Raw genomic sequence first — 62,392 nt, forward strand, 5'->3', positions numbered from 1 at the left:
AGGTCAAGAATCACATGATTATCTCCACAGATGCAGAAAAGGCCTTTGATAAAATTCAACATTCATTCATGCTAAAAGCTCTGGAGAAAACAGAAATAGAAGGAACATTTCTTAAAACAATAAAAGCCACTTATGACAGACCAATAGCCAATATTATACTTAATGCGGAAAAGCTACAATCAATTCTCTTAAAATCAGGAACAAGGCAAGGATGCCCACTGTCTCTACTCCTCTTCAATATAGTCCCGAAACCCTTAGCCAGGGCAATAAGGCAAGAAAAATACATTAAAGGGATCCTCATAGGGAAAGAAGTTAAACTATCCCTTTTTGCAGATGACATGATACTATACCTTCGCAATCCCAAAAACTCCATCCCCAAACTCTTAGAAATCATAAATCACATCGGCAAAGTAGCAGGATACAAAATCAACCCACAAAAATCAGTTGCCTTCCTGTACACTGACAATGTACAAGCAAAGCAGAGAGGGAAATAAAGGAAGCAACCCCATTCACAATAAACTCAAAAAAAAAAAAAAATCTAGGAATTAACCTAACCAAAGATGTAAAAGAACTATTTAATGAAAACTATAAAAAGTTAAAGAAAGAAATTACAGAAGACAATAGGAAATGGAAAGTGACAATACTGCCAAAATTAATATACAAATTCAATGCAATTCCTATTAAAATCCCAATGACGTACATCTCTGAAATACAGAAAACAGTCCAAAAATTCATACAGAATAACAAAAGATCTAGAATAGCCAAAACAATTCTAGGGAATAAAGACAACATGGGAGGAATATCCATGCCAAACTTCAAACTCTACTATAGAGCCATAATAACAAAGACAGCATGGTACTGGCACAAAAACAGACCCAAAGACTAATGGAATAGAAGATCCAGAAATAAATCCACATGCCTACAGTCAGCTGATATTTGACAAAGGAGCCAAAAACATACAATGGAAGAAACACAGCCTCTTCAACCACTAGTTGAAAACTGGGCCGGGCGCTGGTGGCTCACGCCTGTAATCCTAGCTACTCAGGAGGCTGAGATCTGAGGATCGCGGTTCAAAGCCAGCCCGGGCAGGAGAGACCGTGAGACTCCTATCTCCAATAAACCACCAGAAAACCGGAAGTGGTGCTGTAGCTCAAGTGGTAGAGCACTCGCCTTGAGCTGAAGAGCTGAGGGACAGTTCCCAGGCCCAGAGTTCAAGCCCCACGACCGACAAAAAAAAAGAAAACTGGGAAAACTGGGCAGCCACATGCACAAGACTAAAAGTGGACCCCAGCCTATCACCATGCACCAACATCAACTCATAATGGATTAAAGACCTTAACATTAAACCTGAATCTCTGAAACTATTGCAGGACAGAGTAGGAGAGACACTTGAACTTATAGGCACAGGAAGGAACTTCCTGAACAGAGTCCCAGGGTCACAACAAATTGGAGAGAGACTGGACAAATGGACTACCTTAAAATAAAAAGCTTCTGCACAGCTAAAGCTATAGCAACCAAGCTAGAAAGACAACCAACTAATTGGGAAAAAATATTTACCACCAATATATCAGACAAGGGGTAATATCCAGTAAATACAGGGAACTCAAGAAACGAATCTCTTCCAAACCTAACAAACCAATTACTAAATGGGCAAGGGAACTAAAGAGAGACTTCTCAGACGAAGAGATAAAAGTGGCAAAGAAACACCTGAGAAATGTTCATCATCCTGGTTGTGAAGGAAATGCAAATAAAGACAACCCTGAGATACCACCTTACCCCAGTCAGAATGTCCCACATCAAGTCAGCCAACGACAAATGCTGGAGGGGATGAAGAAAAAGAGGAACCCTATTACATGCTGGTGGGAATGTACACTTATTCAACCACTTTGGAAAGTAGTCTGGAGGGTCCTCAGAAAGTTAAATATTGACCTCCCTTATGGCCCAGTCATACCACTTCTAGGCATCTATCCTGAACAACAGGAACCAGTATACAAGGACACATGCACCTCCATGTTTATTGCAGCACTGTTCACAATAGCCAGGATATGGAAACAACCCAGATGCCCCACCACAGATGAATGGATCCAAAAATTGTGGTAGCTATACACAATGGAATATTATGCAGCCATTAGAAATAACAAAATAATGGCATTTGCAGGGAAATTGATGGAGCTAGAAGAAATCATGTCGAGTGAGGTGAGCCAAGAGCAAAGAGACAAATGGTACATGGTCTCCCTGATAAATGGATGTTAAATACAAAATGTTAGGTGATACTACAAAATTAACAGGACTTAAGAAACAAAGGACTTCCACTCATCTGGTCGAATTACTACTAAATAACCCCATGCTGCTGATCACATATATGGTATATATGTGTACACCGGAGGGGAACCAGGAAGACGACACAGAACTAGAGGGAATCAGAGAAAAACATATAACAGCTGCACTGGACATTGACCAAAATGAACTAAGCAACTTAATGGCAACAATGGGAGGGAGGGAACAAGTGGGAAAGAGGGAACAGCTGATGCTATGCAAAACAAAAGAAATGTACATACCACCCAATGTGGAAGAAATAACTGTATCGCAAAGCTCATCGAACTCATAAATGTTATAGACCATGATAGACAATTTGTTCCAGGAAAGTTAGAATGTGTTTGTGACTTTAACTGAGCATCACTATCCCAAAATACTGTGAAATTTGGGAAATTATGTAACCACTTAATCACAATAAAAAATTTGGCAAAAAAAAAGAGGATTGGAGAGAGTGGGCATCCTTGCCTTATTCCTGTTTTTAGGGGAATTGGTTGTAGTTTTTCCCCATTAAGTATAATATTTGCTATTAGTCTGGCATATAAGGCTTTTATTGTTTTAAGGAATGTTCCGTCTAGTCCTATTTTTTACAGAGCTTTTGACATCAATGTTGTATTTTATCAAAAGCCTTTTCTGTGTCAGTGGAGAAAGTCATGTGGTTCTTGACCTTGGATCTGTTGATGTGATGGATTACACTTATTGATTTACATATGTTAAACCATCCCTGCATCTCTGGAATAAAGCCTACTTGATCATGTGTGATCTTTTTTATATGTTTCTGGATTCCTGTTGGCTAAAATTTTATTGAGTTTTGCATCTGTGTTCATCAGAGATTGGTCTGTAGTTCTCTTTTTTGGTTGCATCTTTGCCTGGTTTGGGTATGAGTGTAATATTGGCTTCACAGAGTTTGGGATTGCTCCCTCTGTTTCTATTTCTCAGAAGAGTGTAAGGAGTATAGGTATTTAAATGTCTGATAGAATTCTGCAGTGAATCCATCTGGGCTTTTCCTTGTTGGAAGGCTTCTGATTGCTTCCTCTATCTCATTATTAAGTTATTGACTTATTTAATTGATTTATTTCTTCTTGGTTCAGTTTGGGCAACTTGTATTTCTCTAGAAATCTATCCATTTCTGCTAGGTTTTTTTTTTCCTTCCTTAGTGAGTATAGAGTCTGGAAATAATTCTTTATAATTGTTTGGATGTCTTGGATGTTTGTTGTAATTTTTCCTGTGGCATCCCTGATCTTATTAATTTGGGTCTTCTCTCTTCTTTTTTTAGTTAATCTTGCCAAAAGTTCATCAATTTTATTTAAAAAACCCCATAGCTTTTTTTTTTTAATTTTACTTATAGTTTTCTTAGTCTCTCTCTCATTAATTTCAGTCCTTCTTTTGGTTATCTCATTCCATCTATCAACGTTAGGTTCAACTTTTTCGTGTTTCTCTAGCAGTTTTAGTTGCATCATGAGATTGTTTACTTGGTCCGTCTCTGTTTTCTTGATGTGTGAACTGAGAGCAAATTTGCCCCACAGAACTGCTTTTGCCGTCTCCCACAGGTTTGTGATTTGTATTCATTTTCACTGAATTGTAGAAACTTTATTTCTTCTGTGACCCAGGTGTTACTCAGCAGTGTGCTGTTTAAGTTCCATGTGTTTGAGTAATTTCTACTGAATGCTTTGTTATTGGACTTTGAACAGCAATCCTATATCTCAGCCTCCTGAATAGCTAGGATTACAGTAGTGAGCCACCAGCACCCTACTAGTATACTTTCTTTATGGTGTTGTCACAGAAAACATTATGGGAAAACTATGAGCCAGGTAAGGAACAAGGTTAATAAAACTCATTTTTCTCCTAATTCACATTTATTTGAGCAAATTTTTAACTAAATACAATAAATGAATACTAAGCCATGCCTTATATTTAGTGGTCCCCATACCTGTGGTTTTACTTTATTTGGTTTCAGTACTCAAAGCCAACCACACAGTACAGCAGTGTTGAGAGACACCACATTCATACAACTTTTATTGCAATATAAGTTGTCTATTATAATTTTTTACTTCACCTAATTTATAAACTTCATCATAGGTATGTGTAGGAAAACTCTGTGTATGTGTGTATATATAATTCAGTCTTACTTGTGGTTTCATGACTCCACTGGGGACTACTGTATATCCATTTCTATTCAGTATATCACATCTTCAGATAGGTATTTGTAGACTATGAAAATTTTCTGCAGGCAGTGGGTGGAAGACTTATTCCAGAATAGCAGTAATCTTGCTGATGTGAATGATTAAAGCTTTCAAGTAGGGGGAGGATTGCTGCAAGGAACTCTTTGAAAGAATTTTAAATGTTTAGTAGGAATTTTTGTAACTTCCTATACCCTCAAAATAACAATCATATACAAATTGACATTTTTGTCTTCTAGGTAGACACAGGATCCATTAGTTTTTCACTCTAGTCATGACAGCATTTTATTTTGGAAGTCAGAAAATTCAGCTCATAACTTCTACCATTAACATACACTTCAACTGCCAAAAGTAGTAATTCAAATTTCTTGCAGAAAGCACTGTAAGAAAAAGCTGTGATGTCAACAAAAAATTACACTTTATATTTTTACTATAGTAGTTTCTATATTGATAATTGTTTGTAACATTTTATGCCTTCTCATCTTGCCTGACAAATTCTCTATACTAACAATCTGATGCTATATTCTATATTCTAGAAGTTACTAATTTTCATCCTTTTGCCACCAAGAAAAATGTGCTCTATGTGTGGGGGTGGGGAGAGATGTATTGCCAGTCCTGGGGCTTAAAATCAGGCTGCCCCTGAGATTTTTTCTCAAGGCTAAAACTCTACTACTTGAACTATAGTTCCACTTGCAGCTTTTTGGTGGGCAATTGGAGATAAGAGTCCCAGACTTTTGTGCCTGGGCTGATTTCAAACTGCAATCCTCAGATCTCAGCCTCTGAGTAGCTAAGAATATAGGCTCACCCACCAGCATCCAGCTGGAAAAGCATACAAAAATTTATGGAAAATGATTTAAGTACTTTTTAATACTTCGTTTATAACCCCAAGCCTTGATTTTTCTCCCAATAATAATTCTACCTGTTTTCTAAATGTTTTTTTTCTTCAAGTAATATGAGCCCTAATAAACACTATTTCCAAAAAAAAAAAGGAATGCTCTGAGACTATAATATTTTGGTGACAGCATCTCTTTTTGGTATGTTTAGTATGTTTACATCTGCAATACCATTATGATTCTCACTGACTTTTACCAGAGAAGAGCCAATCATCTTGATTCAAGAATCAATTTAAATACTTTTGTTCTATTTGCCAAAACAAAAAATAAAAATGAAGGCATTTAAAATTGACTCATAAACTAGGGTGGCCTCTTGAATTTGACCTTGAAGGCCACAGTAAAAGGTGAAATCAGTTTGACTTGACCACTGCCAACCCAATGATAGGTTATATAATACTTCTTTTATTGTGCCAAAACTGTTCTCAGAGCTAGGTGTCATTACTGACATGTTGTTACTAGTAATACGAACAAGCTTCCCCATTTATCATTAGAGTGACTGAGCTACAAAGTTGTTCTAGAATTTAGGTCTAAATTGTTAGGAAAAACAACTACTCCAACCTCAATTTAATCTCACTTCTGACCTCATTTATTTGATATTACTCATTATTCTAATTTTCTGAAGAACTTAGTAGATCACACCAGCAAACATACTATCTTCAGCCTTAAGCATGTAGTCTTATTGTACAAGAATTACAAATGTCATAACCTTCTCTTAAGTCTCTTCTCCACAATAACTTTGTGTTATAGTTAGTTTCTTGCAACTATATATCTACCTATGCAGATACATTAAAACACTTAAGAATTATGTGAAATTGAACCATTACAATAAGTAGAACCATAAAGATTTTTCTAAATATTAAGTACAGAGAAAATGCATGCAGAATGAACCCAGTAAAATAGAAAGCCTGTGGGATACGTAATTTTATTTTTAGTTTGTATTTCCTGCAGGGTAGTAACATTTGTCTTTTCCTGCTTTCCTATACAGAGGCAAAATATATTTTCAAAATTTTAGATATTGCCCACTGCATTAAATTAAAATTAAGATGCTTCCTATGTATATAGACAGTAAAATTAAACAAAACACACAACACATTCCATTTTTTTACATATCAAAAATGTTTCCAATGCAACATTATTAAAATGATTATGCCACAGTTCCTAATATAACATCAAGCTATAAGGAAGGTAAAGAGGGCAGGAAAATTCAACCTAGTCAGAGTTTAGGTGCTTTTCTTTTCTTCACCCAGCAAATTCACAGTAGCTTTCTTGGCTGTTAGGAAGAAAATAAAATTATATCAAAACGTTGTGTAATAAAAACTAAGTGTCTAATGTAGCTAGTAGATAACAACACTTGGATGACTCATGTGCAGATGACAGCATACTGAAGTTTGTGGTCAAGGCTAAGAAGGGTTCCAGGAAACAGACAAGGCACATTTTTCTTTTTTTTTGGTCAGTCATGGGTCTTGAATTCTGGGCCTAGGCACTATCCCTCAGCTCTTCAGCTCAAGGCTAACACTTTTACCACTTGAGCCACAGTGTCACTTCTGGTTTTCTGGTGGTTTATTGAGATAGGAGTCTCATGCACTTTCCTGCCAGGGCTGGCTTTGAACCACGAGCCTCAGATGTCAGCCTCCTGAGTAGCTAGGATTACAGGTGTGATTCACTGGCACCTAGCAAGGCACCTCTTCAGAGCACAGATCCTGAAGACTTGAAAAAGTAATTTTTTGTGCCAGTATCAGAGCTTGAATTCAGGGTCTAGAAACATCCCTTAGCTTTTTTGCTAAGGGTATAGCACTGAGCAAAATCCTTGAAAGTAATCTAGCCCTACCTCTTGTGTGATTATCACAGAAGTTCTACTTTTTGTTGGGGAGGGGGGTGTCTGTCTGTCCTGGGGCTTAAATTTAGGGCCTGGGCATTATCTCTAAGCTTTTTGTTCAAGGCTAGTGCTCTATTTCTGGTTTTTGAAGGTAGTTTTTGGGAAATAAGATTCTGAAGGACTTTCCTATCTAGGCAGTCTTCAAACCAAGATCCTCAGGTCTCAGCCTCATGAGACTGCATGAGTCACTGGGGCCCAGACCTATGTCCTACTTTAAACATCAAAAGAAGCAAAGATTCCTTAGGAATAGTATTCCTTGATACAATTTTTTTTTTTTTTTTGCCGGTCATGAGGCCTGAACTCTGGGCCTGGGCGCTGTCCCTCAGCTCTTCAGCTCAAGGCTAGCGCTCTACCACTTGAGCCACAGTGCCATTTCCAGCTTTTTCTGCTTATGTGGTGCTGAGGAATTGAACCCAGGGCCTCAGGCATGCAAGGCAAGCACTCTACCACTGAGCCACGTTCCCAGCCCGTCCTTGATACAATTAAAATTTCATTTTATTCAGTTCCTAAGCCTTGCCACTAATTTTGTTTGTCAAGTATCTTACTCCTCAAACTTCACCTATTGTCGTTGCAGCCCTCTCCCTCTATTATCCATTCAGAGGGCTACCCCCACCATTTCCTTCCTTACCCAGCTTAAGTATCCTCAAACATTAATTTGCCTAAAATCATAAACTTGACACAACTTTCCACTTTCTCAGTAGCTAATCTGTAGATGAATGTAGCTGAAGAAAAATAAACACAAACTGGTTTTACTTTAAATTTATAACCACAAATGTCAAGTGGGCCTTCCTCTCTGCCAGACAATCACATCATTCTCCCCTACTGTCCTAGAAGGGCTAAAAAACTACAGTCACAATCTTTATGTATATGTAGGCTGTTTTCACACTGAAATGAGAAAACTGAGTAGCTGCAAGAGAAACTTGATGGCCCATAACACCTGAAATATTTATCTGACCCTTTACAGAAAGTTTTTCAAAATCTTTGTTAATAACTATACATAACTCTCCATTTTCACCATCATCTTCCTTCCTTCCTTCTTTCTTCCTACTTCACTGAGATCTGAAGTAATCGGAGTATCATTTCTTGAAAGCTCCTAACAAGCATCTCTACCCATAAAACTTGATTTCCCTCTTCTTATTCCAGTCAGTTCCTCTATTTGTATACTAGATTCTAACACTCGGCTATGAAAGTACAGAACTTTTTTTTTTTTTTTTTTGGTCCGGTCGTGGGGTCTGAACTCTGGGCCTGGGCGCTGTCCCTCAGCTCTTCAGCTCAAGGCTAGCGCTCTACCACTTGAGCCACAGCGCCACTTCCGGCTTTTTTCTTTTTGCTTATGTGGTGCTGAGGAATCGAACCCAGGGCCTCGAGCATGCAAGGCAAGCGCTCTACCACTGAGCCACCTTCCCAGCCCGAAAGTACAGAACTTTTAAAGAACTGTGCTCTGAAGAACCACAGTCCACCCTTTCATTCTGATCATCTTTTGCTCTCTATTGGATCTCTCCCATTGATTTTCAAACATGCTTTGTTCCCCCTACCTGAAGAAAAAAGTTCAAAGATTCTCCATACCTCAATTCTTTCTTCTAGTTACTGCCCTGTTCTACCCTTCTTCACAAGAAATTTCTCTTAGTTGTTTATTCTCTTACACATTTTCTCCCATTTCTCTCAAATTTTTTCACTCCACCAAATTATTTTTTCTCAAGATAACTAGTGCCTCCCTCTTTGCTAAATTCACTAGTCACTTCTCAGTCTCCATTTCACTTAACCTGTCATCAGGATTACTTCTTCCTCTTTCACTTTTTTCACTTGGCCCCAAGGATACCACACTCTCGTGGCTTTCTTGATTGCTTCTAATATCTCTCCATTCCAGACCTTATTTCTGAACTCTCAATGTCTCTATCTAACTGGCTATCAATATCTATATCTGTCCTACTCAAGTCTTCTACAGCTCAATCAGTTCTATCTATCCAACTGTATAGGCTAACTGCCTGTTCTTGATTTTTCAGCCAATAGGTTCTGTCTTGAATTTTTTTTTAATCTGATATTTATTACTCCCCTATCTACTATTACTACTACTAGTACTACTACTACTACTGCTACAAACCAATGTACTATACTACCACCTCCAGCCAATCACTGTAGTGGCATTTTAACTACTCTCCTAATTTCCTTCCTTGTTTCCTCCGGTCCATTCTCAATTGAGTGGGTGTAGATAATGTTGTTCCCTCTGCTCAAAATTCTCGAACGCCACTTTTTCTCAAAGAGTAAAAGCCAAAGCCTTTCCAGTGACTAGTAAAACATTGTGTGATATCATCTAGCCTCTGTCCCCAAACTCTCTGACTTTGTCTTCTACCTCTCATCACTTTTACTGTTACCTCAAGGTTTTGTGCATGTAGCTCCTTCTGGAGTAGTCTTTTCCAAAGTTCCTTCCTTTACTGTTTTCGAATCTGACTTAGTATAGTCTTTTTAAGTGAGGATTTCCTAATTTTCCTATTTAAATTGTAATCATCCCTCCAGCCCTCCAGCCCTTGTCATTTTGTACCTGCTTTATTTTTTTTTCCACATCATGTACTAAGTATATCAAGTAATTTTTTAATTTTATTGGCTTTTTCAATTGAATTTTTAGCTTTAAGAAATATAGGGCTGGACGTTGGTGGCTCATGCCTGTAAGCCTAGCAACTAGGGAGGCAGAGATCTGAGGATCACAGGTCAAAGCCGGTTCAGGCAGGAAAGTCTGTGAGACTTATCTCCAATAAACCACCAGAAAGCCAGAAATGGCGTTGTGGCTCAAGTGGTAGAGCACTAGCCTTGAGCTGAAGAGCTGAGGGGTAGTGTCTAGGCCCAGAGTTCAAGCCCCATGATTGACCAATAAACAAAAAGCAAAAAGAAAGAAAGAAAGAAATACGGGCTCTTTGGTTTGCTGATTCATTGGCAGTGATATATGAACATGCTTGGCACATTTGAAACACCTCAATAAACATTTGGGATTAACCAATCAGGGGAGCTGGGAAAGGGCATTCTTTCTGGATCTATAACAAAATCAATTTGAACAGCACACTAAACAGCTCAGCCTGATCTGAATCAAAGATTGTATTTATACATAATTATAAATTAATCTCTGCCTAAAATATCTGCCTACAGTAAGGAAGTAATTTTCCTAATATGCTAAGTGAATGCTGCATTAAATGTGTGCCTCATGGGGGGAACAAGCTTGGGAAAAGGACAAAAGGTAAACTCTTCATAAAGAAATCCCAACTGGGCACCGGTGGCTCACACCTATAAACTTAGCTACTCAGGAAGCTGAGATCTGAGGATCATGATTCCAAGCCAGCCTAGGCAGAAAAGTCCCCATGAGACATCTCCAATTAACCACTCAAAAACTGGAAGTGGAGCTGTGGCTTAAAGTGGTAAAGTGTTAGCCTTGAGCAAAAGAGCCCAGGGACAGCACCAGGCCCTGAGTTCAAGCCCCATGATCAAAAAAAAAAAAAAAAAAAATCCCAATAAGGGTCTTGGCATTTCACTGAATGAAAGCTGAGAGGACAAGGAGTATAAGAAGCCTGGTATTTAAGCCTAGTGTATCACATAATGAACCAAGTTGTCCCTGAGTCTTACCTTCTTTAGTAATGGCATCTGCAGTCTCTTTGGCTTTGTCTTTCAGGTCCTGCACCACACTGTCTACCTGGGACTGGTGCTTCAGGAAGAAAGGACGAATGATGCGCCTGTAGAGCAGTTCTGCCCCATTAGAAGGGCTCGGGGCCATGCACCACAACAGGAAGCCACACTGTACAAAACAGAGCCAGCACCGGTAAGTGGAGAGCAGGGGGCATTCTGAGAATCTACCCTACCTACACTATTGGGAAGATGGGTGTTGACTCTAGTAATTTTTCTAGTACATTTCCAGTGTTTTCTGCAGACTCGTTAGTATGTGACTTCTCTTATATAAAAAACATGACCATTAATGAACTGGTAAGAAAAAAGCCGAAATTAAACAGGAAAGAACTAAAAGCCAAGCACCATTGGCTCACACCTGTAATCCTAGCTACTAAGGAGGCTGAGATCTGAGGATCAAGGTTCAAAGCCAGCCTGGGTAGGAAAGGCCATGACACTCTTATCTCCAATAAACCATTCAGAAAACCAGAAGTAGTGCTGTGGCTCAAGTGGTAGAGCACTAGCCTTGATCTGAAGAGCTGAGGGACAGCACCCAGGCCAAGAGTTCAAGCCCCACAACTGACAAAAAAAAGGAAAAAAGCATGCCAGGTCCAAAAGCTTTTATTATTTTATTTATAGCTTTTATTATATAACTCTTAAAACTCATTAAGGAAGTATACTTACCTGTGTGTTTAAAAGCCCTGTACACAGTTGGGTATAGATTTACACGCCTGTAATCTCACCCTTGGAAGGATCATCAGTTTGAGGCTAACCTAAGCTACAAACTCTTGCAGTGCTGGGCATCAAACCAAGGGCCTTAGGCATACTAGGCAGCTATCCCACCACTAAGTTATATCCCCAGCACATTTATTAATTAATTATATTAATTTGGAATTTCATTCAGCATATTCCTTCATAAGATGAAAAGCAAAGAGGGACTATTCAGAATAATTTATTCATTTCCCTAGGATGTTTAATAAACAACATAGGAACTAACTTAGTTTACAGGATTTAGCTGGGTCCTAGTAATTCACATCTATAGTCCTAGTACTCAAGACGCTGAAACCTGGAGGATCTTGTTTGAAGCCAATCTGGACAGAAAAGTCCTTAAGATTGTATCTCCAATTAACCAGCAAAAAGGTGAGAGGCAGAGCACCAGCCACAAGCAAGCTGAGTTGGATGAGAGGCCATAGGTTCAAGCCCTGGTACTGGCAAAGTAAGTATGTACACATACACCCACACACACGCATGTGCATGTGTGTACTTTTCCTGAGGCTTGAATTCAAGACCTTGGTGCTGTCCCTGAGCTTTTTCTGGTCAAGGCTAGTCACTAACACTTGAGCAATAGCTCCACTTCTGGCTTTTGGATAATTGTTTCAAGGACTTTCCTGCCCAGACTGACTCTGAACAGTAATTCTCAGGTCTCAATCTCCTGAGCAGCTAGGCTCACAGGCAAAAGCCACCAGAGCCTGACCTGGAGCTATTTTTAATGATGTTACTCTAGAACATTTTCTTTCCAGATGATTGAGATGCTTAAAAAAAAAAAACGGGTCTAGAACTTTGCTGTTTTCTGAAGGTAGTAAGATTTGAACTCAAGTCTCATGCTTGTTAAGCAGGTGTTCCAACAGCCCCTTTTGTGTTATTTTTGAGATAGGGTCTTCCTTTATGCACTGGACTCTGATCCTCCAATTTGTCTTTCCCTTAGTCTCTGGAATGACAGACATACACCAATGTACCTGCCTATCAGTTAAGATGGTATTTCACAGACTTTTATGCCTATGACACCCAGGTCTGTGATCCCCTGATCTCTACCTCCTAAGTAGTGAGGATTATAGGCTTAAGCTACCACACTCAACTACTTAAAAAAAAAACAGTATGCTAATGTTTGTATAATCTTTTTCAGCTGACTACAGAACCTAGAAGAGCTGTTGCTTCTAACGATGCATAACATACTACTATTACTGGCTTAGTAAGTATGTATGTCTGTGGGTAGACTCACACATATGTAAGTACACTTAAATTAGTATACATAAGTATGCTATGTATATTTATGTATATGTATATAGAAAGTTGGTACTGTACAAAAATTACCACATTGGTCTAAAAATATTAAATATTTTTTTTCTATTTGTATAGGAATAACACTATTAAATATGTAAAGTCTTGCTCACATGGATTTGATGACAGAAATGAATATAGTAGCTAAATTTTAAATATTATCAGATAAACAGCAACTCCCAAAATAGCTCACATAATAATAAACATTACTCACAGAAAAACAAGAAACATAATAAGAAAAACCAACCATCAAGCAAATTTAAATTCCTAAATTTATAAATTTCTCTGAAATTTGAAACAACTTCATGAATATTAGTAAATTATAATTATATATACCTTTGTGTATATTGGTAATTTTAATATATATTTTTTACATTATAATTACATACACCTTCCAAATATAGTTTTAAAATATGTAAAATTAAGTCAGGATTTTATGTATAGGATTGTATGTATATGGACTACACTACATGTATAGACTTTAACACTTCTACCTGAAACTGGAAATTAGCAAGAATATAGAACAAAGAATATAAAATTAAAACTCAGAATCTAGAGATTGAGACTTGTTATATTGTCTAAGTTGACCTCAAACTCCTGAGTTCAGGTGGATCTTTCCACCTCAACCTCAGGATCCTGAGTAGATAGGATTACAGGCATGAGCCACTGTGCCTAGCAAAAAACAGGGTTTCTAAGATGTAGCATAATATAGAGAGGATAAGAGAATAGACTCACAAACATTGGGTTCAATCCTGGTTCCACCACTTACTAGCTGGGTAAACCTTGTGTAAATTACTTTATTAGCTTAATTCAATGCTATTCTAAAGTAGCATTTGGTCTTAAATAATATAATATTTTATCTTAAAGAAAAAGTTTACAACTGAACCAAAAAAATGTAGCATTTGAATTTTTTAAAAATCTACTTTGTTACAACCTTTTTCTAAAAAACAGTATTTGGAGTATTCATTAACATACTAGGGGCTCTCATAAAAATACTGTCTTTTACCAACATTCATTAGTTCTTTTTTGTGTGCCAATCCTGGGGTTTGAACTCAGGGTCTGGGCACTATCCCTTAGCTTTTTGTTTGTTTTGTTTTATTTTTGTTTTGTTGGTCATGGGGCCTAAACTCTGGGCCTGGGCACTGTCCCTCAGCTCTTCAGCTCAAGGCTAGTGCTCTACCACTTGAGCCACAGCACTACTTCTGGTTTTCTGAGTGGTTTACTGTAGATAAGAGTCTCACAGACTTTCATGCCTGGGCTGGCTTTGAACCTTGATTCTCAGATCTCAGCCTCCTGAGATGCTAGAATTACAGGCGCGAGCCACTGGTGCCTGGCTAGCTTTTAGGTTTTCAATGTCCAAGTTTCATATGTTTTCATGAGGTCACTTATAAAGAAAATGTTAATATATACCCCAAATTTGGTATGTTGTATTAATCAAAACAATGTGCAAGCAAGTCCTGAGTTACATTTTTGACACAACTGCAGAATTCCTTAAGACAAAGTCTCTATATAGTTCAGGCCTAGAACTCTTGATCCTCCTACCTCTGTCTCCTGAGTGCTAAGATTACCTTGTAGATAGCTTGAGGAACAGACACCATGCCAAAGGGGGAAAAAAGGGAGTGTACTGTGTAAAGTCATTTCTTACCAACCATATTAATTACTTGGAGGGCAGGAGGTGTTTTTAGCATCCCAATGTGGTGTTTCCTACTTACATAGAGATACTTTGCTTTGTTTTATTAATATGCAGTAAATTGGCTGGATGTTTTAGATGATTTGTAATACATCTAAATTTTTCTCATTTAAAATAATGGAGCTAAGTGCAATTGTGGCTATCAGGAAGATCTCTAGAGCTCAGGAGTTCAAAGCCAGTCTAGAAAACATCATGAGGAAAAAAAAGAGCAGGTTTCTGGCTGGGTTACTCAGAGAGAGACGCATGTCCACATCAGAACTAGAGCCATCAAGCCATTAAATTAAAAGTCAGGAAGGGGGCGGGGGGGTGTCTGTTCATGACTTTAGGCAAGTCAGCCTCTTTAAGAGTCCATTTTTTCTTTAGTATTAAGAAAGTCATAAATCAACTTATTTGAAGGAAGTATATTAGAAAGCACACTTAAAGCTCTATCATTGAAAACTTCTGAAACATTACCTGCCTATATAGATGCCAATACTTCAGCAATCCAGCCAAGCTGATATCTTTTCTGAATAAATTAAAGCAACATTTCCAGACAAGACCAGTCAAGTAACAACGTTTTTGTATCTCTTCAATATGATTACTTTGTACTCTACAATCCATATTGTTAATTTAGTGCTTTCTGGTACCTTTTGTCTTGAGCCAGTAAAATAATTACTGCTCTTTACCTAAATCTCTAGCATTTTCTAATTTTCAAATGAAATTATTTTCTTATATTAAAACCAAAGTTAATTACTGTTCAATCCTCAAGGCAATATTCAGCTGTTAGCTTTTATAACTCCCTCCTTAATCTAGGTAATTATTCTGCAGCCCAGGAATAGCAAGTTTATTAAAGTCACTCACACAAGTGTAGCCATCTTTTTCATTAAGCTGTCTCCAAGTGCCAGTTGACAGTTCTCCCAAGGGTACTCATAAGGACACTCTTACTTAGTTCAGAAAGAGAGCACATACTATTTTAACTGGACTTTTGTAACTACTGGTACTAATGCAATGAATTCATAAATTAAAACAGGCCAGATAGTTCTGTCTATGGTTCCAATACTATCATCATTTAATTTTCCTCCCAAAGAGGTATTTCAAGGGGTAGGTACATGATTAACACACAGTGGACTGTCCTAGTCAGAACTGAGAGTTAATATCAGAAAAAGTATACTTTAACACCTATTTCCCAACATGATGCAATGGCGTGATCAGAAAGCAGTCTTAGGAAACCACTGTATGGAGCCACAAAAACAGTAAGGCCAAATTTAAAACCAAATGTTCAAGCTGGTCACAGTGGCACATGTCTGTAGTAGTCCCAGTTACTTGGGAGGCCCAAGCACAAGGATCACTTTAGCCAAGGAGTTTGAAGCCAGCTTGGGTAACACAGTGAGATGCTATCTCAAGGAAAAACAAAACAAAACAAAAACGACTGCTTGGCATGTATACATAAAAGCTAAAATGAACACAATAAGAGGAATGTTTATCTGTTTTTGGACTTCTACAGTTATTAAAAGAAAAATTCATGTTCTTTGTCAATGGGTGGAATGGTATAGGTGACAGTCTGGATCAGGATTTCAATCTGCTAGAGTCTATTTAATCTTATTCTAGAAATAAATGTAGAAAATGATTTAAAATGAAGGCTACTCATTGTAATAGGGAATATAGCTATTCATTTTTCAATAGGGAAATTGATAAATTACCATCTATAACAGGTTAGACAACTATGTTAAAGAATACTGAATGAAAGCTGGATGCTGGTGGCTCACACCTGTAATCCTAGCTACTCAGGAGGCTGAGATTTGAGGATCACGTTCAAAGCCACTCTGGGTAGGAAAGTCCATGAGACTCTTATCTCCAATTGACCACCAGAAAACTGGAAGTGGCGCTGTGGCTCAAGTGGTAGAGCTGAAGAGCTGAGGGACAGAGCCCAGGCCCGGAGTTTAAGCCCCATGATCAACCGAAAAAAAAAAAAAGAATACTGAATGAGCCAGACACCAGTGGTCTGTAATCCTAGCTACCAGGAGGCTGAGATCTAAGGATTGCAGTTTGAAGCCAGTTTAGGCAGGAAGGCCATGAGACTCTTATCTTCATTAAACTACTCAGAAAAACAGTAAAGAGCTGTTGCCTGGTGTTTGGTGATTCACACCTGCAATTCCAGCTAGGGAGACTCTAACTCAAAAAACAAGCCAGAGCTGGGTGCTGGTGGCTCATGCCTAGAAATCCTAGCTACTCAGGAGGCTAGGATCTGAGGATTGTAGTTCAAAGTCAGCCCAGGCAGGAAAGTCAGTGAGATTCTTATCTACAATTAACCACCAGAAAACTGGAAGTGGCTCTGTGGCTCAAGTGGCCCAGAAGCCAGCCTTGAGCTGAAGAGCTCAGGGTCAGTGCTCAGGCCCAAAGTTCAAGCCCCATGACCGACAAAAAAAAGGGGGGTGGGGAAGAGAGGGAAGGGATGGTAAGGGAAAAACAAAGGAGGAGGTAACAAGGCTCAATAGGAAATGTACTCATTACCTTACTCATGTAACTGTAACTCCTCTGTACAGTATCTTTACAATAAAAAATATATACAAAAAAAAAGCCAGGTGAGTTGGAGGTAAGGCCCAGTGGAAAAGTGCCAGCCAATGAGCAAAAGTGTAGGATACTAAGTTCAAGTCCTGGTGTTAGACCAAAAAAGAAAAAAAAATCAGACATAGTGATGAATGTCTTTAATCCTAGCTACTCAAGAGGTGAAGAGGAGAATATGGTAGTCTAATATGTTCATAAAGGAACAGCAATGGCAGGGGAGAGGCAGGCACAGGAATAGAGGGAGGAAGGATGAGCAACTGCAGTCAATACATTCAATGTACATTATGTAAAACTTGAACTACACAACTTGAGGGTAGGGATGGAATGGGGAAGAATGGGGGAGAATACGGAAGGGGTGACATTAATCAAGATGCATTGTACTCATAACCTGATTTTTGGAATTGAAACCCTTTGTACAACTATTTAATAAAAATAAACAAATAAATATATTTTTTAAATATATTTGTCATAGCCGGGCGCTGGTGGCTCACGCCTGTAATCCTAGCTACTCAGGAGGCTGAGATCTGAGGATCGCGGTTCAAAGCCAGCCCGGGCAGGAGAGACCGTGAGACTCCTATCTCCAATAAACCACTAGAAAACCGGAAGTGGCGCTGTAGCTCAAGTGGTATAGCGCTCGCCTTGAGCTGAAGAGCTGAGGAACAGCGCCTAGGCCCAGAGTTCAAGCCCCACGACCGACAAAAAAAATATATATATATTTGTCATAGCTCCAACTAATCTCAAATTATTAGATAAATAAAACATGCATTTTTATTTTTTTTAAAGCCAAGTTCAAGCCACAGTACTGGCACCAAAAAAAAAAGTTCACAAATACACAGACTATGTAGCAAAAATTGAAATAAGAATATTTTAAATAGGTCATGTAAATAAAAATGATTTGTTGCAAGAAAATATACTATAGGAACACTACTGTATACTGTGCTCAAACTAAAAGAGCATTTTCAAAGTCTGTAGGGATTTTGTTTAGTTTTTGCTGGTACTTAGATTTGAACTCAGGGCCTGAAGACTACTCAGTTTGCTTGCTCAACTTGCTTGCTTGGCTGGCCTCTATCAATTAAGCCACACCTCAAGCTAGCATTTTGCTGATTTATTGGAGATCGAGTCACATAGACTTTTCTGCCCAGGCTGGCTTCAAACTGAGACTCACCAGGTCTGTTTTCTCAGTAGCGATGATTACATGCCTGAGCCACTGGTACCTGGCTCAAAGTCATAATGTTCTAAGCAATGAATGTTTGATGGTAGGTACTATCATATTGATTATGTATACTCCTTAGAAGGACAGGAACACAGGAATGTGATGTTACATGGCAGAGATGAAGAATGAAAGAGCCAAATCTCTACTGTCAATGGGTATAAAAAGTTAGTGTATAAAACAGAAAAATAGTTGACTAAATCAAGCATTTTCTTATACACAGAGAAGTAAAAAATAAAATAAATTGCCATAAATGAACTGAAAATGGTTGCTTTTAAGAAAGATGTACAATTGGTTTTGGGGGTTTGTTTTTTGTTTTTGTCAGTCATGGGGGCTGAACTCTGGGCGTGGGCACTGTCCCTCAGCTCTTCAGCTCAAGGCTAGTGCCCTACCACTTGAGCCACAGCACCACTTCCAGCTTTTTTCTGCTTATGTAGTGTTTAGTGTAGAACTCAGGGCCTCATGCATGCAAGGCAAGCAGTCTACCACTGAGCCAACTTCCCAGACCCCAAATTATTTTTTTAAATCTTATAGAATTATCTGAACCTTCATGTCATGTGTAGCCTTATGAAAATGAATACTAGTAGAAAAAATAAGAAGGGAAAGAAGACAACCCGGGAACTTTAAGGGTGGAACATGTACCTTCTCTAGGTGTTAGTACAGTCTGCATTGTTCACATTATACCAACCAATGAGAAGTAAGACTTCTTTGGAAGATACTTGAATCATCTGAAGACAGCATGTTCCATTCAGTGAGAAAAGGCCACCATTAAAAGTCATGAACTTTCTCATATTCACTCACCCCTACAAGTCAGAAGTCCCATTAGGAATAAATTTAAACTTCTTTTCCTATTCCTCAAATGCTGACAACTAAGGCTAGTCCTAGGCCAACGTAAGATTTGGAAGAGCTGATCCCCAGCTACTACACCTGCCAAAGTCACTGTAGCGACTTTCTAAAAAAGGTAACTATACCTCTTCTTCCTCCAAACTTATAAGAAAGTAGTTTTTCTTCTAGAAATAATGATTCCTGTCTCTCACCATGAATAACTGATAACCTGCTGAAATTTACAGGGCTTCCACATCACATGTGGACATTACATAAAGATGTAAGGTCAGTAAATTAACAGCAGTACCTGTCCTAGGTTGTAGTATTTACATTACATCCCTTACTATATTAAACACATCTTGAGCACAGAATTGCTTTGGCTATTTCCTAGACAATACCTAAAGGAAAGTAGACTTTGAATCCTATCTTATTTGTAATCTAAGACAGACCCACAGATCTCTAACATTTAAGTATTTGTTCCTATTTCTTGTGTATAGGTGCTGAGATAGTGTTTTAGTGGTGGAGAACAAAGCAAATACATATGTGGAAGGAAGCCAATGTACCTTTAGCATGTAGTAGAAGGGGAACCAGGAGAGGAAGAGATCAGAGAAGAATTCAGCAATGCTGAACACGCCATATACTACCCAGTAGGTCAGCCACTGGGTATCATCATCCTTATTGGGACTCTCTATGGCTTTCATTCTGAAAGGCAATGCAAAAAAAAGTATATCATTTAGTAAGATCTCCATGACACATTTCCAAACATTATTCTTTCACAGCATGTTAATACTACTGAGAAACATATGTACAGCATCACTAGCTGTAAGAAATACAACATATAGACACTAGGTGAAAACATCAGAACAAGCTATTGTAAACACTTGTTTCCAGCTTCTGGCTAGCACTAGCAAACACTGCCCATGGTAGCCTGCCAGAGCCTCCCCTCTTCTCATCTAGTTCTCCTGAGAACTAGAGCAATCACCACTCCCAGGCCAAGGTCTAGATATATCAGGAAGAATTCTCTAATGGTGAATAGCTATGTGTGTGTCCATGCATGCGTGCATGTGTCCATGTGTGTGCACTGCTACCAGTGTTTGAACTCAGGGCCTTGTCCTCTTTCTCAACTTTTTTTACTCATAATTAGTACTCTACCAGTTGAGTCATATCACAAGTCCCACATTTTGGACGGTTAATTGGAAAGAAGTCTCATTTGGGCTGGCTTTCAACTGTGAGCCTCGGATTTCAGCCTGAGTAGCTACGATTACAGGCGTGAGACACCAGTACCAGGCATCTTAAATACTTTTGACAGCTGAAATGCATCACTGAGAAGACAGAGGTTCTCATAAGGGAACTGTCAGAAGGCAGGTCAGGCACTACCTCAAGTCCATAGTATGCTGCATAATAAACAGGTGGAAAACCTTAGGGTCTTCATTTAGTTCAGACTGTCTTTTTGTGATTCTCAGGCAATAGACCATCCTCCCTCATCATGACATGACATTTTCAACCTTAACAACTACTTAAGACAAAATTCATTATGCAAGTGGATGAAATTAAATGTTAAGTAATCTTTTACTTCTGAACCACAGAATTGTCCTTCAAGTTCTAGGAATTTCTTTATTCTAAACCCTTTTTTGGGGGGGAGGTGGGAGTCTGGTCGTGGGGCCTGAACTCCGGGCCCAGGCGCTGTCCCTCAGCTCTACAGTTCAAGGCTTGCACTCTACCACTTGAGCCACAGCACCACTTCCGGCTTTTTTTTTTCCTGCTTATGTGGTGCTGAGGAATCAAACACAGGGCCTCATGCATGCAAGGCAAGCACTCTACCACTGAGGCACCTTCCCAGCCCTCTAAACCCTTTCTTATGCTAACCTAAAATATATCTGTATATCTAGCATAGCTGAGTTGCGCTAAAACCTTAAAGTAGAAGAAATCTGAATTTTCTTTAGCCTGTAACAAACTACTGAAAACACATTGGCTACTGTCTTAAATCAGCTCCCCAAAGACACAGGATACTGAGTCATCAGCTAAGAAAGTCCTTGTAAGATAATTAGAAGGGACTGGGAAGGTGGCTCAGTGGTAGAGTGCTTGCTTTGCATTCATGAGGCCCTGAGTTCGATTCCTCAGCACCACATAAGCAGAAAAAGCCGGAGTGGCACTGTTGCTCAAGTGGAAGAGCACTAGCCTTGAGCTGAAGAGCTGAGGGACAGTGCCCAGGCCCAGAGTTTAAGCCCCACAACCGACAAAAATAACAACAATAAAGATAATTAGAAGCAGTGTCCATGCATATGTTTGTACATGTGTATGCTTTAAAAAATAACCATGGCGAGCCCAGGCACAGTGGTACATGCCTATAATCCCAGCTGGACTCTCAGGTGGACTCTGGAAGGGTAATGGTTTGAGGCCAGTTGGGACAAAAAGTTAAGACATCTCAGCCAAAAAAATAAAAAATAAAGATCATAGGTGGTACTATACAGAAGGTATAAATGGGACCATCCTCCAACTAGCTGGCATTAAAACAAAATTTATTTTTAAAAAGCTAAAAACAAAAAGGGCTGAGGGTGTGGCTTAAGTGGTAGAGAACCTGCCTACCAATCACAAGGCTCTAAGCTCAACCTTTACACAGACAAAAGCTAACTGATGTAAAAGAAGGCCAAAGGAAAAGTGTAGACAAGCATGTTATCTGAAGAATGAGCACAATGTATCTTTTTTGGGGGGCCTAGTCTTGGGGCTTGAACTTAGGGCCTAGGCACTGTCCTTGAGCTTCTTTTGCTCAAGGCCTAAGACTCTACCACTTGAGCCACAGAACCACTTATGGCCAGGGTTTCATGCACACTAGGCAAGCACTCTACCACTAAGCCACATTCCCAGCCCCACAATGTTTATGTGTAAGATTTTGCTTCCCCTGTATTTTATTTGGGTTAATATGGCTTATCTATAGTAAGTGGATGCTTTAAATTAGTAATGTAAAAAATGTGTTTATTATACAATTATCCTAGGCAGAAAGGATACATAATAAAATTTCACTTAAGATTTAGTTTGTGGTCCAAAACATTCCATGACTAAACTATCAACAATATAAATTCAAAAGTTTCCATGTTAATACATTGTAACACTATATAATAATACCACAAAAGTTAAAATAACTCAGTCCAGCACTCCTGGATTACAATCTGTAATCCTAGCTATTCAGGAGGCTGAAATCAGGAGGATCAAGGCTCCAAGCCACACCAGGCAAAGAGTTCACAAGATCCTATCTCAACTGAAAAGCTGGGCACAATGGCATAGGCTTGATATACTAGATATGTTGGTAAGGTAAACAGGAGGGTCACAGTATAGTCTGGCCCCAGCAAAAATATCACATATCTCAAATATAACAGAGCAATCTGGGCACAAGTGGTTCACTCCTATAATCTAGCTATTCAAGGAGGTGGAGATCTGAGGACCCCAAAAAGCCAGAAGTGGAGGTGTGACTCAAATGGTAAAGTACAGCCTTGAGCAAAAAATAAAAAATAAATAAAAAACTCAAGCCCCAGAACTAACAATAAATAAAAGTCAGAGCAAAAGACAGGAGACACATTTAAGTAGCAGAGCTTGACTATCAGCATAAAGCCTCTGATTTCCTAGTACCATTTAAAAAAAAGTCTACCAGACTTTCTATAACTACTACTTCCTATGAGACTAAAGGTCTCTTTAGGGCTTATTAAAAACCAACAGTAAAGTGAACATCAGACATGTTCATTTAATTTCTCTCTTGAGGAAACACCTAATGATTTTCTTACAGACTTTTTAACAATAGACGTAAAAAAGACCTTTAGGATGAATACATGCATTAGAGAGGTATACAACCTATCACTTGGCCAGGTGCTGGAGGCTTATACCTGTAATACTAGTCAGGAAGCTGAGTATCTCAGTTCAAAGCCAGCATGGGCAGAAAAATCCTTGAGACTCATATCTCCAATTAGTTACTAAAAAGGCTGGAAGTAGAGCTATGGCTCAAGTAGGAGAGTGATAGCCTTGAGCAAAAAAGCTCAGGAATGGGGCTGGGAAAGTGGCTCAGTGATAGAGTGCTTGCCTTGCATTCATGAGGCCCTGGATCCCATTCCTTAGCACTACATAAGCAGAAAAAAACCAGAAGTGGTGCTGTGGCTCAAGTGGTAGAGTGCTATCCTTGAGCTGAAGAGCTGAGGGACAGCACCCAGGACCAGAGTTCAGGCACTATGATGGACAAAAAAAAAAGCTCAGTAACAGTGCGTAGGCTCTGAGTTTAGACCCTAGGACCAGCACCAAAAAATTGACTCATTTGAACTTTCTATTTAAGAAAAACAAAAACTACTATTTACATTCAGCTGTGGAATGGCCTTTCCCTTCATTTCTTCTTGTGTGTCTGCCTTTGCATTATTTCAGTAGCAGCAGCTGGCAGCTTTCTATCCTCATTCAGTCTCTTACTCCGTACTTACCCTTGGGCAAGTTACTCAGTCTCTCCGGGCCTAAGCTTGCTCATCTGTCAAAGACAGTGATAAATCTCATTGTGTGGCTGTGAAGATTAACTAATACATATAAAGCAGTTACAAACACTGAATGGCATAAATATCTCCTTAATAGCTAATGATTATAGTACTGTAATAATTTATTCTTATTCACAGGGATTGAAGAGTTTAAAACTAAAGAAAGCAAAAAATCTTTCTGGCTAAGTAGAACTGGTGAAAGGCCATTATCAGTCAATAAGGCTAAAAGGAGATTAAAGAATTATCCATGGATTTTAATCGTCCTTTAAATCCCAAATGCTCCAAATCCCAAATGCTACCTTAGTAAAGAGTTGACTGAAATCCCAAAATCCTGTTTAAAAGTTAGTGGTGAGGGCTAGCAAAGTGGCTCAGTGGTAGAGCGCTTGCCTTGCATGCATGAGGCCCTGGGTTCGATTCCTCAGTACCACATAAGCAAAAAAAAAGCTGGAGGTGGCACTGTGGCTCAAGTGGTAGAGCACTAGGCCTTGAGATGAAGAGCTGAGGGACAACACCTAGGCCCAGAGTTCAGGCCCCACTACCGACCAAAAAAAAGAAAATAAAAAGTTAGTGGTGAAAATTTGGATAGTGATAAAAGCATTCTTCAGACCCACCCCAAAAGATAATACTGGCAAAACTTCATATCTTTGGTATTGGACTGATACCACTAAGGCCTATTACTTGCTGAGCAGCCCATCGGGCCCCAGTAACTAGGACTGGCTGCTTGGACCCTTGTTGGCCCATTTATTTGTTCACACACTTTGGCTGCAGTTGTCTGAAAGCTAGGGCCAAAACAAAGGACAGCTTTAAACATATGTGAAATAAAAACAATGGTTGGGCTGATATTCTCTCTCTCCCAAATTAAGTGCCCTTCTTCAGATAGCTTTAAGCTACTGCCTGACCCACTTACAGAAACATTTTTTTCCTTTTTTTTTGAATACTGAGTTTGAACTCAGGTGTTAGCATTTGTGAAACAGATGCTCTACAGCTTGAGCACACTCCCGGCCCTTTTCTTTTTTGGTATCAGGGAATGAATCTAGGGCCTTTCACTAGCCAGGCAGCCACTCTGCTTGAGCAACACCCCAGCCCTAAGCTACAAATTTTCTAAGGATGCTAGATGATAACAATGAGTCAACATAGGTTCATCAACTGTAACAAGCATAACCTCCTGGTAGGGTGGTTTCTAGTAGAGGTACCTATGCAGCTGGGCAAGAAGTCTAAGGGAAATATCTGTACTTTCTACTCAATTTTGCTATGAATCTAAAATTACTCTGAAAAATAGCATTGCTTTAATGAAATTCATTTTTAAAAAAGTTATTTCAAAAATAATGGGCATGAGGCCCTGGGTATGACTCCCAGACCATGCAAAAAAGGTTAAGTAGTTTGCACATATGAAACAATATGCCAAATAATATACTACCCACTTTTATCTAGTATTTCTTATTGTAAATTCATGAGCATATCTGTCATCCCTGGTGGATAAGAAATGTAAATAGGAGGATTTCAGTCTGGTCCAGCCTAGGGAGAGACTGTGAGGCTCTATTAAAAAAAATAGGCATGGCTCAAGTGATCAAGCACATGGCTAGCATGTATACTGAGTTTAATACAACAAGAACACACACACACACACAAAAAAATAATCCAAGACTAGAGGTATGACCCAGTGGTAAAGTGCTTACCTAGGAAGCACAAGACCCTGAATTCAAATTCTAGTAGTGTTTTTTAAAAAGTCATAATAATGCATCTGGAATCAAGGACCAAAAAAACAAAAACAAATACCCTAGAGTCAAGGACCAAAATGACCCCAAGGACCTGAAAATCTTGTAAAAGTTTCAGAGCCAAGCCACAACATACTTAAGGGAGGAAAAAAGAGAAAAAGAAAATATGACTGGGAGATTTTTCCTCAAATTGCTTAAAAGCTCAGTAAAACAAAGTTAAAGCCGGGCACTGGTGGCTCACGCCTGTAATCCTAGCTACTCAGGAGGCTGAGATCTGAGGATTACAGTTCAAAGCCAGCTCCAGTAGGAAAGTCCATGAGACTCTTATCTCCAATAAAGCACTAGCAAGCCAGAAGTGGTGCTGTGGCTCAAGCAGTAGAGTGCCTGCCTTGAGCTGAAGAGGGCAGGGACAGCGGCCAAGCTAGAATTCAAGCCCCACAACTGACACACACTGACACCCACTGACACACACACACACACACACACACACACACACACACACACACACACAAGTTAAAGAACCTCAATATGATTAAGTCAGTTTCTCTATTTTTATTGTTAATAAAATAATCACCCTTAAGTAAGCACTAATTCTGTGCTGTATGACATGTTATCTTCCCCTTTTACATATGAGAAAATTGAGTTTATGAAAGTTAAGCTGTTTGCCCAATAATGATGATCAGTTCCATTTAAATATGCTTTGGAATACTTATACCCAAGATGCTTAGATATACACTACATGCACATAGAAACCATGGCTCATAGAAACTCATCATAATTTAGATAGAATTAACCAACAATATGTCTTCAAAGCATTGATTTTACTATTAACCAATTCTACCCCATCAGTGAGTATTTTAACAAGTCAATTATATTATGAGTGAGTATCCAAACAAGTGGCTCATTAAAATAATAAGTAAATAAATAAAAGCTCGGTGCCAGTGGCTTATGCTTGTAATCCTAGCTACTCAGGAGGACAAGATCTGAGAATCACAATATGAAGTCAGATGGGGCAGGAAAGTCGGTGAGACTCTTCTTTCCAATTAAACACCAAAAAGCCAGAAGTAGGGCTGTGGCTCAAGTGCTAGAGTGCTAGTGTTGAACAAAACAACTCAGGTCAAAACAACTCCCAGGTCCTGAGTTCAAGCCCCAGGACCAGCATACACACACAAAAAACGTTAAGGGTATGTTGGTAGTAAAGGACAGAAATAAATTTGCTTCTGACCCATCTGCTTTATGTTTTATTTTTTGAAATGCTAAGTAATGTTTAATAGCAAATATTCTAGTGTTCAAGGTGGATTGCCTGAAGCTTGAATATGAAGAATATGGGACCATAATGTTTATTATCCTTTTTGTTACAGCAGAAATCTAATATTGTGACCAACTACCATAGCCCTATGCACAGAAATTTCTGACAACTCAAAATGATTTTCCTGTATCAGTGCTCCATAGAAAGAAAAGAAATCATCTATTTTATGACAAAACCACTAGTTTGTTTCTATGCCAATAAGGACAAAGGTTTTCTTTGTGCTCTTCATTGAGAGCAGGAGATGACTAACAGACAAGAAACTAACTGAAACTTCTTTATTATTATACTATGCATCTCCATACCAAAACAAAAAAAAAATGAGACAACTAGTAGATAATTATGTTTCTTAAGCATGTGGAAATTATGTTCTAAAATGTCTACACAAAAGCAATGAAAGAGTATACTATGCTCCTTTACTGTAATATAGTATCTCCTACAAGATCAAATGACTGATTATTTATGTTGGTAGCACTGGGGTTTGAACTTGGCCTCACACCTGCTAAGCAGGCACTCTAACATAAATGAACAATTAATGACATGCATACTATATCATACATTAAGTTAAATTCACAGGCAAATACTATTAGGACAACCATTTGTCAATAAAACTGATGGTTCTATAAATGTATATATCAAGTATGGTACCATAAAATTTAACCTAAATTGGACATGTCAGTTCACACCTGTAATCCCATACTCAGAAGGCAAGAGGAAGGCCAGTCTACATAGCTACATAGCAATCCCTGTCAAACAAACAAAACAACAACAAGGAGTCGGGAGCCGGTGGCTCATGACTATAATCCTAGCTGCTCAGGAAGCTGAGATCTAAGCATTGCGGTTTAAAGCCAGCTCCAGCAGGAAAGTCTGGGAGACACATCTGTAATTAATCAACAGAAAACTGGAAGTGGCACTGTGGGTCAAAGTGGTAAAGAGCTAGCTTTGAGTGAATAAAAGGCTTAGGGACAGCACCCAGTTCAAGCCCCATGACAATGTATAGATATAAATTCACTAAGGTCTGGGAATGTAGCACATTGGTAGAGCACCTGCCTAGTATGCACAAGGTCCTAGGTTCCATGTCCAGTACCTCCCCAAAGAAAATGTTTAAACTCAAGAACCTCACAACTTAAATGAGAAATAACCTAAAGTGTCCTTTCTTAGATAAAAGAGGACATCAAGAAGTAGAAAGCAAGTCTAGAGTTACCTCTGACATGCAAGTGATCCCTTAACCAGATCACTTGGCCCAACTGTCAGAAATGCCAGAATATATTTATGTGTATGCTATATGACTGAGAGGGGCTATGAGAAGCTTTATGCCCAGGAATCAGAAAAAAGAGCAAGTAACAGAGTTTACAATCAGGATGGGTTCTGCAGCCCTCACAGTTATATTTTGCTATTTCATTAGCAATTAGATTATTTTTAACTTCTGATGGAGTAACTATTCCTCAGAATTGTTATTAATTATCAATAGTCACTAAATTACTTAAGATGTTATAATTGTATATACACTTGCTTTAAATTCTACACAAAGAAATTAGATTCTCACTCAAAATCAATCCTAAAAAAGAGAACTTCTCCTGAAAAGGAGAAGAGGGCAACTTTGACAGAAAGGACAAACGGATCAAATCTCCAAGGCCTTCATAAAGAAGTCAAGGCAAAATTCAAAGAAGTTTATAGGGAACATTCTAGAACACAGTGTTAGGAATGGGGTCCCCTTCACAACTAATTCAGTGCTCAGAAACTCTGATCATCAATAAATAATTTTAAATCATTTTATTTGTTCCTTAAAACTTTCTTTTTCTTTATGGAAGAGGCAAGGAGGGAAAATCTCAAATCAATGGCTTTAATTAGGCTACAAAAATGGTCACAAATTTTTATAACAATATTTTTTTTTGCCAGTCCTGGGGCTTGAACTCAGGGCCTGGGCACTGATCCTGGGCTTCTTTTGCTCAAGGGTAGCACTCTACCACTTGAGCCACAGCACCATTTGCAGCTTTTTCTGTGTATGTGGTACTGAGGAATCGAACCCAGGATTTCATGCAAGGTAAGCAAGCACTCCACCACTGAGCCACCCTCCCAGCTAATAATATTTTTATTACATTTCTTTTTTCTACAACACCCTCATCTTAAACAGCTCAGCAATACTGGTAGTAAAACTAAGTGAAAACAGACAAGAGGGGGGAAAAACACCTGTTAAGAGTAAAATGTTTAAGATTTTAGTGTTAAGTTATAATTTGAGAAATGTCATTTAAATTTTTGGTCCATGTACACAGTTGGCCAGAAGGCCACATTTGCTTTGTGCTTCATAATACCCAGGAAAGTAGCCTATGGATGTGCTCTGTTTCACTCTTAAGCATTTTAACAAAGAATAGATAGCAAATGTGAGAGAAAAAGCTATTGTAAAAAGAAAATAAGCAGCTTAGTAGAAAACCTATCTGTTCCCAAGTTCTCCTGAGTAAAAAAGAAAACATAGTAATTATAGGTTCTCAGAAAACCACAAGAAAACAAACACACCCCTTACTAGTGAGTTGAGGAAGAAAACTACAAATACTAGAACCACAATGCAGCTTACGCCTGCTTTAGAAGACTTGCTGCAAAACAGAAGAGTTTGGTTGACAACTGTTAGATACAATTTGGGGACTTTCATAATCCTGTCTCTGGATAATGAACCCCTTTCGAAGTCTGTCACTGTAAACCTTAAACAAATGGAAATTCTTTTTAATCTATGTTCCTAAAACACATTCTTATTTTATCTTCTGTGAGTGATTAGCTAAAATGCTGTTGGAGCTTTTACTTGTGGCTAATTGTTTACAAGTCATGTAGACATTCTAACAATAGCTTTTTCTTAATTATACTCACAACCTCTTTCTGAGCTAATCAAACATTTCCTCCTTAGACTCAGTTCTTGACTTACGACTAAATCCGATTCAAGTGTGCCATCTTCATTTTATATGGGCCTGCACTACTAAAACAGGGAAAGTCTCTACATATAACTATTAATATACTATAGTTACTGTCATAAATCAAGCTACATATAAGAGACAGAGAAACTATTAGTAATCTAATGAACATTCACAATACACAGCAATGACCTTGTGTGCAGATTATTATTCAGAATGACAGTACCTTATTTGAGAAAGGAAAAACAGAAGGTAATATGTTGTCAGGGTCAATTTGATAAAACAAAAAGTTAACACTAAAAGTATATTTTTCTTCTCTTTGTAAGGTAGAGAATGTGGGACAATCAAAGAGCCACATTTGAAATACAATACCACAGAAAGTAAAACATAGTCTTTGGGGCTCGAGTGGTAGAGTGCTTGCTTAGCAAATGTGAAGCCTTGGTTTAATCCCCGGTAACTAACATACACACACACACACACACACACACACACACACACACACACACACACACACACACACACACACACACACTCTCTCTCTCTCTCTCTCTCTCTCTCTCTCTCTCTCTCTCTCTCTCTCTCTCTCTCTCTCTCTCTCTCTTTGGAGCCAAGGTCCTTGGGTTCAAATACCAATCTCACTTAACTTAACTACTCCTTCCTGATCTGTAAAAATAAGAATAATAGCATTTAAATAATAGGGTTGTTATGAACATTAGATACATTAGATGAGCTATATTTGTGAAGTCCTTAAGACTATATATATGCATATATCTGTATAATTTTTCAATTAAATAAAATGTTGCACATGTGTCCAGCAATGATGCAGAGACTAAAATTTTTGTAGTGGTAACAGAAGTTTAAAATGGATTAGAGAGGACATTCAAAAATTAACACATCACTGGAGTGCATATAAGATTTCAAAAACATTGACAAACATTAAACTAAATATAAATTCCACAGTGTTGGACTCTAAATATATTTCCAGTTGGCACCAACATATTCCTACATGTGCTTTTACATTCCTCTGTAGTAACTGAGGATTTTAACCAAGCCTGATCTCTGTGTGACCTTGGGAAGCACTTTGGCTTTTTCTTTCCCTTTTCAAACTAAAGGGGGCTGTGTGAAACTCAGTGATGGAGCACTTGTCTAGCAAGTGAATTCAGTCTTCAGTACTGAAGGAAACAAGCAAAAAGTAGAGGAACTGTGCTATATATCTGACATCTAAGAAATACATGAAAAGACGGAAAATAATAAATTTTTTTACAAAAATTTTTAAAACAAAAAGCTCAGTAGATTAGAAAGCCAATCCTCCCACTTTCCTCACTTCAGAACAAAAATAAAAATAGAAAATCAATTCATTAGATTTTGCCTCAAGGCTTTACACTCAAGGCCTGGTCACTTTCCCTGAGCTTCTTTTGCTTAAGGCTAGCATTCCACCACTTGAGCCGCAGGGCTGCTTCTGGCTTTTTCTGTTTATGTGGTACTGAGGAATTGAACCCAGGGCTTCATGCATGCTAAGCAAGTACTCTATCACTAAGCCACATTCCTAGCCCCATCAATATTTTTTAAAGCTTCTTAAATTACTCCAATGGGCAATGACCTCTACAGTCTTTTAGGAATAAGTCCAAGTACACAGAAACCATTTAATTCCCCATAATCTTTATGTTGATTTATAAAAGAGCTAAAACTTACAAAAGGAAGCATCCTGTAAATACTAATCTACAGATATTCATTAAATTTCCTAAATTTTTGCTTAAATAATTAAATCCTCTTTATTCTTAATACCTTTTCAAATCCTTTAAAATATACTTCATCTCTGTCTTAGAAAATTCAAGTTGAAAAGAAAACAGTGATGTACTTGGCAAATAAAATGATCCCTAAATCTGCAAAATCCTCTTCCTTGTACTACTACTCTGCTCTAGCAGAATTTCTAGCAACTGATAGAAACATTTAGTGTTGTAAGTAAAAAGAACTAATAGTTTCCATCTGATTATGTAGAAAATGAATGCAGAATGACCACAAACAAATAACAAAGCTGAGTTAGCTGGCTTAAACACACTTTAAAATATGACTGAAAATGGCCTTACTAGCATCAATCCACTTCTGGTCAAGGAGAAACATTCTTGAGTTCTGCACACATTTCAGTCACATTTGCACACTTATGACCCATCTAGAAACAGACTTGTTTTTTGTTTTTGTCGGTCATGGGGCTTGAACTCTGGGCCTGAGCGCTATCCCTCAGCTCTTCTGCACAAGGCTAGTGCTCTACCACTTGAGCTACAGCACCACTTCCTAGAAACAGATTTTTAACTTGCTGCAGCTTACAAAGATATCTAATCACACTAACACAGAAGTTTATATTACACTTTATTATATATCAAATGGCACTGATACATAAAAAAGGAACTTTATTATGTTAATCAATATTTTTTAATTTATTATTTTTTTTCTGCTTTAATATTAAGTGGCAAGACAGTTACCAAACTACCACTCAAAATCTCAGTTCTAGTTGCTCGCTTTGGTAGCACATATAATAAAAATTGGAATGGTACAGAGAAGAATAGCATGGCCCCTTAGCAAGGATGACATGCAAATTCATGAAGTGTTCTGTATTTTTTTTTTTTTTTGGTCAGTTGTGAGGTTTGAACTCCAAGTGTGGGCGCTGTCCCTGAGCTCTTCAACACAAGGCTAGTACTCTACCACTTGAGCCACAGCGCCACTTCCGGTTTTCTGAGTGGTTTATTGGAGGTAAGAGTCTCACAGACTTTCTTGCCCGGGCTGGCTTTGAACCACGATCCTCAGATCTCAGACTCGTGAGTAGCTAGGATTAGAGGTGTGAGCCATCAGCACCCAGCTGTATTTTTTTTAATCAGTTCTAAAGACTATCAATAAAATCTTCTTTAAAAATGTTTCATGGGATGGGGCTGGGAAGGTGGCTCAGTGGTAGAGCGCTTGCCTTGCATGCCTGAGGCTCTGGGTTTGATTCCTCAGCACCACATAAGCAAAAAGAAAAAAGCCGGAAGTGGCGCTGTGGCTCAAGTGGTAGAGCGCTAGTCTTGAGCTGAAGAGCTGAGGGACTGCGCCCAGGGCCAGAGTTCAGGTCCCACGACTGCCCCCCAAAAAAAAAGTTTCATGGGGCTGGGAAGGTGGCTCAGTGGTAGATTGCTTGCCTTGAATACATGAGGCCCTGGGTTCGATTCCTCAGCACCACATAAGCAGTTTAAAAAGCAGGAAGTGGCACTGTGGCTCAAGTGGTAGAGCGTTAGCCTTGAGCTGAAGAGCTGAGGGACAGCACCCAGGCCCAGAGTTCAGGCCCCAGGACCAGCAAAAAAAAAAGTTTCATGATGACTATCATTGTGAAGATTAAAAGGTGTTTGTGACTTAAAGAAATTTTTTTTAATGTTTCAAAGCCTTTCTAAAAGAACTTTAAGTACATACACAAAAAGAGGCAAATTAATGAATGTACTGCTGGGTTATTTTGTCTGTCAGCACAGACACAATAATGTAACAAGCTGGGTTGTTGGGGTTTTTTTTTTTGCATCTTTACTTTTTTATTATCTTTAAATAGTTGTTCAAAGGAAGTATCATTCAACAAATCAGTTTGTGAACATTATGTATCTTGATGTCATCCCTTACATTTTGAAGGGTTTTTAAAAAATTGTATTGTTATAAAGGCAATGTACAAAGGGGCTGTACAAGCTACTTTGAACAAAATGCCAGAAGCGGAGAAGGGGTAGCTGGTCTAGCCTGGGTGGGAAAAAGGTAAAAATGTTGGCAAGGGCTGGGAATGTGGCTTAGTGGTGAAGTGCTTGCCTAGAATGCATGAAGCCCTGGGTTTGATTCCTCAGTACCACATAAACAGCGCTGTGGCTCAAATGGTAACGTGCAACCTTGAGTACAGAGCAGCTCAGGGACAGAGCCCAGGCCTTGAGTTCAGGCCCAAGGACCAGAAAAAAAAAATGTTTGCAAGACCCCAGCTCTACCATTGGCCATACATGGTATCACCCCAATGATAAGGGAAACATATCAGTCCAGGGTAGCCTAAGCATAACACTAGACTCCATCTCAAAAATAACAAATGCAAAAAAGTTGGAGGGGCTCAGTGTGGAATATCGATTAGCTAGTGCAAGACTCTTGAGTTCAAAACCAAAATACCTAAAATACATACCATCTAACAGTAGATTAAATTTTATGGAAAACTGATACTTTTACATTTACCAGATCTGGAAGCCAAACCAGTTTCCTGTTCTGCCCTGGGAAACTCTCAGAATACACATAAAACCCATATGGTACAATAGTATGTAGTGCTGGGGAAGGTAAAAGCTCTTTTCAACCTGAAGTAGTATAAAACAAAATTGAGCTGTTTAAAAGAATAATTTCATTTGAACAAATTAGACGTGAGAAATTGTAGAGTATTACAAAATAAACACATCGTAAAACAAAAACCACTTCACTATAACCTAATCATATAAAATTCATTTTAAATCTAATTATATAAATGAATCATTTATATGACCAAGGAGCTACATTATGGATGCATTTTGTAAGGCTTATTAAGAGTAAGCATTTTTTTCAAATTAGTCTGTAAGATCTTATGATCTTAAAAATCAAAAAGTCAATATTCTTCTCCTTTGACTGAATTAACATCATTTTGGATTAGGGAAGGTCTAATGTATAGGCATTTATTGTCTGTGGACACAAACACATGTGGGAATATCCATTAAAATAACCAGGAAGACACGGTCAGCTCCCTGTGTATAGATACCTGTTGCGATCTCCCCACCTAAAAAGGCAGGAGAACGGAGCTCTAACACTAGTTGTTCTTCCGTGAGAACGTAATGAAAAATTCCTTGGGCTAGTCGGCAGAACAGGTCAAGTTAAAGCTCCAAAATGTGTAACCAGAAGCGATCGGGACTGCTGTCTGGACTACTGCTTCTCTTGGGGGGAAAGTACAGGTCCGCTGTCCAGCCCTGGATGGGGAGAAGGGTGCGAAGGGGACGGGACGACTGCAGGGTGACCACTTACGAGACGTAGGCTGGGTAGCCAAATCCTATCAGGTTGCAGAGGAGCGATGCTCCATAACCGAACACCAGGTACAAGGCCACCAGCCCGATGACTCCTGGGGAGGAGGAGAGACGTGGTTAGGAGACGCCCGAGCACGGCTGCCCGCGCCCACACGGAGAGGCCGGGCCTGGTTGGGCGTTTTCCTCCCGACTCGCTTTAAAGGAGAAAAACAAACCACCCAAAGGTCGGGCCCGCCCGTCCGTGGGGCGCCGCCTGGGTTCGCTGGACACCCGGCCGCCCTCTCGCCGTTCCTTCCTCCCGCCTGCGGGCGCCCCGCCGGGCCGAGAGTCTAGAGGGGCCGGGATTCCCGCACCTGCCTGCGGTCCCCGCCCTCCCGGGGAGAGATCCCCTCCAGGGCGAGCTCCCCGGGTCCGGAGAGGCCCCGACCCTCCGCCACCACTCCGCGCGAAACCTGCGCGATCCCGGGAGACGGGCCGGGCGGGGACCGACACGTCAGCGCCCGCACCACGCGGCCCGGCGCGGCCGCCGCCCTCCCCGCCATACGACCCCCTCTCCTGCCCCCCCGGCCCGGGTAGGGGCCCGCGGAGCCCCTGGCATGCTACTCGCCCCGCGGTCACCCCACACCGCCTCCGCCCCCAGCAGCTGCTGCAGCGGCGGTTTCCCCGGGCCGAGCCGGGGACCGCGACCCTTGGCCGGCCGCGGCCACCCACCGAGCGCGATGTAGCTTCGGTTCACGCCGGTTTTGGCCTCGAGCTTGGCCAGGAGGTCAGTCATGCAGTTCTTCTCGTGCAAGAACCGGTCGAACCTCTCTCTCATGGCTGCAGACATGGCGGGGACCGTCGCCGCCGTCCGAGCTGCTCCGTGTGCGGAGTGGACACAGAACCCGGCTGGCGGGGCGGGGGCGGCGGCGGCGGCGGAGGAGGAGGCGGGCGAGGACCGCGGCGCGTCTGCGCGTCCTCCCCTCGCGCCCTCCGTTCGCCCCGCCCCGCCCCGCCCCGCCCCGCCCCGCGCCCCGCCCGCCCGCCCTGCTTCGCTCGCGCTCCGCCGCGGGCGCCACGCCCGAGAGGCCGGGCCACGGCCGCTCTCGGGGTGGTGCGCGGTGGCCCGGAGCGGCCAGGAGCCGCTGCTTTTTGAGATGGGGCCGGGGCTGAAAGGACTAGCGCCCGCGACGCTGTTCCTGCTGACAATCGAGTGCGGATGGCTTGGTGTGTCCACCCTACTGTGCTAAACCAGCTGTTTCACAGGTGCACACTTCCATCTCAGCAGCAGGCCTGCGGGCTCCCCGTGTCCCTGCACGGGTACTAGGTTGCTAGAAAGAAAACACAAAACCAAAACAAAGCCCTAGCCCTCTCTTCTGTGGCACACCTTTTCCAAGTACTGAGCTCCTTAAACCTCGTGGCGGGCTGGCTGGGATTAAGGTGCGGATGTAGTGGAAATGTCTCCAAATTCTCTCAGTGGCCTCAAGAGTCTGCACTTGTTTACTAAGAAAATTACTCTGAAGGGAGAGGGAGACTGACCACTTTACGTCAGACTTCCCATAGCTTCTTTCAGCTCGAGGTGCCCATGTTCTTCCTCTAATTAAACATAGCTCAACTGACCTTGCTCATGGACCTGGAACCCCTCTGCACAGTATTTTCACAATAAAAAAAACTTACTAAAAAGAAATCGCTCAACTTTCTCAGCTTCTCCCTCCCCCCCCCCCCCCACGGCCCCAACTAACATCCAGCCAAATCAATGAACAAACTAGACCATATAGAAAATTAATACTGGGCGTGGTGGTAAATGTCTGTAATCCCAGCTGCTCAGGAGGTCAAGATCCAAAGGATTGAAAGCAAAGACCACCCCAGACAAAAACATGAGAACCTATCTGAAAAATAACTAAACATAAAAAATGGGCTTAGACATGACCCTAGTGGTAGAGCACTTGCCCTGAATTCAGGGAAGGAAGGAAGGAAGGAATGAAGGAAGGAAGGAATTCAAACAGATGACATTATTTTGATAGCTCCTAACTCCACAGTCTTTTTCAATCTTCACCTACAGTTCTCAATGTGGCAGTCAGAACAAAATCTTTTCAAATGTGGATCGAGTTGGGTTTTTTTTTTTTTCCTCTCTTAATCCCTCAGTGGGTTCTTCATTTTTTTTTTTTTTTTTTTGCTGGTACTGGGATTTGAACTCATTTGCTAGACAGATGCTCTGCCACTTGATCCATGCCTTCTGCCTTATGTGTTCTGCATTTTTAATTGTCTTTCTCAGTTAATGAACGCTATAAAAACAAGTACTTTTGTCTATTTTTTTTTTTTTTTGCTTCTGTATTTCAAGCACCTCAAACAATGTCTGGTGCTTAGTTAGGTGTTCACTAATTTTTGTTTGTTTATTTGTGCTGCTACTGGGGCTTGAATTCAGGGCCTCATGTTCTCACGTAGCTTTTTTCCTCACAGCTGCTACTGTACTACTTGAGCCACACCTCCACTTCCAGCTTTTTGGTGGTTAATTGACAATAAGAGTCTCAGATGTGTTTAGGCTGGCTTTGAACCTCCATTCTCAGATCTCAGCCTCCTGGGTAGCTAGAATTACAGTCTTGAGCCATCAGTATCCAGCCAGCCATTTGATTTTGGACAAAAGAGCCCAAATCCTAGATTGGAGAAAAGAGCCTCTATGACAAATGGTACTGGGAAAACTGGATATCCATATGCTCAATGTTGAAACTAGATCCTTAGAGCTCACCCTGTACTAATATCAACTCAAAGTGGATCAAGGATCTTGATGTAAGACCTGAAAATCTGAAACTTCAGGAAAGAATAAGGTAAAACACTGGAATATGTTGGCATGTATGTAAGTAGTAACTTCCTGAACAGAACTCCAATACTGAACAAAGAAGAGCAAGAATTGACAAATGGTATCACATCAAACTACAAAGCTTCTGCACAGCAAAGGAAATAGCCACTAGGAGGAAGAGACAGCCTGAAAATGGGAGATGATCATTGCCAGCTACACATCTAACCAAGAATTAGTAGCTAGACTATGCAGGGAGCTCAAAAATCTAAATTCCCAGGGGCTGGGAAGGTGGCTCAGTAGTAAAGCGCTTGCCTTTCATGCATGAGGCCCTGGGTTTGATTCCTCAGCACCACGTAAGCAAAAAGAAAAAAGCCGGAAGTGGCGCTGTGGCTCAAGTGGTAGAGCACTAGCCTTGAGCTGAAGAGCTGAGGGACTGCGCCCAGGCCCAGAGTTCAGGCCCCACGACCGGACCCAAAAACAAAACAAAACAAAATCTAAATTCCCAAAGAGTCAACAATCCAATTAATAAATGGACAAATGAACCGAACTTCTTGAAAGAAGTACAAATGGCCAGTGAACACATGAACCAATACTCAAAGTCAAAACAACATTGAGATTTCACATCACTTCAGTCAGGTTGGCCATCTAGAACACAAACAAATGAATGCTGATGAGGATTTGTAGGGAAGGGGAGAAAAACCCTCACATACAGTTGATGCAATGTAGATTATTGGGAAATCAGTATGGATTAAAAAATAAACTATATAAGCAAAAAGAAAAAAGCCGGAAGTGGTGCTGTGGCTCAAGTGGTAGAGCGCTAGCCTTGAGCTGAAGAGCTGAGGGACAGCGCCTAGGCCCAGAGTTCAGGCCCCACAACTGGACCCAAAAATAAATAAATAAATAAAAAATAAACTAAAAATAAGATTATCATACAATCCAGCAATACCACTCTTGGGCATTTATCCAAAGGAAAGTAACTTAGTATATAATAGATATAATATATCCATGCTCAGTTCAACACTATTCATAATAGCCAAGTTATTGAAATAGTCCATATGCCCTGCAACTGATGAATGGATCAAGAAAAGATGATACACACACACACACACACACACACACACGCACACACACACACACACACACACACACACAGAGTGGAATATTCAGCTATAAAAAAGAATGAAATTATGACAGTTGCAAGGAAATAGAACTGAGACCATCATATTAAGTAAAATATGCCAGACTGAAGACAAATTTCCTATTTTTTTCTCACATGTGTATACTTGACCACAAGATCCTATATACATATACAGAGAGAGAACATGTTTGTGATTGTGGAACTGTTTGAGGGGCTAGAAAGGATTTGAGAAAAAGAGAATGTTAGAGGGTAAACAATAACAAAAAGCATTGCGTAAGTGTAAACAAGATGGCAAAATAAAACTCATTGAAAGTGTTGAATAATGGGGATAGGGAGAATAAGGAAAGTGAGAATAAGTGAGGATCAATTTGATTAAAGTACTGTGTATGCATGTGTGGAATACCACCAGTGAAAACACTTTGAACAAGTAACATGTACAATAAATAAATAAATAAAAGGAGGTGGGTCACATGGCTCACTAGTTGAGATCTGAGGTCAAGTTTCAAAGTCAGCCTGGGCAGGAGAGTCTGTGAAACTCTAATCTCCAATTAAACACCAAAAAAAAACAGAAGTGGAGCTGTGGCTCAAGTGGAAGAATGCTAACCTTGAGCAAAAACCTCAGGGGCAGCACCCAGACCCTGAGTTCAAGTCCCAAGACCAACACTCAAACAAAAAAGAATGACATGCAAAGCAGGTCTTGTTGAAGTGTGGGCACTAGTAGAAGGAGGGAGGGGGAATATAGTCAGAATACTGTATGTCCATGCATGCAAATGGAACCATGAAGCTTGTTGAGATTGGTGGGGAAAAGGGAAAGGGGAAATGAGGGAGAGTAGCAGGGGGGCTGAAGATACATTGTACACATATACGACAAAAAGAAAGAACACCTTGTAACTAACTGATGCTAATCAGAAAATGTGGGAGGAGGATACAATATTCTGCAGCTTAGATTCTCAACCATCCTTCTCAAGTAAATAAAGATTAAAAACAATAAGGGAAACTTGGATAAGAACACGGAGGGAAGACAATGGGACACAAAGAGATGCCAGTCCACTAGCCCAGGAGAACGTCCCGGGGCAGCTCCTGCCCTAACAGTTTCCTCAGAAGGAACTAACTCTGCTGACATCTTGATCTTGAACATCCAGCCTCCAGAAGCATGACAATAAATTTGTCGTACATAAGCTACTCAGTTTGTGGTATTTCATGACAGCAGACAGTGGCTCTGGTAAACTAATATAATTGCCTAACAAAACAAATGGAATTTTGAATTTTTAATATGTTTTCAGCTTGAATACTGAGTACTATATTTGCTCAGATCTGAAAGTGGGTATGTTTCTCAAGTTCTTAAAGCGATTCACAATGTATTTAGTTAGTTAGTTATTGCAAAAAAGCAAGATCCTTTTTTTTTTTTTGCCGGTCATGGAGCCTGAACACTGGGCCTGGCTGCTGTCCCTCAATTCTTCAGCTCAAGGATAGAGCTCTACCACTTGAGCCATAGCACCCCTTCCGGCTTTTTCTGCTTATGTGGTGCTGAGGAATCAAACCCAGGGCCTCATGCATGCAAGGCAAGCGCTCTACCACTGAGCCACCTTGCCAGCCCAAGATCCTTTTAAGTTTTCAAATTAACCTAGGTTTTAATTACTGCACTTCATGCAGACATTGTCCTCTAATAACCATGCATGTATTTCTGTATTTACCTTTTTTTTTTTTCTGGTCCTGGGGCTTGAACTCTGGGCTTAGAGCTATTCCTGAGCTCCTTTTGCTCAAGGAATTTGAGCCACAGTGCTACTTCTGGCTTTTTCTGTAACTCAATTGGAGATAAGAGTCTCACAGACTTCCTATCTGGACTGGCTTCAAACCATGAGCCTCAGATCTCAGTCTCCTGAGTAGCTAGGATTACAGGCGTGAGTCACCAGTGCCCAGCTCATGTATTTCTTTTATATAAATATTTTCCCCTCCCTGTTTTCTCCTGACTTCAATTCTAAATTTCTGCTTTTTCTACATCATTCAACCAAACAATGATAAGGTAGAAAAGCATCGTATGTGGATCATTGTTTGTGGATCCAGTCTGTACAGACCTAAGTTTCTGGTCATTACTGGGTAAATTTCATGAGATTTCTGGCCTCTGTCTCCACATCTATGAAGCAAGGATTACTATTTATAATAGTACAGATTTCATGGGTTCTTTTTAAGATTGAACTGTATGACTTGTGAAGTTATTAGAAGAGTGTTTGGTTAAAAAAAAAAACATAAATATTTTTTAAAGAAAGAAAAAAATTGAGCCAGAGGCTAAAATTGAAATAGAAAACACTACATAATTCTCATCTTTTGGAAATTGCAATTAGATTGGAAAGGTGTGCATCCCTTAGCTCCTATGCAGATCATCCCTATAAGCCTTAAAGTCTTCCATAAATGAGAGAAGAGATGCAAAAGATAAAAACCCTACTTCTATTTATTGAATATATCCCATATACCAGACACTGTTAGACCTGGAAACCAGACAGACCATGTCTTTGTCTGCAGAACCATGGGGAAGACTGGCCTGGAACAAGTTGACTTTGGCAGCTCCTAAAATAGAAGTTGATCCAATGTGAGATGACACAAATGCTATTGCTACACCTTCCACAATCTGGAGGAGGTGAGTCTGCTGAAAAAAGGAGATCAGTCACTTTTTTTTCCTGCATAAGCTATTGGTTAAAAGTTAGGTGATTGCTTAACTATTTGAAATCTTAACACTCTTATTCTCTCATCTATATGTAGACATAATTTGCTGACTACTGACTTTATTAATCTCCTTCATATTTTTAGGGTAACCTTGCTTCTGTTGGCAAATGACACAAATGAGGCAGGCAACCTTCTCCCTCAGGGAGACCTTCAACCCCTGTGGATACCTATCAGTGTGTACCTCTTCCTTCTACTGGAGGAGACTTATGGCATATCATCTAGATAGAAACGGGAAAAGACAAAAATAAACGAAACCTGAGACTCTGATTTGCCAGACAATAGAAAGAAAATATAGAGGCTGGTTGTAATGTAAGAAATAGCACTTTTTTGGAGTTCATCTTGATAAATATTATTTTATATGATCAGAGGCACAGAGGCATTGTGCCTTTGTATTCTTCCCCTAAGAGTTTCATCCTTTGGTGTCACTGTGTGTGAATGCCTAGAGTCCTGTATAATTTATCGTGTCTAAGAGTATTTTAGATCTAGCTTCCACATATGACAGAGCACATGCACTATTTGTCCCTGAGGTTGGCTTACTTAACATGATTTGTTCTACATCTATCCATTTCCCTGCAAATGACATAATATTATTCTTTCTAATGGCTGTGTGAAATCCCATTGTACAGCCAGGTGTCAGTGGCTCATACCTGTAATCCTAGTTACTCAGGAGGCTGAGAGCTGAGGATTGCGGTTCAAAGCCAGTCCAGAAAGGAAAGGCCGTGAGACTCTTATCGCCAATTAACCACCAGAAAAAGGGAAGTAGCACTGTAGCTCAAGTGGTAGAGCACTAACCTTGAGCTGAAGAGCTGAGGGACAGCGCCTAGGCCCAGAGCTCAAGCCCCATGACTGACAGCAACAACAACAAAATTTCATTGTACATATGTACCACATTTTATTTTTGATCCACTCATCTATTATAGGACATTTAGGCTGTTTCCATAACTTGGCTATTGTGAATAGTGCAGCAATTAACATGAATTGCAAATACCTTTATAGTATCCTGGCTCATGATGTTCAGGGTAGATGTTCAGGAGTGTCTGGGCCATTGGGAAGATCTATGTTTTGTTTTTTGAGAAACCTCCAGTTTGCTGTCCAGAGTGGTTGTACTAGTTTACATTCTCACCAGAAGTATAATAGGGTATGTTTTTTTTTTCTTTATTGAGACAATGAAGTATCTTTTTCCCCACATCCCCACCAACATTTGTTGGTATTTGAATTCACAATGTTGGCCAATCTAACTGGGGTGAAATGGAATCTCAGAGTGAAACATTATTTTTAATGTAAAAATTACTGTGCCTCATTGAATACATTTGAATTACAATTTGTTTTCCTTATTTGTCTTTTTGGGGGGGGTTGGAGGTATGGTCCATTTTGTAGAGTGATAGCCAATGAGAAAAAGCATCAGTCTTGGATCTAAAAAAGAGAAAGAAAGAAAGAAGAAAACATTTTTCTACCAAAAATATAGAAAACTCACATTAATTTTCTCTATTTATCAAGGAAGTTTAATTTTAGAAAACCACTACTCATAATTGAGAATAATTTTGGTAATGTCCTTTCATTTAGCAAAGGCATTTTTCTTCTGAAATGCTATGTGTCATTGCACTAGCTCATAAATCTAGAGATTTTAACAAGGCATAAAAGTATTCTTCACTTCCCCTTTTATTTCTAATGGCACCTGCAATGGGACAAACAGTAAAAATCAGTCACCATAAATTGCTTCTCTATGTTCACAACCAGTTCATCCAGTTCTGATAACCCCTGAGGTTTGGATTGCATGCTGGGGTGGCACTGTGTTCATGGGTATGAGGTATGTCCTGGGGTATGGATCCAACCACTGAGCATAATCAGGGTTTGTTTTACTTTTTGTGTAAAGGAGAATCAGAAGGCATTGGACAATTTGGTGTGCTTTTTTCATGACTAAGAACCAGAGAAACCTAATTAACTTGAATGAAGAGACAGGTTGTATGTATTTTCCATTGCACCTGAACCAAATTGCCACAAACTTGGTGGGTTAAATCAACACCACTATATTTCAGAAGCCCAACACAAGGGGCTGGGAAGGTGGCTCAGTGGTAGAGTGCTTGCCTTGCATGCAAAGAGGTCCTGGGTTTCATCCTCAGCACCACATAAACAGAAAAAGCTGGAAGTGGTGCTGTTGCGCAAGTGGTAGACTGCTAGCCTTGAGCTGAAGAGCTGAGGGACAGCTCCCAGGCCCAGAGTTCAGGCCCCATAACTGACAAAAAAAAAAAAAAGTCCAACACAAATCTTACTGGGCTAAAACCAACATGTTGTTTGTGGGGCTTTGGTAGTTTCTGGAGATTGAGGGAAAGACCTCCTTCTTTATGTGGGTGGTTAACAGAATTCAGTTCCTTGTGGTTTCAACACTGAGACACCCATTTCCTTCCTCACTTTCACAGCAGTAGCTGTGAGTTGAACCCCTTTCCTACTTCAAATATTTTCCTTTTTCTTCGGTCTCATCTCTCTGATCCACTCACTTCCACTTTAAGGATTTGTGTAATTAGATTTGTCCCACTCATATAACCCAAGATAATTCCCCTATCTGAATGTCTGTGATCTTAATTGCATCTGTAAAGTCCCTTTTGTCATATGTTATAGTTTAAATCTGTTATGTCCCACAAAACCCATGTGCGGAAGTCTTGGTCCCCATCTTAGTTCTATATGGGGTGGTGAAAAATTTAATAAGTGGGGGTCTTGTTGGAGGTTTAAATCATTGGGGGGGTATGTTCTTTTTTTTTTTTCCAGTCCTGGGGACTGAACTCAGGGCCTGAGCACTGTCCCTAAGCTTCTTTTGCTCAAGACTAGCACTTTACCACTTGAGGCACAGTGCCACTTCAGGCCTTTTCTGTGTATGTGGTACTGAGCAATCAAACCCAGGGCTTCATGCATTCTACCACTAAGCCACATTCCAGCCCAGGGGTATGTTCTTGGAAGGTATTATGGGAACTCAGTCTCTTCTCTTTTGTGTTCTAGATGCCATGAGGCAAGCAGCTGTGTTCTACCATGTGCTTCCCTGCAGAATGTGCTACCTCGCCACAAGTCCAAAAGCAGTGGTCATAGACTGATGCCTCTGAAACTGTGCGTCAAACAAAAATTCTCTCTTTAAGTTGATTTATCTCTGATATTTGTTATAGTAACAGAAAGCTGACCAACAAATCATATAAGAAAACATATTCATAGATTCTGGATATCAAGACATAGGCAAATTAAGAGGGAGATTCACGATTTTAACTATCTCAATGGCCTTACATGGGAGACCCATATTCAGACTCAAAGTCCCCCTGGAAAGAATTAATATGTTGAAATCAGACAGTTGGGTGGGTCCTTCCATTAATATCACAGGCTAGCCCAGGGTTCAGACTCAAATCCTAAGACAGATGTCTGGGCTCTGTTACTTCCTAGCTATGTGTTCTCAAGAAGTTCTCAAATCTCCACTTGCCTCAATTTTCTCAGTCTATAAAATAAGGATAATACTAATATCTACTCAGAGGTTGTTTAAATAAATGAGATGCTCCACAGAAGCAGTTTGGAAAGTGCCTGGACTCCAGGAATGCTGAAGATGTGTTAACTAATCCAGAAGACTCAAACACAAATGAAGTAGAGAGTCATTACAAGAGTACATGCCTAAATAGTAGCACACTTGCCAATCAATCACAAAACCAATGAGTTTAGTCCCCACTACTGTCAAAGAGTTGATGCCTAAAATTCCAACATCTTGTCTTTATTACTTTGATTCATGAATTTAGTATCCATCAAGGTCAAAATAATGGAGGAAAAGTAAGATTACATTTTTTTCAGGAGCCTGAATATGGTAGAAAGACACATTCCTCTCTAAATAGATGGTCTTTTAATCTCTATAATAACATTAATTTTTATGTTTCTATTTTTTTTCTGGTCTCTTTTCATTCCCCTTTCCCTTTCTTCTTTTTCTCTCTCTCTCTATTTGCATCCTACCCAGCCTATTTCCTGCATTGTGATTAGGACATAGTTAACTCTCCCTGTGCCTCCCCACACCAATCTATTCCTATTTTTTACCCACATCTCTCCCTAACCCTAATAATTTCTGGTTTTCCAAATTCTTCTCTGCGGTTCGAAGTCCTTTAACATATAGTTGTTTGATGTCGAATAGATGTATCTGTTGAACTAGATTGTATCTGTAGACTATTGACTGTACAAATGCAAACTTTGGTTGATGGTTGCCTTAAGATAGTGTTCTAGCACAAAACTGGTGCTATCTTCATCTCAAATGGGCAGAGTAAGCCGGAAAAACACAAGAAAAATGGCAAATTCGGGTATCTCAATTCCCAATATTGATAATCAGGGGTTAGAACAGATAATGAATAATCCAGAGGAGAGTTCCCAAATAGCTCTACAAACACTGCTGGCAAACATGATAAATGAGAAGTTTGACAACGTACAAAGGACTCTGTATGAGCGTGATAGGGAGAGAGAGGAGGCATCCCAGAAGTTTATACAGGAATATCATAAGCGTGAGGAAGCTACTCAAAAACTGATACAGGATTTGCGTGAACAACTTGAGAATACTCAAAGAGAAAGGGAGGAATGGCGTGAGCAGGCTGAGAACACTCAAAGAGATCTGCAGGAATCCCACGAACGGGAGGAAGCTAATCAAAGAGTAATACAGGAATTGAGAGACCAGGTAGAGAACACACAAAGATCACTAAAGGCATTCATGGAATCCATTAACGAAGAGCTGAAGGAAGTCAGGGAGACCACAAAGGGAATGCCAAATGGAACCCAACAGAAGGAATGGGAGCCCAAAGAAACCATAACCAATCAACTAAGTGATTTGAGGACAAACACTGAACACCAAATTAAGGAAGTAAAGAAATTCATACAAGACCTAAAACAGAGCTTCAACAAAGAACTTGAAGCCATCAAAGCTGACCAACTAGAAGGAAAAGAGATAAAAAACAAAGTAGAGAGTCTTGACAGCAGGTTAGACCATGCAGAAGATCGAATCTCAGGGATTGAAGACAGCCTAGATATTATAGAGAAAGAACATACAACCATCCAAGACAAGTCCAAGAAATATGATAGATCTATCCAACACCTGGAAGACACCATCAGAAGGCCTAATCTAAGGATAATGGGTGTAGAGGAGCACCTAGAAACAGAAGTTAATGGTCTAGGAAATTTGTTTAATAGGATCCTAGCAGAGAACTTCCCAAACATGCAAAAAGATAGGCCTGTCCAGATACAAGAAGCCTTTAGAACCCCAAATAGACCAGACCAGAATAGGACATCCCACCGCCACATTATAATCCACACAGGATCAACTCAGAACAAGGAAAAGAGCCTTAAAGCTGTCAAGGAGAAAAGGGTAATCACCTATAAAGGGAAACCAATTAGAATCACCTCAGATTTCTCAGCAGACACAATCAAAGCAAGAAGAGCCTGGAATGATGTATGCCATGCCCTAAAAACAAACAACTATCAACCAAGAATACTGTACCCAGCTAAACTCTCCTTCATAACTGAAGGCCAAATAAAAATCTTCCATAGCAAAGAAAAATTGAAAGAATACATCTCCACCAAACCAGCCTTACAAAAGATTCTTAAAGATGTCCTACACATAGAAAACCAACAAGACCGCAATAAAGGCCAAGAAACTGCACCCAAACTGAGAATCCAAGAACCATAGGAAGAACCCAGTTTTCGCAGCCCCCAAGAAGGTAGATAACATGGCAGGAACTCCCAAATACCTCTCAGTCCTATCTCTTAATGTTAACGGACTGAACTCTCCAATTAAGCGACATAGACTGTCTAGTTGGATTAAAAAACAAGACCCTTCTATCTGCTGCCTGCAGGAGTCACATCTTGCCCGTAAAAACAAACACATTTTCAATGTTAAAGGCTGGAGCAAAATCTACCAAGCAAACGGCCCCCATAAACAGGCGGGAGTTGCAATCCTAATATCAGATAAAATAGACTTCAAATTAAAATTCGTGAGAAGAGATAAAGAAGGTCGCTACATACTAATTAAAGGATCTCTCCTTCAGGAGGATATTACAATTCTAAATATCTATTCGCCAAACAATGGAGCACCCAAATTTATCAAAGAAACACTACTTTCCCTCAAATCCCATATAGATCCAAAGACATTAATTGTTGGGGATTTTAACACACCACTCTCCCCACTAGATAGATCAACTCGGCAAAAACTCAACAGAGAAACCGCAGATCTAAACAGCTGCATAGATCAACTAGACTTAACAGACATCTACCGAACATTTCACCCAGCAGCATCAGAATACACGTTTTTCTCAGCAGCACATGGAACGTTTTCTAAAATAGACCACATTTTAGGCCACAAAGCAAACTTGTCTAAATTCAGAAACATTGAAGTTATACCTTGCATTCTCTCTGACCACAAGGGAATAAAATTAGAACTCAACACCGAAAGCCACCAAAGAAAGTCCGGTATCACATGGAGGCTGAACAACACCCTGCTGAATCATGAGTGGGTCATGGAAGAGATTAGAAAGGAAATTCAAATGTTCATGCTATTCAACAAAAATGAACACACAAAATACCAGCTCCTCTGGGACACAGCAAAGGCAGTACTCAGAGGCAAGTTTATAGCTCTGAGCTCCTACATCAACAAATTGGAGAGATCTGAAACTAACAATTTAATGACACATCTAAACCTCCTTGAAAAAGAGCAGCAAGATAAACCCCAATCCAGTAGACAGAAAGAAATAATCAAAATTAAATCAGAATTAAATGAATTAGAATCCAAAAAAACTATAGAAAGAATCAACAAAACAAAGAGTTGGTTCTTCGAAAAACTTAACAAAATTGACAGACCCTTAGCAAATCTTATCAGAAAAAGAAGAGAACACACCCAAATTAATAAACTCAGAGATGAGAATGGAAACATCACCACGGAAAGAACCAAGATTCAGAACATTATAAGGGAATACTTCTCAAAACTTTATGCTAATAAGTTTGAGAACTTTATAGAAATGGACCTCTTCCTAGCAAATATTGACGTGCCAAAACTAAACCAAGATGAGTTAAACTATCTTAACAGGCCCATATCAAGCATTGAAATAGAAACAGCAATAAGAGACCTCCCAGCTAAGAAAAGTCCAGGACCAGATGGTTTTACAGTGGAATTTTACAAGGCCTTCAAAGCAGAGCTCACACCAATTCTCCTCCAACTCTTCAATGAAATTGAAAGAGAAAGCTCACTACCAAACACATTCTATGAAGCCATCATAACCCTCATCCCAAAACCAGGCAGGGACTCATCAAAGAAAGAGAACTATAGACCCATTTCTTTGATGAACATTGATGCAAAACTTCTCAACAAAATTTTGGCCAACCGAATTCAACAATTCATCCAAAAAATCATACACCACGATCAAACAGGATTCATTTCAGGGATGCAAAGCTGGTTCAATATATGCAAATCAATTAATATTATTCATCACATCAACAGGAGCAAGAATAAGAACCACATGGTTATCTCAATAGACGCAGAAAAAGCATTCGACAAGATCCAACACCCCTTTATGATGAAGGTTTTGGAAAAATTAGGAATCCATGGAACATTCCTCAATACAATAAAGGCTGTATATGACAAACCTACAGCCAGCATTATACTCAATGGTGAAAAACTAAAGCCATTTCCCCTTGACTCACGAACAAGACAAGGATGCCCACTCTCTCCACTTCTCTTCAATCTAGTATTAGAATGCCTAGCTACAGCAATAAGACAAGATGCAGACATAAAGGGGATCCAAATAGGGAAAGAAGAAATAAAACTCTCCCTCTTTGCAGATGACATGATCTTGTATTTAAAGAATTCCATAGACTCCACTCCCAAATTACTCAAGCTGATTCAAAACTTTGGCAAAGTAGCAGGTTATAAAATTAACCCTCAAAAATCAATGGCTTTTCTGTATGCCAACAATGAGAAAAGTGTGGCTGAAATTAAGAAAGCAACTCCATTTGTAATAGCCCCACAAAAAATAAAATACCTAGGAATTAACTTAACTAAAGAAGTGAAGGACCTCTATGATGAAAACTTTAAAATCTTGAAAAAGGAAATCAATACAGAACTTAAAAAATGGCAAAACCTCCCATGCTCCTGGATTGGAAAGATTAACATCGTGAAAATGGCAATACTTCCCAAGGCTATCTACAAATTCAACGCAATACCTATCAAAATTCCACCCTCATTCTTCAAGGAAATAGAAGAGGCAATCCAAAAATTCATATGGAACAATAAAAGACCCCGAATAGCAAAAACGCTCCTCAACGGAAAGAACACTGCTGGAGGAATATCAATACCAAATTTCAAACTCTACTATAAAGCCATAGTAATCAAAACAGCTTGGTATTGGCATAAGAACAGACCTCAGGACCAATGGAATAGAATTGAAAACCCAGAAATGAACCTACAGACCTATAGCCATCTAATCTTCGATAAGGGAGCTAAAACAATAGAATGGAAGACAGACAGCCTCTTCAGTAAATGGTGCTGGCAAAACTGGTTAACTACATGTAGAAAACTAAAGCTAGATCCTTATATATCACCCTGCACCAGAATCAATTCCAAATGGATCAAAGACCTTGAACTCAAAGCAGACACTCTGAAAACATTACAGGATGGAATAGGAGAGACCCTGGGTCTCCTTGGCTCAGGCTGAAATTTTCTGAATAGAGACCCGGAAACACAACAAATCAAAGAAAGGTTGGACAAATGGGATTGCATAAGGTTGCAGAGCTTCTGCAGGGCAAATGACATAGCTAGCAAGATCAATAGAAAGCCCACGGATTGGGAGAAAATCTTTACTAGCCATACAACAGACAAGGGTCTCATATCTAAAATATACTTGGAACTCAAAAAATTAAACCACCCAACAACAAATCCTCAAAGAAACAACTGCCCAATAAGTAAGTGGGCGAAAGACTTAAAGAGAAGCTTCTCTGAAGAAGAAAGAAGGATGGCCAATAGACACATGAAGAAATGTTCAACATCCCTAGCCATAAAAGAAATGCAAATCAAAACAACATTGAGATATCACCTCACTCCAGTTAGAACAGCAAAAATCAAGAACTCTAACAACAACAGATGCTGGAGGGGGTGTGGACAGAAAGGAACCTTACTTCATTGTTGGTGGGAATGTAAACTTGTTCAACCACTTTGGAAAGCAGTATGGAGGTTCCTCAAAAGACTTCACATAGAACTCCCCTATGACCCAGCAATCCCACTTTTGGGCATTTACCCTAATGTTTACAAAAAAGACCACACTAAAGCTACCAGCACAACTATGTTTATTGCAGCATTATTTACCATAGCTAAGATATGGAACCAACCCAGATGCCCCTCAGTAGATGAATGGATCAAGAAAATGTGGTATATATACACAATGGAATTCTATGCCTCCATCAGAAAGAATGATATTTCCCCATTTGTTAGGAAATGGAAAGGCTTGGAAAAAATTATATTAAGTGAAGTAAGCCAGGCCCAAAGAAACATAGGTCCCATGGTTTCCCTTATTTGCAATATCTAGTATAGGTATGAGTCAAGCGGAAAAAGTCAGAGAATGTGATGTTAGGAAAACGAACCCTCAAATATGTATTTTAATGTTTTTGTTTCTTTCATGCATGTGTTTCTAACGCATTTATAAGATTATTTCTTTGTTGCTTTGTATGTCCCTCCCCCACAGTGTAACCCCCGCTTTCACTATATTTGATGTCAGTATAACATGTGGAGGAGACGGGGACAAACAAGTCGTTTAGGGATTCAGGTGGACCTGTTGCAACAATGAGAAGTACAAAATGTCATGTCAAAACCAGCTTTACAATGTCGGTGGGGGGGGGGAGGGGGGGTATGATTGGGTGGGGAGAGTGGGGAGGCTGGGAAGGGAGGCGAAGGGTAAACAAAGGAGGAGGCTGCAATGCTTGGTAAGAAATGTACGCATTATCCTGCCCATGTAATTGTAACCCCTCTGTACAGTATGTTCTCAAATAAAATAAAATTAAATTAAAAAAAATATGGTAGAAAGAGGAAAATTTAAATGTACATTAAGCCCCAATTTTGCATTTGTCAGTTTGTGAGTATGAAGAATCTGAGTGTGTTTTAAAGGCAGTGGGAATGGCAAATGACTGAAGACTGAAGCACAAAGTTTTCTCAAAGTACAAAGAAGTGAAACAAAATTGTTTAGCTCATGGTTTTTTCCCTTGTACCAACTTGTCATCAAGAGAAATGGACTACACAGTCTTGAAGAGATATAGGTGAGGAGTGGACCTAAAAATATGGGTTTAAGTCAAGCTGTTCTCTAGTAGGGAGAAAGCTGATTGGCATAACTCTTTATCGTTTAGCAGTCTCCAAATACTTCCTGCCTCTCACTGGTCTCTGACTCTCAGCCTTTTTTGGAGGCGTTCTGGTACACTTCTCTAGCTCTTGGACATCAGTCATCTCGTGACTGTGCTGGTTGATGCAAGGACATGCTTCTTCCTTTGAATTCATAAATAACTCTTGTTAAAAGATGAGCTCTACCATGCAGTTACACAAGAATAACTAAACAACATGCTCTTTTGCATTTTACTCAGGATGGTCTCTAAATCAATAGTGATGGAGATTCATAAGTAGGAAGTATTAAAGAAATATAGAATAATCTTTGGAGAGGCAGGCTTCCCCCCCCACACATTGTTTCCCCCTAACAACTTTTTTTTATCTGCACTACTGTAATGAAAACACCATACAATTCAGTAGTCTAAAATAATTCACACTATCTCTAAGTATCATCAATTAGTGTATCATCATTAACCAACTTTATTAAGTTTACTGAAAGTTACAAGTGAGCCTCTAATTTGATGCTTTGCTGGTCCTGGGGCTTGAGCTCTGTCCCTAGACTTCTTTTGCTCATGGCTACCACTCTGTTCTACCACTTGAGCCACAGCACCACTTCTGGATTTTCTGTGATTAATTGGGGATAAGAGTCTCATGGACTGGTCTTTAGCCTCTGATCTCAGTCTCGTGAATAGCTAGGATTACAGGTGTAAGCCACTGGTGTCCAGCTTAATTTGATGCTTTTGATTATCATTATTATACATGTAATTTGGAGTTGGAAACATCAATAGTTATGATTACTTCTAATTTTGTATGACAGTAACTGAACTGGTATTTTACACAATATATCCTGTCATTATCACATATGCATTTGGTATGTTTATAACTCAACACACAAGCATATGAAATACATCATGTAGGAAGACTTTTATATTTAATTTATTCAAAATGAAATTCACAGCTTTTTATTTAGTATTAAGCAGTGGCATAAAGTAGACTAGATGAAAATCCCCAAATAAGCTACAAAAGACTTAATTATAAAGTTTAAGTGGATGAGAAGCAGTTATGCAAATAAAAGAGGCTAACAGAGCTGCAATGTGGCTCAGCAGTAGCAACATAAGACAAACATCAGACCATAAACCCCAGTACCACCATAAAACAAAACAAAACCAACAAAAAAAATCCAGACTAATGTTGGCTCAATTTCAGAATATTTTTTATTTAAATTTTTTTTTTTCCAGTCTTGGGGCTTGAAATCAGGGCCTGGATACTGTCCCTGAGCTTCCTTTTGCTCAATGCAATCTCTGGCACTCTACCACTTGAGCCACAGTGCCACTTCCAGCTTTTTCTGTTTAAGTGGTGCTGAGAAATCAAATCTAGGGTTTTGTGCATGCTAGGCAAGCGCTCTACCACTAAGTCACATTCCCAGCCCCAGAATATTTTTAAATGAACTAAGTTTGATAGTTACCTCAAATCACTTCCTTCTTATTAATTTAGAAGAAAAAATTTCAAAAGTCACCTTGGACTCAGCACCCAGTTTATAGTGTGATTTCTTTTCATCTGCCTTAGACTGCATCTACCTAGAAGAGAAAAAAGTAGACAGCTAAGTAATTACATTAGGATTTTGTTAGTAAAAACTATAGCAATGGATTACTAGGTGTAGACAGCCCAGGCTGAAGCCTTTCAACAGATGATGATTGGACATGGAGAAATTTTTCAAGATGACTTACTTTGAGACCAAATGCTCTTTTGTCAATTATAAAATAGATTCCAAAATTAACTCTATGAAATGAAAACAAGAGGGTGTTTTCTTTGTTGTTTTTGTTTTCTTTTCCTTTTTATCTTATTTATCTGTCTTTAGGAGGACAAGGCAAGCACAGAAATAGAGGGACAAAGGGCAAACAAATGCAGCAGTGGTACTCTCTAGACACAATGTTGAAAATGAACTATACAACTTGTAGGTGGGGGAAGGAGGGAAAAACTGGGAGAGAGTGACAGAAGGGTGACATTGGCCAAAAAGAAATGTACTTTTTACCTCACTTACGTAACTGCAATCCACCTGTACATAGCTTTTATAATAACAATAAAAAATAAAAATAAAAAACAAATTCCAGAGTGCACCTCTGTACCCTTAAATTACTTATTAATACTAGATCTAATAGTTTAGAGTTAACTTGTTAAAGGTTTTGCACTATTTTCAGAGGCTAATTGGTTTTGAGTGTTTAATATTTATTCACTCATCCATTTACTATCTATTTACTGAGCACTTACTATTTCCTTAACACCATACCAGGAACCAAGATGGGTAAAGTTCAAGCTTTCTGGATCTTACAGCAACATTTGATCACTATCATTCAGAGTGTCAAAGAAACGTTAGTAGCCTAATATATTTATACTTCTCTCATCCCTTAGGAATAAAAACTATTATCAATAAGAAAAATATCTCAATTGAACCATCTGGTATCATTTGTTCTTTCTCAGTGGTTGTACTAGCAGCAAATTCTTTTCAACTCTACCAGCTTTTCTTTTCCCTTTAACTCAAATCTGGGAGTTGGAGAGCAGAGGTTGAGTTGGTTGAGTCATCATCTTGCTCCATTGTGTAATAAGTTCATAAATACCAACAGTGGAACAAACTAAATGGGAGGGAAGACAATCCATTGTACATTCTTCATTTTCTACCCACAGATCTTCCCTAGAGTAGGCAATTGTGAGGCGGTCAGAGCCAGGAGGACTAGGAGAGAAAGCTAATCAAGGACCTTACCAAATATCTGATGATAATGATCTGATTCTGTAAGGAGACACTTAAAACTATAAATAGACACTTTCTTGTTTTGCTCTACTACAAAATGTGTTAGTAGTTAGAATTGTTTGTTATACCCCAGACCTAGCATCTGTTAGCAATGACATTCTGGCACACCATTCCACATGAGTAATTCTGAGAGAAGGAAATCTGGGTAGCATAGTAGTGGTCACGCCATCCAAACTCTAGGACTGCAACTTTTGGACAAAGCAATCTCTAGATAAAGCTACTAGGTAAGCAAAACTGTGTCTCCTTTAATTTCTGTCCTACACACATCTATATAGGACTATAATGTGCCAAAGACTATATAGAAACACAGATGTTAGCTTTTTTCTCCTAATTTTTCCCTTCACACCCTTCCTAGCCAGTATCCTGATACTCTTTGTACTTAGCTTTCTTTAAAAATTCTTTTAGGCAGGCATTGGTGGCTCATGCCTATAATCCTAGCTGTCTGAAGCCAACCTGGACAGGAAGTCCATGAGACTTTTATCTCTAATAAACCACACAGAAAAAGACAAAAGTGGCGCTATGGCTGATGTAGTAGAGCATTAACCTTGAGAAAAAGAAGCTCAAGGACAGTGTCTAGGCCCAGGCCCCACAAATTTTTTTTAAAATCCCTTCTTTTAGAACAAGAAAAGACCAAATTGCCAAAACAATTTTAGGAAAAACAACAACAACAACAACCAACCAACCAACCAACAAAACCATTGCTGGTGGTATCACAATTCCAGACCTCAAATTCTACTACAACACTATAATAACAAAACAGCTTGGTACTGGCACAAAATAGTCCCAAATAGTTCCCAATGGAACAGACCAGAAGACACAGAAATAAGGCCATACACAGTTATTCTGATATTTGATAAGAGACCCCAAACTGTATGGTGGAAAAACAATAATCTCTTCAATAATTAGTGTTGGGAAAACTGGACATCCATATGTAAAAATTGCATCCCTGTTTGTTACCATGCACCAAAATCAACTCAAAGTAGGTCAAAGGCCTCAATGTCAGGCCTGAAACAAATTACTGCAAGATGGAGTAGGAGAAACATTAGAATTTATAGGCATAGGTAGGAACTTTTTGAAACTCCAAGGGGTACAACAAACAGGAGAGACTTGACAAATGGGATGATATCAAAATGAAAAGTTTCTGCACAGCAAAAGACATAGTTACTAAACTAGAAATACAGCCAACAAGCCGGCTGTCAGTGGCTCATGCCTGTAATCCTAGCTACTTGGGAGACTGAGATCTGAGGATCACAGTTCAAAGCCAGCCTGGCAGAAAAGCCCGTGAGACTCTTATCTCCAGTAAACCACCAGAAAACTGGAATGGCACTGTGGCTCAAGTGGTAGAGCGCTAGCCTGGAGGTAAAGAGCTGAGGGACAGCGCCCAGGCCCAGAATCAGGTCCCATGACCAGCAAAAAACAAAAAACAAAAAAAAATGTGGTACCTATACACACTGGAATTTTATTCATCCATTAGAAAGAATAATAAGCCAATCACAGGGAAATGGATGGAAGTAGAACAAACTATGGTAAGTGAGGTAAGACAAGCTTAGAGAGAAAACTGGCACATTTTCTCTCGTATGTGGACACTAGATCCAAAATACAACTGAACTTACACAGGGCTCCATGCATTTACACACAAACAAACTGACTAAAGGAGGATGCACTTAGAGGAGGAACCCAAAGGTGTAATTCCTTCAAACATCTAAAATACTGCTTACCAAAACAAATTCCAGGAAATGGATTTTTTTGGGGGGGAAGGGTGGGTCCTGGGGCCTGAACTCTGGGCTGGGCACTGTCTCAGCTCTTCAGCTGAAGGCTAGCGCTCTACCACTTGAGCCACAACGCCACTTCCAGCTTTTCTGCTTATGTGGTGCTTTGCCTGGGCTGGCCTTAAAACTCAATCCTTTCACTTCTGCCTCCAAAATAGCTGGGATTCCATGTATGTATCACTATCTTCTATGCATCATCTATGTATCACTATGCATCATCTCCCCCAAACTAAACAAACCAACAATAACCAAAATAAAAAATCTTAACTCACTATAAGTTTGAAGGAAAATGATTGTTAATTTACACTAAGGTACAGAAAATAACAATGGCTTAGTGCACAGCATTCTACCTTTTAGATGCTATTTACATTTTTGGGGAAGCTGAAACAATGAAACTAATGGTAGAAATCCAGCATTAGTGAAGCAATGGTGGACACTTGGGGATTCCTTGAGTCTAAATAATTTCTCCAGATCTACCAGGAAGCTAGGCCTGACTGAGTCATGAATATTATTTATTTCAGATATGAGCCCTAGCAAACCAAGTTGGTTACACTTTTCTACACATTTTGATATAAGTATAATTAGACTAAAAAAATTCAAACATTAGGGTACATTTCTTTTTCAATGTACAATTAATGAAAATTTCAAAAAGCTTCTCTGTCCAGGCACTGGTAGCTCATGCCTGGAATCTTAGCTACTCGGGAGGCTAAGATTTGAGGACTGTGGGTCTAATCTAGCCTGCACAGAAAAGTATGTGAAAGAGTCTTATCTCCAATAAACTAGCAAGAATTAGCGCTGTGGCTCAAGCACTAGAGGCCTAACCTAGAGCACAAAAGTTCAGGGACAGTGCCCAGGTCCTGAGTTGAAGACTCAGTAGTACCATGCACAAAAAAAGTTCCTCTGCTAATATTCATCCAACAACTACTTGTTGAGTGTCTATAGGCATTCAATGTTTAAATAACTGTTTAAGTAAAACTAAATATTTCTATTAAAATTAGTAATAAAATACAAAATATACTTAATCTAGCTGGGCACCGGTGACTCAAGCCTATATGCTCGCTGGTCAGGAGGCTGAGACCTGAGAATTGCAGTTTGAAGCCAGCCCAGGCAGGAAAGTCTTTGAGACTTTCATCGCCAATAAACTGTTCAGAAAAGGCCAAAGTGACACTGTGGCTCAAGTGATAGAGCCCTAGCCTTGAACACAGAGGGGTTTAGAGACAGTGCCCAGGCCCTGAGTTCAAGCCCCAGGACAGGCAAAATACATACATAAATACAAACACACACACACACTTTATCTTAGCCAAAAAGCCAAGAAGAATATTTTTATTGCTGTTTGTATTCGTTTAGTTGGTTATTTCAAGGCACATTTTGGGGTTGTTTTGAGGTATCCCCTTGCCTCAATCATTGAGTATTGGGGATTACGGGCACATGCCAATATACCCTAACCATAAAACATAAAATAGATTTACATAAATTTGGTAAGAAATGTGGTGAGCGTTTTTCTTATTTTTTTTTGTACTGGTCCTGGGGCTTGAACTTAAAGCCAGGGTGTTGTCCTTGAGTTTTTGTGCTCTATCAACTAGTAGGGTGGCACCCTACCACTTGAGCCACAGCTCCATTTCCAGCTTTTTCTGGTGATTAATTGGAGATAAAAGTCTCACAGGCTTTCCTGCCCAACTGACTTGGAACCGGTATCTTCTCATCTCAGCCTCCTAAGTAGCTAGGATTATATGTGTGAGATATTGCACCCGGCTTAAAGAAATGTTTTCCATGCAAATATGGATTTATATTTGTATCTACATAAAAACAGAATTTCCACACAAAATAGGGTCATACTATATATGTAGATATATATGTAGATATATACATATATGTATATGTATGTATATATAACAGTATACTTGCTTTAATTCTGTAACATATAAAACTATCTAGGATATGTTAAGTAAAAAATGTCACAGGAATGATTTTTAGTGCTTGTGTTTGAACTAAGGGCCTCATGCTCGCTAGGCAGGCACTCTAACACTGAGCCACACCTCTAGCCCTAAGAACTGTTAAATGTGGGGGAAGAAGGGCAAGTAGGTTCCTTAGTGGAGACAGTTCAGGGGTTCATCTTCCTATTGTCTTAATTTTTTTCAATACTGGGGTTTGAACTACTGGGGTTTGAACTCGGGTCCTTCAACTTTCTAGGCAGACACTGTACCATTTGAGCCAACCTTCCAGCCTAAGACTTTAAAAAATGTTGCATATGCATTAGCTTTTCGTATTATTTTTATAACTAGAATGAAATCTCTTTTCATTACAATGAGTAAAAAACAATACTACTGGGAACATGTAAGACAAAATTTGACTGAGGTCCTATTGATAAATGGCAGATTACTGCTCCTATGATTCTCTTCTGTCTACAAATTATTAATATTCTGTATTTTTATAAGCCAAAATAAGGTCCATCTAAACTGCAGATATTTGTTTAGCCCCTCCTTTAAAATGCAGGTTTTAAAATTGAATTGTGAAGGAAGTAGAGTTTTGGCTCAAGTGGTAGAACACTAATCTTGAGAAGAAAAAGCTCAAGGACAGTGCCCAGGACCTGAGTTCAAGCCCCATGTTGGCACAAAAAAAAAAAAGAAAGAAAGAAAAAAAGTGAATTGTGAGTACCTTTAAGATTTCTAAGGAGGATGGCTTGTTTTTGTGGTTTTATTGACTTAGTTATTTCTAGTAAATCCTGCAATAACAGGACAAACTGAAGCTTTCATAAGAGGAAGAAACAAACCACTTTGTTATTGCTATAGGTGGTGAGATTGATTTCCTTTTTACATCCAGAGACATGAGCTATTAACGACTCTTCCAAGGTGAGCAGAGGGAGACCTTTTTCCGTGAGACTTTTGCACTATCTGGCATCCATTCTGTGATCTGTAGGCCTTGAGGAAAAAGGCCTGCCAGGAACGCAAATTCTGTCTTGGCCACATTGGGACATTGGCCTCAGCTCCTCCATAGCCTCTTCCGTGCTCTTTCTTCTCTGGGTACAAAGTACTCTTCTCCTTTTGCCCTCATTTTCTTTATAAAATCTACTTTCAAAACAAGAGTCTAAAGTATACTCATAAAGTGTCATCTTCACTTTGTGAATTATATTTGTATATATAAAATATGTAAAGATATATGTTGTGTATATATATTTTACATATACTATGTAAATATATGTAAACTATATATACACAACATATATCTTTATATATGTATATATACATATATATGCATATCTTTATATATGTATATCTTTATATATGTATGTATGTAAAATATATACACACAAATATGTACAAATATTTATGTATATATTATACATACACTTATATACAAATACGTATATATATATATATATTTTTTTTTTTTTTTGGTCCAGTCATGGGGCCTGAACTCTGGGCCTGGGCACTGTCCCTTAGCTCTTCAGCTCAAGGGTTGCACTCTACCACTTGAGCCACAGCACCACTTCTAGCTTTTTTTTCTTTTTGCTTATGTGGTACTGAGGAATTGAACCCAGGGCCTCGTGCATACAAGGCAAGCACTCTACCACTGAGCCACCTTCCCAGCCCACAAATACTTACATTTGTATGTATAGCTTTATATATATTTATATTTGTATATAAATAAGGAAAGAAATCTCGAAGTCTTGGAGAACTTCTAGAGTTTTACTATATACCTGAAGAGGAAAGCTTCAAAACAATATATCCCTGTGTAGACAAAGAGTTGACTTGTAGCTAGAAGAAAAGGTTTTATTTCACAAAATTCTGAACATGTATATTTGGGTATACTTTATGCCTGTGGCTCTCGCTCTCTTCTATGTATGGTGGCCTGGCTTTTTGAACCTGTTTCTTCTCTCTTTACTTTCTTCCTTTTCTCTTTATTTTTTCATCTGACATCATAATATATTGGATAATTAGCTTTATCAAATAATTACACTCTCTATTTTTTTGTTAAGAGTGATACAGCTATCACTTAGAGGGATGGGATCAACTACATTTTATATTCACTTATAGTGCTGTGGTTTGTGTATAATGCCGAATTTATATGTTGGAAACTTGGTCCTCAATGCAGCAGTGTGGTGAGATGGGGCTTTGGGTGGTGACTGGGAATGAGGACTCTCATTTCAAGAATAGACATACCCCTGAATGGATTAATAGAAATAGGTGGTAATGAACGTGGCTTGGATAAGAAAGTAAGCTGTCTCTGGCTTGCTTACTCTGTGTCTGCAGGTACTCCTCGAGCAAGAAGGCCCTTGGCAGATGCACTATGATCTTGGTTTTGTCAGCCTCCACAGTCTGAACTAATTAAACTTCTACTTTTTAGAATTACTTCATCTATAGTGTTTGGGTATGGCAACAGAAAACAGAAAGGCGCTGTTGTTGTATTACTCTTTTGTTGGTTTTTCTGTCTCAGAAGAATGTAAATTCCCTGGACCTTGCCCTCATTTCCTGTTATACCCCAATTAGGAACATTCTCTAAGCTATTTTAGAGATCCTTCACTTACCCTATCCTAATCCCAAACCTTTTCCCTGAAAGTTTTAACCACATTTGGACTTTCATGGTCATCATTTCCTTGCCTTCTCTATAGTTCTGCCACTCATGATGTATCTCTAAGCCCTGAGATTTAGCCAGGTTTGCTTCCTGGGACCCACTTCCTACAGCTAGACCCTGCCCCTAAAGTTTCCACTACCTCCCAAAATACAAGCATTCAACACATAAGTCTGTGGGAGAACATTTCATATACAAGCCATAACACTACCTGATGACCAAAAGATACGTTACCTATGGCTATGCAGTGGAAAGAGCAGGGTATGTCTAGCTGTAGGATCTTCACTATGACAGACTATATTAACATCCATCAAATAAAAGTAGATAGCAATGAGAGCTTTCCTGGTAGAGTGTGTATGTGTGTGCACATGTGTTTGTTGGAGATCAAATACATTATGCTAGAACTATCTCCCTAGACATCTGTTTTTTGAAACAGAGTCTGGCTATATAGTTCAGACTGGCTTTGAACTGTCAATCCTCCTGCCCATGACTTGTGAGTGCAGGTATTACACGTATGGCTATCATGTCCTGCTAGAATTTTTCTGAACCTGGGAAAAACTAAAAGTAATTTAAATGTGCATCTGGTTGTCAGAACAGCTACAGTGTGGGGGGTGGTGTCTTACATTTGAAATCCTAGCTACTCAGGAGCTAAGATCACAGTTTGACAAAATTATCAGTTTTACATCAGTATAACTTATTCTAACTATGGGAATATGTTGGGGAATGAAGGAAAAGGAAAAAGGTGAATAGAAGGTGAGTAGAAAGTGAATAACTTCAAAATAAGGTGAAACTATGTATGAAAATAGCATAAGGAATTCCAATAAAAGCTATTGGGCACCAGTGACTCACACCTGTAATCCTTGCTTCTCAGGAGGCTGAGAGCTGAGGATCATAGTTCAAAGCCAGCCAAGACAAGAAAGTCTTTGATACTCTTGTCTCCAATTAACTACCAAAAAGCCAGAAGTAGAGCTGAGGCTCACGTGGCAGACCACTGACCATGAGTGACAATGCAGAGGGACAGTTCCAGGCCCTGAGGTCAAGCCTCAGTTTTATTACCCCCACCCAAAAATAGTCAGACTTTCCTCATGCTGTGTACTTGCTAGAGATGTGAGATACATTTCCACCAGCAAGATTTTAAAAGATTTAACTTATAAAGCATTAACTTGTGGGACATTTTAGAATTATATAACTCAGTACTTAGTGCTTTCCCTGTCTCAATTTTTTTTACTACGTGAAAACAGAAATGAGACTAAGTATCATGCTTTCCTTCCTTCTGTCTCATCAGAGGCTGGAGTCACTTATGGTAAGCAGAAGAAACCCACATGAATGTGCAAAAGTAAAAATAAGAGCTTACTGGACTCATACTGAGGGTTAGTGGAGATCAAGTAGGATTCAGGGTCCTGTGAATTAGGACAGTCAGGGTAAAAATCTTCTCTCTACCTCCCATATCTCTTTCTTTCCTTTTATTTTAATTTAATTTAATTTTATTGTAAGAGTGATGTACAGAGTGGTTACAGTTACATAAGTAAGGTAATGAGTACATTTCTTGTTGAACATTGTTATCCCCTCCCTCACTTTCTC

General features: G+C 39.4%; 1 protein-coding gene and 1 non-coding gene across 2 annotated transcripts; one reads left to right on the forward strand and one right to left on the reverse strand.

Annotated features, from left to right (window-relative positions):
- Window positions 1-6,292: 6,292 nt before the first annotated feature.
- Window positions 6,293-35,597, reverse strand: Reep5 (receptor accessory protein 5). The gene is made up of 5 exons (XM_042692104.1): window positions 35,393-35,597; window positions 34,683-34,776; window positions 19,798-19,936; window positions 10,872-11,040; window positions 6,293-6,656 (listed from the first exon to the last, which is right to left on the reverse strand). The coding sequence occupies exons 1-5, from the start codon at window positions 35,508-35,510 to the stop codon at window positions 6,607-6,609; spliced, it is 570 nt and encodes a 189-aa protein (XP_042548038.1). The 5' UTR covers window positions 35,511-35,597; the 3' UTR covers window positions 6,293-6,606.
- Window positions 32,167-32,274, forward strand: LOC122118267. Its single transcript, XR_006149307.1, has one exon. It is a non-coding gene; the product is annotated as a U6 spliceosomal RNA (small nuclear RNA).
- Window positions 35,598-62,392: the final 26,795 nt, after the last annotated feature.

Source organism: Dipodomys spectabilis, unplaced genomic scaffold (genome assembly GCF_019054845.1).
Source record: "Dipodomys spectabilis isolate Male_0828 unplaced genomic scaffold, ASM1905484v1 ptg000147l, whole genome shotgun sequence".
In the NCBI taxonomy this organism is placed as follows: Eukaryota; Metazoa; Chordata; class Mammalia; order Rodentia; family Heteromyidae; genus Dipodomys; species Dipodomys spectabilis.

What these genes read in the sequence shown, in the direction of transcription:
- Reep5 (XM_042692104.1), bottom strand. Translation starts at nt 35,510, where the DNA reads ATGTCTGCAGCCATGAGAGAGAGGTTCGACCGGTTCTTGCACGAGAAG. An exon ending in CCGAAGCTACATCGCGCTCG is followed by an intron (nt 34,777 to 35,392) that starts GTGGGTGGCCGC and finishes CCTCCTCCCCAG; the next exon opens with GAGTCATCGGGCTGGTGGCC. An exon ending in AGATGCCATTACTAAAGAAG is followed by an intron (nt 6,657 to 10,871) that starts GTAAGACTCAGG and finishes TCTTCCTAACAG; the next exon opens with CCAAGAAAGCTACTGTGAAT.